At 38.2% G+C, this 72,089-nt stretch overlaps 4 protein-coding genes across 7 annotated transcripts in view; 2 read left to right on the top strand and 2 right to left on the bottom strand.

The window, feature by feature from the left end:
* The first annotated feature begins 19,034 nt into the window (after positions 1 to 19,034).
* urp2 (urotensin II-related peptide) lies at positions 19,035 to 24,818 on the top strand. Its single transcript, XM_067442282.1, has 5 exons — positions 19,035 to 19,407; positions 22,325 to 22,792; positions 24,166 to 24,206; positions 24,288 to 24,441; positions 24,526 to 24,818. Exons 1-5 carry the CDS (start codon positions 19,296 to 19,298, stop codon positions 24,555 to 24,557), a joined length of 807 nt encoding a protein of 268 aa, XP_067298383.1. The 5' UTR covers positions 19,035 to 19,295; the 3' UTR covers positions 24,558 to 24,818.
* On the bottom strand, positions 24,784 to 43,800 carry LOC137073608 (chloride intracellular channel protein 4). 3 transcript variants are annotated; one of them, XM_067442280.1, is made up of 6 exons: positions 43,670 to 43,800; positions 29,786 to 29,895; positions 29,110 to 29,235; positions 27,251 to 27,357; positions 27,002 to 27,183; positions 24,784 to 26,873 (listed from the first exon to the last, which is right to left on the bottom strand). In XM_067442280.1, the coding sequence occupies exons 2-6, from the start codon at positions 29,839 to 29,841 to the stop codon at positions 26,712 to 26,714; spliced, it is 633 nt and encodes a 210-aa protein (XP_067298381.1). In that variant the 5' UTR covers positions 29,842 to 29,895; positions 43,670 to 43,800; the 3' UTR covers positions 24,784 to 26,711. The 3 variants fall into 3 exon arrangements, with proteins under 3 accessions (XP_067298381.1, XP_067298379.1, XP_067298380.1); XM_067442278.1 differs by lacking the exon at positions 43,670 to 43,800 and adding an exon at positions 39,087 to 42,175; XM_067442279.1 differs by lacking the exon at positions 43,670 to 43,800 and adding an exon at positions 31,459 to 31,695.
* On the top strand, positions 43,757 to 67,972 carry rcan1b (regulator of calcineurin 1b). Of its 2 annotated transcripts, none has more exons than XM_067442283.1 (4): positions 43,757 to 44,105; positions 61,663 to 61,836; positions 63,540 to 63,699; positions 66,852 to 67,972. In XM_067442283.1, the coding sequence occupies exons 1-4, from the start codon at positions 43,986 to 43,988 to the stop codon at positions 67,019 to 67,021; spliced, it is 624 nt and encodes a 207-aa protein (XP_067298384.1). In that variant the 5' UTR covers positions 43,757 to 43,985; the 3' UTR covers positions 67,022 to 67,972. The 2 variants fall into 2 exon arrangements, with proteins under 2 accessions (XP_067298384.1, XP_067298385.1); XM_067442284.1 differs by lacking the exon at positions 43,757 to 44,105 and adding an exon at positions 59,069 to 59,308.
* A 2,186-nt stretch (positions 67,973 to 70,158) lies between these two features.
* Positions 70,159 to 72,089, bottom strand: part of LOC137074185 (small integral membrane protein 11-like) — a 2,385-nt gene continuing 454 nt past the window's right edge. Inside the window, exons 2-3 of the mRNA XM_067442868.1 lie at positions 70,383 to 70,597; positions 70,159 to 70,284 (exon numbers count right to left, since the gene is read on the bottom strand). Coding sequence (XP_067298969.1) covers positions 70,409 to 70,597 — 189 coding nt within the window. The 3' untranslated portion in view covers positions 70,159 to 70,284; positions 70,383 to 70,408. The remainder of the gene's footprint in view (positions 70,285 to 70,382; positions 70,598 to 72,089) is intronic.

The following is a 72,089-nucleotide window of genomic DNA, read 5'->3' as shown; positions in this document are numbered from 1 at the left end:
TCACGTTGGTATGCCAACAAGTTCAGCCTCGTTGCGCTCTCACGCCAGGGTTGCCATATTGGGCGGTTTTTCACGAAGTTTTGTGCTGGAAAAGCCTGCTGGCATCTGGCAACCCTGTCTCACGCCAGTTATAAGAATGAAAATTATTTATAACTTGAAAATGACTGAAATGTTTCTTGTCTTGACAGCAATGTACTGTTCTAAACATTTTAAATGCACTAAACAGTTGTAATCTTGTTTACCACAACTATCTGTTTGAGGTAGGCTAATAGAGCTTAAAAAAACAAAAACAAAAGCTTGAACTACTTAATTTAAACACCACACCTACGTTTGCATGTATATCTGGCGGTGGTGCCGTTTTTTCATATAATATTTAAAAAAAATATGACGGAAGGTCGCATTTGGAGAGTCCTGCTCACTTTTTTGAAATGAGACGGGCTTATGACGTATGCAGCCTTCAAATGCGACCTCCCGAGGACGCAGCCTTCTGAAATGAGACACAGCTTGTGTGTTAATAGGCCAGAGGAGAACTGGCACCCCGACTGAGTCTGGTTTCTCCCAAGGTTTATTTTTCTCCAACACGCCCTGATGGAGTTTTGGTTCCTGGCCACTGTCGCCTTTGGCTTGGCTTGCTCAGTTGGGGACACTAAAAATTCGATCTAAGTTTTCAAATAAATATCCAAATAAAATGAATTTATTAGGTGTTAATTAATTGTATAAACTATAATACTGATCTGCCAACTTTGACACTATATGATAAATTAAAATAAGCTGATAACATCACTGTTTTCTCCAGAACGACTGTACAGCCAAATTTAAATTTTGTTGCAATATTGTCCTGTTTAACACTGAAGCTGCTTTGAAACAATCATCATTGTAAAAGCGTGATATAAATAAAGTTGACTTGACTTGACACACACACAAAAACACTCACAAATGATTATTTTGGTTAAACGATTAATAGAGTATTCAGATATTTTTGTGGTGATCTAAGCCTTTAAAATGACTTAAAAGCATATATAATAACAATGAGGCGATAATATTTGGTTCAAATAAAGTACCAAAAGCAAGTAATCATAGATCAACACATAAAAATACATAATATAAACAATCGTTGTATGCACATTATGTATTATTCAAATGCCTGCAGAAGGCATCAAAGGCCTTGTTACACTTTACAGCAGATCCTTTTTTGATCAAACGGATTTTAAAATATATAATTTTTCGCCGCTAGAGATCGCTTATTCAAAACTAAGGCGTAGCTTGATGAGGCCGAGCTTTTATTCTGCCGCAGCCAAGCATTTCGGCTTCTTCCGCTGTGTGTGTGTGTGTGTGTGTGTGTGTGTGTGTGTGTGTGTGTGTGTGTGTGTGTGTGTGTGTGTGTGTGTGTGTGTGTGTGTGGTAACGCAGCGCTGTTTGATCAAATCACACACATTTGAGTGTGTTAAAGTGATGTTATAATGCAACTCTGTGTGTTGGTTCGGTGCTACTAAAGCCTAGTTCAGACTGCACGATTTTCAAACTCGTCGTCACTGCTCTATTCACACTGCATGACTATCTGGGGTATCATTCAGTCACTGTTGTGTTCACACTGCACGATGGTTTGACGACAGAGGAGTTCACACTGCATGACTGAACAAGAGGAAGAGTCGCCGACAACTCTCTCTCTCTCCGGTGCACAAACTACGTTTCCCAAACACACGTGCGATGTGACGAGTAAACAACGCGAGATCACACGTGCGTCAGACCGGAGTTCTCGTGCGGCACTTTGAATTGTTATTTAAAATGATAAACTGCACAACGTTTGCTTCAAACTGTATGTGCGCTGATTTGTAGAGAAAAAGAAAAAAGATTATGGCGGAAGAAATTGTTGGAGAGACAGAGGGAGCCAGGATTGTGTTCTGCAAAGACAGTTTGAGGTAAATAAACAATTTTGTAATGTGCTGCTGCTGCGGCTGGATGTGCAAATGTTTGGCCTTTGTTTCTGTTTGATAGAATTGTAAATATATCTATTAAAATACTGATATTCTGCTCTATAACTCCTACCTGAACGTCCTGCTGCCCTGTATCTCACTCTCTCATTGGCTGTCGGTCATCGCCGATGCAGGGCCGGATTGAGACTCATTTTCAGCCCTGGAGTTTCATGCCTTAGACCGGCCCACTTTAGTTCACGACAGACTATATTAAAATAATGTGATTCCAACCTCAGAATATAAGTCTGTATAAGGTACACTATTCTCTACAGCCTTATAATTATTTGTATTTTTGAAAAATATAATTTTCAATACAGTGCAAAAACAGTAGCTTAAGTTTTGTTTCACAGTGAAGATTTATTAGAACAGTAAAAAAACAGGACAGTAGAATCTCTTTTTTTAAGAGATTAGTATTTTTTAAGAGATTAGTATAATTAATATTCCTAAATATCCAAAAATTGAAATGAAGAAAAGATTATTTTTTTCTAATTCAGAAAACAAGTCAATTTCTTATGTCATTTCACTTGTCTAGTAAATGTATCTTGAATTAAGAATATTTAGATATTTAAACTGGAAACAAGTAAGATACTAAATCAGAAGAAAAAAAATTCAGTGATAATGTTTGCTTATTCACACACTATGGTACAATAGCAGTTTACCTGTGTTTCACAGTAAGAGCTAATCTCTTCACAACTGGGTCCTCGCTCGCTTTCTGACACTAAATTAAATTTGTTACATTTATTTCTCACCACAAATACCCCCTTTTTACAAAGCTTTTAAATCAAGTCACTCAGTTTCATTAATGAACCTGAATCATCAGGTATCATTATTATCTCAGGGCATTTGTTATTGAGCAGGGCTCTTCCTATTACTTCTGAATGACAATCATACCTGCCCATTCTGGTGTGTTGGGCTCATGACTGGAGCTTGGTAACGGTACTGGGCGTTGCTCTTCACTATTAGCAGCTAAACGAACTAGAGGCGGCTGCTGCTAAAGGAAAAGTTTGATACATGAACGTGGTTTGCAGACAGCATTGTTTTGCGCGGTCGCATCTTGCACTGCTCCTAACTACCTTAACGGGATAATTACTTACCGGCCTCGTCGTCATCATTTGTTTTTTTTTGAGTAACATTGTGCACAGCTTAGAACATTTGGCCGCGTCAGTTTCCAGAGCCTTCTTTTTTTTTATTCTGGCCTTTTCAGCGCCGCCTTTGCGCTTCGTATCACCCATTTTTATCTGACTATTTTATTTTGAGCAACTTTCAAGGCGCTGTATCGGGGGCGGGGCCAGGGAGTCAAAATATAATCACGTCATCATTAACCTGCAGGCTGCACTCTGTGAGAAAAAAAAGAGTGGAACTTCGGTAAAATAATAAATAAAAAGAGTTGGACCGCGGTAAAATAAAAAAGTGGGGCTGCTGTGAGTGCAGGTAGCCTGGGGACAGCATCCATAGTTCAACCAAGTGCCATGACAACAACGGCCCTCGCGGCCTCAAAAAGAGACCGGCCCACCGGGAATTTTCCTGGTGCTCCCGATTAGCCAATCCGGGCCTGCGCCGATGTAATTTTCAGTCAGAACGCTGTTCACACAGCAGGAGTTTGAATCGCCGACAGGTCCAGATATTTAGCATGCCAAATATCTCACCGGCGTCGGCGACTCGTCGGCGATTCTCTCTGATCGCGTCTTTGATCATTCACACTGCGTGATTGTCACTCGCGTGCACGAGCACCGATTTGCCTGTGATCTCGGGCATTTGTCGGCGATTTCGCAAAACCTGTCGGTGACTCAAAACCGGGGCAAAAATCGGGCAGTGTGAACTAGGCTTAAGACACTTGTTCACACTGCAACACCAAATTTAAACAACAAGACTAACTGTGTTGAGCTGTAGAACAATTAGTTTTCTGATGAATGTATCCAGACATTTGCTCTACTATCTAATAAAACACATCATTTATTAAAATGTCTTTGGTGTTTTTATGGTTTCTACAAAATAAAACCGGAAATCGAGGGTAAGGCGACATTGTCCTGGTTAAAATCGCTTATTTGTCTTTATTTAAACATTCTGGAAACATTTGGGATAATGTAAGCACACAAGTCAACTGAATATATAACACTGTTCAAGTGGTTTGTGGATAGTTTAATCAAAATATCTTACATATCGTGCCTTTAATTAAAATGCTTGCTTTATTTTGATCTTAACCTGTGAGGAGCGATAAAATCATCGGCTGATTGTGGTAGGTAAGTATTTCTGGTGTAAAAAGCTTGTGAATTGTTAAGTGTTCCAGTCAGTGTGTGTAACTAATACCGTGTGTTTATGAAAATACTAATTTAACTTATATATTTGAGGCGCAGTCGGTTGTGGTTCGTCGCGTGCAACAGCAATTTGACTAATCCAGTCATATCAATGTAAGCCGAACCGCTCAAACGTTTTTAAACAAAGCTATTCTAAATTATATAACTATGTAAGTTAATAATGTGATAAACAATAAAATAATACCTACGTTTTGTCAACTGTCCATCGTCGCTGTGGGAAACGGCGCTGGAGTGGCCTTGTTGTTGTCGCTATGACGTGAGCAATTTGCAAATATTTAATTTAGAAAAAAAATACTTAAACTTTAACTAAATTTAAAATGAAAACAGGGAAATAAAAACCAATTCAAAACATTATTAAAAGCTATATTGAAATTGTAAATACTGTTGAAATATGCCTAATATACATGATTTAAACTAGTATTATTATTACCATAGAGATTATTACACTATCTGTGCTAAAACCATGGCTAAACCAGAAAGAAAAAGAATCGTTAAAAGTCACGGAAATTATAATATAGGCCTATATTAAGAACGTGAAGATTGACGTAATGGCTGCTGAAAATTCCGCTTTGCATTCACTATAACAGGCTAAATTGCATTTTAAAATATCTTCACATAGAAAATACTAATTTTTAATTGTAATAATACTTTGATTATGACTTTTGTGGTTTTTGAAAAAAAGAAAAAAGAAACAAAAAGCAAATAATAAATCTTTACATCTTTTAAATATATTAATTATCACCTCTTAAATATTTATACCTTAAATATTTTATTAATATCTTAAATAAATACCTGCTCTGTAGTGCTGCGCAATATCATGTAGGCCTACAGAAGTGACTGACTGATTCAGCAAACAGTATAATCTTAGCACTGACGAACCCAACACTAAGTTCAGATTCTTCTCCAGTATGTGGAGCCACTGGCGTTTAAGCTTGTATGTAAGTGTGTGTGTGTGTGTGTGTGTGTGTGTGTGTGTGTGTGTGTGTGTGTGTGTGTGTGTGTGTGTGTGTGTGTGTGTGTGTGTGTGTGTGTGTGTGTGTGTGTGTATTACTGTATTGGTTTACGTGTTTTTGTACCGTGTGTGTCCTGAATAAAAGTTTTGATTGATTGATTTAATCGAGACAGTTCGGACCGTGCAATCTTTACAAAAAAAATTATAATCCAATGACTGGAACATTAATGTAAATGACAAAAATAACAGCAAATCACTAGTTTTGAAAGGAGAATAAATGATGAGATCAGAGATAACGCACATCATTATGACATCATGCACTTTGAGTCAAGGTTAATGTCTCTCTCTCTCTCTCTCTCTCTCTCTCTCTCTCTCTCTCTCTCTCTCTCTCTCTCTCTCTCTCTCTCATTCCATCAACCTTCCTTCATTCAGTGTCCACATGTCTCATTCCTGATCATTCCCTCTCTTCTATCACTTGTTTCTCTCTTGTCGTCCTTCTCTCGTTCCCTCTCTCCCTCTCTCTGTGCTATAAGTACCGTGAATGTATAATTCATACCTGCTAATGGGGAGCCGGTGCTGTCAGGTATCGGATCTCTGCTCTGGTCACCGGACACCGAGCTGTATGCAGTAACATATACTTTAATTATGGCTCCGGTGGAAGCAGCAGCACGGGCTCAGGTGTCCGGTGACTTTGGCCCGGGACGGAGAGGGCCGATGATGATGATGAGCGCTGAACCTGTGTGGATGATGGGATTCAATATTGTGGACTGAACTATTACATCCGTTTCAGAGGAAGTCAGGCAAACATCTGTGGGAGAAATGTGGGATGAAGTAAAAAAAAAAAAAAAGAAAAAGAAAAGCAATATCTTTTTTTCTTTTCTTTTTTCTTTTTCTTTTTTTGCAATGCATTGGATAAAGTTGCCTGCCAAAATGATACAGTTCAATGATTAGGCCAAAAGGTCATTCACAAAGAAATATTTGTATTAAGGTATAATATGTACCTTTAGGTACAATGTTATCTGTCCCAATCATAGTTAAATTAGCTAACACCATTATAAACACAGTTACTCTTTTTCATTTCTTAAAACTGAAATAAAAATAAAAATCATTAAAACTATACACACACACACACACACACACACACACACACACACACACACACACACACACAACGAATGCAAAAACAAAATGATTAAACCTAAAACTAAAAGTAAAAATTAAAACTAAACTAAATGAAAATTATTATCATAAACTATGATTAAAAATAGTTATTTAGTATAATACATTAGCCAACAAACTAACTTTTAATGGGTTTAATCAGGATTACATTTTTGTTTAAAATATGAAAAATTGCTAATATTTTATTTTAGCAAAGTGGCAAAAATAAATAAACCTCAATAAAAAAAAAAGATAACTTTAAACTTTAAAAAAATGAATTGCAAAAACACAAAAAATACCTAAACTTTAACTAAAATTAAACAAATTAAATGAAATCAAATTCAAAAATATAATTAAAAACTTTATCAAAAGGTTATTTAGTATCACTGAATCAACTTATTTATATAAACAAAACTTAATTTTTGGTTGAAATTAGGGGAAAATTTTAATGAAATGAAATGAAACAGCTTTTATTCAAATCAAAAACTATTATTTGGCATTCAATACATATACCAACAAAACTCCCCTTTCTTAGTTAAATCAGGTAAGCAAGTTACTAAAATAACAGCTAATATCTGTTATTAATATTATTAATATTGGTAACACTTAATTTAACAGTAATTGTTACACGTAGTTACTGTAATAACTATAAATTATGCATTATTACAGCATGCAAACAATCAACAACCGCTATTTATGTTCCTAATCCTATATTTAAGTGTAATTTAATTATATTTAAGTACTGAGTAATATTAACAGACTACATGTACACTGTAAAAACATATTTTTATGATTTATCACAAAAAAATTTTTTTGTCAAATCAACGTAGATAATTTCTGTAGTTTAGACAACATAATATTTTGAGTTTCTGTTGATTAAACTAATCTACTTCATTGTATTAACACTTTTTTTTCATTTCAAACTTAAAATATTAAGGCAACCAGGTAACTTACTTTTTTTTCACAGTGTACTTACTATAAGGTTAGGGTTTGATTGAGGGTTAGCTGCATGTAATTATGCATACTTTATAGCCTAACAAAAACACTGTAAAATAAAGTGTTACCAAAGAAATTGTATAACTTTAATATTAATAGACTAACAACTGTTGTGGCCCATAAGATATCATTTTTGTAGTTTTTTCTGCCAGTACTGTTTTTGTTGTCAGAAATACAAACATAGCAAAAGGAAAGGCCGTGATCATTTTCTCTCCGTAATCTTTTTTAAAGCTGATTAAATATTTAGCGAGCCGAGGGAGTTCGCTCGGCGTGCAATAATGATTGATGGCTGGACGGGAGTGCAGAAGTTAGCACTAAAAACATGCGATCGGGTTACGGCCCTTATCAATGTCACACCCATTAGTGTCTCCTAATAGTAACCAATCAGTCGCAGCGTCGGCCTCAATTTCCTTCAGGACACTTCCACACACTCTCAGCCCATGCAAACCCTCTTGGCCCTCACTCATCCTGCTCTTTCCTTTCATTCCTCATCCTATCTGTTACCGTTGCCCTCACATCTCTTCTCTGAGCTGTCACACTTCAGTCTGTTGTGGTCTCTGGGATGTAATATTGTTGATCAAGCTGTCATCCTGAGTTATACAGGAGGTCTCAATCTCAGCAACTGTAAGGTTTAGTCCACTTACACAAATACTCACTCTTAAATATAAAGGTTCTTTATTGGTTGGAACATCTACATTCATGAAACCTTATGAAAAAAGTTTCTTCAGATTATTGTAATGTTCTTCACACTTTGGTTCTAAGATCTGATCACTCAAAGGTTCCACCAAAAATGGCACCATTTTGGTAAAAAATAGTAAAAGGGTTTTATTTTGAAGCCTTGACAACAGAATGAAAGCATATTAACAAAGACTGCATCATTAAATAGGTTTCAACTATTTTGTTACCAGTGTAAAATAGATTTATTAAAGGAAATGGGGGATGAAATAGTAAAATTCCACAAAAAACAAAACAAAAAAATTAACCTGTTCCAAAATGTATGCAGCTGGCATTAACAAAGGCAAAATAAATAAAATAAAAATAAATGCAAAAAAAATGCAAGAATGTCCATAAGGACACACAAGAGTTAAATTTATCAAAAGTGACAGTAAAGACATTTCTTTTTTCTTGTGCAGCAAAACAATGAGAATGATTTCTGAAGGGTCATGTGACGCTGAGGACTGGAGTAATGATGCTGAAAATGCAGTTTTGCATCCGTAAGCGTTATGTTGAGTTTCATTGGATGTGTTTTCTTCATGTTTGGTTTTGTTTTGTTCCTTATTGTTAGTTGCCATGGTTTCTGATTTGAGTTACGCACCTGTTCCACATTATGTTGATTTCCAATTCGCCTACTTATACTACATCCTAAACGTATGTACTCTTTTTGTGTAGAAAAAAGACAATTTTGAGTGTGTAGCAGAAAAGTATACAAGCTTCGGGACTACTTCGTCATCTTTAACGGACTCTGTCGTTTAGTTACGAGCATCTCGTCACCGTTTAACGGACCTGTTAATCATCGTCAGATTCATCAGTTCAAATCCTCCTCATTCAGTTTAATCTCCTGCCGTATCGGAGAGAAATGTAGCCGCTCGTTGATCTGTCGTGTGTGTGTCTTTAATGCAGAGACTCTCCTCATGTGTTTGCAGTTTAAAAATAATGATGCGTTTAAAAGTGAATGGCCAAACGTGTCATTACAAAAGTTCTCAATGCTGCTGCAGGTGAAATATAATGTGGACAACACTAAATAAATATATTTTTGTCAGGTTAAATACTGATAGTTGGTCACTCAAACCCCTTTATCTAAACTTATCTACTTAACCGTCGGACTCGCACATCTGCTATGTTTGTATTTAACACTTTTTATCCGCGTTTGTAGTTCTAATCGAATCCTCGTCCAACTCGCACTGGGTTGTGGGTAATATCAGCCGTTAGCGTCCATCCGCACTTCGAATTATGACCGGAAATTGTAAACTATCTGTGTATCTTTTCAGCATACTAAGATTTGGGACAATTTTCAAATACTATTTAGCATGGATAGTATGTGAATTGGGACGCAGGGCATCAGTTTCACAATATCACTGTTTTATGTCTGATACATGCAGCCTTGAGGAGCATAAAAACTTCCCAGCAGGCAAAATATGCGTCTTTTATCAAACAAAGCTTGTCTCCTCCTTGTTATAAACAGCCTCATGCCGAGAAGCAAGAACAAGATCTGCTGTAAGGCCTCCATTGTTCTTCCTCGCGCGCACGAATGACGTCAACCGATGCTTTCCGGCATACACCACGCCTATCAAAAAGGGTAATGTTGGCAGTCGAAACGCTCGCCGAATTCATGGTTTACCGACCTGAACCGTACCGTATTGTACTGTACCGTACTGTATAGCTCAGTGGAAACGAGCCATAATAGCCATCCAAACACAGCCTTGACGTCTGGGCTAAAACAAGGCAAAATTTGGGCTGTCAGTAAAAATGAACATGAACATGTCAAAGAAATGAAACCAAACAACTTGTAATCACTGTTGACTTTGCTTACATGATGGGATGTCATATATCTTGCAAGATATTTTGTCGAAACCGACATTGGGTTACTCATAGCCGGACTATATTGGGTCTATAGTTAAAGGGTTAGTTTACGCAAAAATGAATATTCTGTCATTAATTCCTCCTGTGGTTGGCCAGCCGTCAGACCTCCGTTCATCTTCAGACACAGATGAAGATATTAGTGTTGAAATCCGATGGCTCAGAAAGGCCTTCATTGACACCAATGTCATTTCCTCTCTCAAGACCCATAAAGGCACTAAAGATGTTGTTACAAAGCCCATCTCACTACAGCGGCTCTGCACTTTAAAACATTTTTGTTGGTTTTTGTTGGTTTAACTTAAAAAAGTAAGTAACCTGGTTGCCTTAAAATTTTGAGTTCATTGAAATTAAAAATTTGAGTTGATACAAAGAAGGAAATTAGTTTAATAAATAGAAACTCAAAATATTATTGTATCTGAACCACATAAAAAATGTGATAAATCATGAAAATAGCACTATTTGGCATGTTTCACTGCGTCATCAGAAATAAAACACACACAATTACCCAATATGCTTACAAAATCTTTTAATAATATTTTAATAAAGGTTGTCGAATCTCAAAAAATGTTCATTGTATTAACTCAAAATTTTAATTTCAATGAACTCAAAATTTTAAGGCAACCAGGTAACTTTTTTTCTAAATATTTTTTTTACAGTGTACAACCATTTTAGTTTTAGTTTAAAAAATGATAAAGCAAAAAAAAAAAAAAACACAAATAAACAAGTTTTTTAAGGGCCGATTTCAAAAATGGGCCTCGAACCGTTATGAATCAGCGTATCGGATCATGATTCGGATCGCATGTCAAACGGCTGAAATCACGTGGCATTGGCGATTGGCGAAACATTAGGGTAAGTTATTAATGACAGCATTTTCATTTTTGAGTGATCCCTTTAACTGTGACGGTGAATGACAGCTACTGGATGCTGTGTTAAAGACATTAAAAAAATTACTGTTTCCAAAATTTTGAACAGAAACAAAAATATCTAAATTGTTTTAAACAATAAATAAATCGATTTGTTACACACAATATAGCAATACAGCCAAAAAACAGACAGAAACTACTGATGTGTAACTGTGGCATGTTTCCTCCAGCACCTCCAGCACCTCCAGCAGTCTGTGTGCTGTAAGTGTAACTCAATGATGTTTGCGGTGAGTGTCGTTGGGCCCGTCTGTGGCACAGCAGAGGGTGGCACAGCGCAGCAGATATTGGCTCTCGCCCACAGTCTGTCGGCTTGGGTGGCCGGCCTGCTCCTGTGGTTAGAGGTTTCAGACGTTTCCAAACCTTCCCTGAACCACACTGGCCTCTGGTGAGCCACAGCGTCCGTGAGGTGTAGAGTGACAGCAGACGGCGGCCCTCTGCCATTCAACACACACACACACACACACACACACACACACACACACACACACACACACACACACACACACACACACACACACACACACACACACACACACACAACCAGAAAATGTGCTTACGTCTGTACACTGAAAAAAAAGATTTATACGTCTTGCTTAAATTACTTAATTAAAACGAGCTAAATCAACACAATTGCAAAATACATTTTGTCCTAACTTAATATGATTGTGTTCAATCCCCTTCAATATAAGTCAAATTGAAGTCAAACTTAATCTGTTTGTGTTGAGATAACATGAATGATTTGTGTTGCATTAACTGAAACTGGGCGGGGCTTGTTAGTTCCAAGAATGATTTGCATATGGCTAAATCAAGAGAGAGTGAATGTTGTTATTTTATATGTAAAAGTGTTTTTTATGTATTTTTGAACAAAACGAGAAAGTGAGAGACTTGATTGTGTTTAATAATTATTAGATGATTATGGTGGAATTATTAGAACAAATTAAATTATTGTGTGTTACCATAGTGGAGAAGAGGGCAGCATTTGCTTAGGCTTTGGATTAAAAAAACTAATGTCATAATGACTTAGCTAACTTAGCGTTTAAGATGTCAATGTGTGCTCTTGCTATTTAAAAGATTGTCAACTAGCTAGTGTACAGGAAGTCTTATACAATTCGCTTTAAAATTACTTAATGGAGTCACTAAAACTGTATTCATTCCATGATGTTGAAGTTACATGAACAAATTATGTTTGTTTAACGCAATTCATTAATGTGGGACCGATGTACATTTGACTAATGATTAATGATACAAACTATGCGAAAATCACCATAACACAGACCTAGCAATACAAGGCAAATAAAATACACTTATGTTTAATACATTATTATATTTATCAATATAACTAATTTACATCACTTTAATGACACATTAAAATAGATTTCAGTTAATGTGCAGAATGTGGATCATCCAATCAGACTTTGCAGATAGAAACTAGTTGACAATATAATGGGAATATTGGCTGACGCTCTGACAAAGTAATGAATTCATTCTTCCAGTAATGTTTAAAGTTATCAGGTCTTAAAGTAAGACCATCAATCTGTCCTTTCTCGCTTTATTTTATACTCTATAAAAGAGTATTATACTATACTGTCTGTTGGTCTTCCTGAAGTTAAACAATCCAAAATCCCCAATAACAAAACTAGAGGGATTTCGTATTTTGTGGAAGGAAAGTGTTACTGCATACCAAACTGTACATTACTGATGTATATCACTGTAAAGCTACTTTGAAACAATCTGTATTGTATAAAGAGTTATAGAAATAAAGGTGACTTGACTAATGATGTTCACACAACGTTAGCACAAAAACATTATTTATACATCGTTCATGTAATGTTTTATCTGAAACATCTTTGTTGGATGTTTGTCTGACATTTGTAAAAATGTTACTAGGCTAATTGTTTTGGAAAGTTCAGAGAACATTTAAAAGTTACATTCTCTCAATTTTCTCAAAATGTAATGTTCTCTTAAAGGAAAACATTCAAAAAATATATGCTTTGAACGTTCAAAGAACATTTAGAAATAACATTTTCATAACTTAATTGGAAAGTTAGCGAAATGTTCTTACAACATATTTTGTTAGCTGTGATCTTTTGATATTATTGTAATTTTAACTGTATACTATAATCGATCAAACCTGTACATTTTGTGTGATTTTACAGGAAAATACCGTTAAATATACCTTTTTTGGCAGTCATAGAATTTACAGTGAAAATCTGTAAACCAACAAGAATTCCCTGCCTAAGCCTTACACTTAATTTGATAGATTATTATATGATAATTTAGTTTTTTGTTGTTGTCATACATGCACATCATGTGTTACATCTAATTTTGTTTAATTCATGTTTATTGCAATATTTTAGTGTTATGTGTGTTATATGTTGGCGTTTTGTATTTGTGTGCATGACACTGTATTTCCCTCAGCTGGTGGAAAAGCTTAGCCTGACGTGGTCATACTCAATTCTAGTCAGAATATGAGTCTGATGCTCCATTGGGCTGTGATTATGGGGCGTGTTTCAGCCCAACCAGGAAAGACCTTGATTGGATAGACCTACAACCAATCAGAGCAGCGAAGCCACGTCAACAGAGCTCAACTGCACTGTGTTGCCAAGTCCACATTTTTTTCCGCTGGTTGTTTTCTATGTCCGTGGGTTGAAAAGACTATTATGTGATATATAGACCCATGAGTGGCGAATATTAGCAGGCAACCTTGCCAAAATAACACACATTTTACCCCCAAACACCATTTTCCCCCAGAGAACCCCCCAAGAAGCTATTGTTTAGGGCTAGTAGTTGGCGGGTTTTGTTGTAAAAACTTGGCAACCCTGTCTGCACACGCGCTGGAATAAACGATATTTGCCAGTGTTGTAAAAAAATAAAAGAAATGAATGATACACAGAGTTCTTGATTTTTAGCACTTTGAGATCTTGTTTAATATAAAGTGCATTATAAATAAAATGTATTATTATTATTATTATTATTATTACTTCCCCAACATGATCATCATTTCTGAGAGAAATAGTGAAGGTGATGCAGATACAAACAAGCTCTCCGTTTAGGATTCAAACAAATATAATCCAAGCCCCTTTGATGACGTGATGATTACGTTACTGTTGATCATCTGTCCGTCATCGTCTAAAGCCCGCCCTGATGATTTCATTGGTCAGTTTCTGTTGATCATCTGTCCGTCATCGGCTAAAGCCCGCCCTGATGATTTCATTGGTCCGAACAGTTTCTGTTCGGGGATAATTACTCCTCTATGGAGCAATGCCAGACCGAACCGCCCGACCTAAAAATGTTGTGGGCGGGGCGAAGTTCGGCTGGCATCCAGGCTAGGAAAAGCTTGCAATGAACTTCGATTCATTAAGGGGCTTTTCTCTGTGAAACACAGTACAAAAACGAATTTAGTATGAGCTTGGCCTTGCTAATTTAGCATGTAATTTTACCCCCTAAATTACAGTTTTAAATTGCAAAATGTACTGGTAGTTCTGTAATATTATGACACTTTTAATGTATTTTTTACAGAATCATTCTGGCAGCTGCCAGTTTTATTTTGTAAAAATCACAGAATTATTTTTAATGATTAAAATTTTCAGGGTTCTCCAGGTACTTCCATAGCCTAAAAACCTTTCCAAACCTTATTATTTATGCATCAAGGACCTATAAAAATAGAAAGAGAACCAAATATTGAACAAATATTAAAAATAAAATGAATTTATATCGATATTTGGGCCTGGGCCTTGCTCTGTCCAAACAAACAAATAAAAGTAATCAACAAAAACACACACACACACACACACACACACACACACACACACACACACACACACACACACACACACACACACACACACACACACACACACACACACACACACACACACACACACACACACACACACACACACACACACAGCAGCTCACAGAAATTCTTAGGTCGTGCCCTTATTGTGTTGCATGGCTTTGGTTTCATCCTGACAAGTGGTAATTGATTCCGCTGTAGGCTGCGCCGGCGGTAAGTGGGGGTGGGCGCTCGAGTTTCACTGAAAACAAATCGCTCTTTTCTGCGGCCTGACCTTCCCTTCCCTCCTCTGTCCAGCCTCACACTCGTCTTTATCTCCCCTCTGCTCACTCTTTCATCCTCTTCATCCTGCCACTTAGGTGCTGAAATCTGCATTCTTGCAATTGTGGGCAGACTGTGTGTGCTTGTTACTAAAGTTTTAATGGAAATATTTCATATTCTAGATTTATTTCTCAGTGGTTCAAGAATTCATAGTGTTCAAAAGTTTGGGATTTGTTAACATTTTTGGAGGATATATTTTCTGCTCACCAAGGAGGATGCATTTATGTTATGCTGTAAATATATAGTGAAATATTCCTCCAGTGTAGATCATCTGTTCTCTGTGTGAATATATAGTAAAGTGTGATTTATTCCTGTGATCAAAGCTGAGTTTATCATCATTACTCCAGTCTTCAGTGTCACATGATCCTTCACTAATCATTCTGAGGATCTGATGTTTCATATTTTTGCAAAAAAAATGTGATAAATGTCATTTTTCAGGATTCTTTGATGAACATAATGTCCAAAAACAGCATTTATTTGAAATATAATATTTTGTAATATTATAAATGTCTCTTTTGAATCATAAAGATTAATTTGTTTAAAAACAAGCTAAAATATTTGAAAGTTAAAGGCCAAATATGCAATATTTTAAGACTTCGACTGAATTCGAGAACAAAAAGACAAATAAATAAATGACAGAAAGCCATAGAAAGTTAATTCTTAAATGGATTAAAATTAATAATAAAGAAATAAGGAAAAAAGGTAGAAGTACTTACACAGAATTCAAATAGTGCATATGTAAACAGATGTATTTTCAGTTTAAAATATGTTTAGTAATCTAAAATACTGCAGTTGAAAACAATTTATGATCAAGATTAAATAAATCATCTTGTTTCTGTCTCTGAAATTGGCATCAGATTCAGGACATGCTAAATGAAATCCAACACCGCCCTCTAGTGAAAGGTTCGGCAAGTGAGGAGGATAAAAAATACCCAAACCTAGTGATAATCATGAGCTGACAGGAAAATGAGCTGGAAAAAAATCTGGCTCTATAGGTCATAATCTGCTATAATATAATCAAACATTTTATTCCGAAATCAGAATTTTGTTGCTCTCGGCAGGGGATCATGAGGCCTCAATGTCGGTTCTTGGTTTTGGGGTCTTTCCAGGGTCTTGTCTGGACTCAAACACTGACAACAAACAGACAGACAGACAGACAGACAGACAGACAGACAGACAGACAGACAGACAGACAGACAGACAGACTGACTGACTGACTGACTGACAGACAGACACATAGACAGACAGACAGACAGACAGACAGACAGACAGACAGACAAACAGACGGACGGACAGACAGACAGACAGACAGACAGACAGACAGACAGACAGACAGACAGACGGACGGACGGACGGACGGACGGACAGACAGACAGACAGACAGACAGACAGACAGACAGACAGACAGACAAACAGACGGACGGACGGACAGACAGACAGACAGACAGACAGACAGACTGACTGACTGACTGACTGACTGACAGACAGACACATAGACAGACAGACAGACAGACAGACTGACTGACTGACAGACAGACAAATAGACAGACAGACAGACAGACAGACAGACAGACAGACAGACAGACAAACAGACGGACAGACAGACAGACAGACAGACAGACAGACAGACAGACAGACAGACACATAGACAGACAGACAGACAGACAGACAGACAGACAGACAGACAGACAGACAGACAGACAGACAGACTGACTGACTGACTGACTGACTGACTGACAGAGAGACACATAGACAGACAGACAGACAGACAGACAGACAGACAGACAGACAAACAGACGGACAGACAGACAGACAGACAGACACATAGACAGACAGACAGACAGACAGACACATAGACAGACAGACAGACAGATGGACAGACAGACACACAAACAGACATTCAAACATTCAAACAAACAAACAGCAAAAGGTGACTCTCTTGGCCAGCGCAGGGAAAGGTTTACTGAGAGGGAAGTGCAGACCGTGTTGAGTTGAGCTCACACACAGACAGGCTCTCATCACAGAAGAGGTGACTGTATTCAGACCCAAAAGGGCAATGAATTACTAGATGCTCTCAGGTTAGCTTCTCTCTTCCCAGCAACCTCCATTGAGTCCCGTCTGTCTGCTCTGACCGCATTCCGCATCCCGCTCTCCTGACATCACGGCTCAGAGCAAACAGAAACGGACACTTCCTGGGTCATTAACTTCCAGCAGGAACACACACATTTTCTCACCCAAAACTTTCCAGAGGCTCAGGAAGGAGCAAGCATTACACATTTAATTATAGAGTGATTTGCTTTATTAGAGATGGCACTGTTGCTCATATATGAATGATTTCTCAAATCATGAGGCAGACTATAAAATGGGCAAAAATGCAAAGAGTAGAGACCATACATTAATTTATTCGAGGGTTCATTCTTTTCACTTTTGCCAGTATAAACCCACCCACAACAGCCTAGCAACCACCCACAACTAGTACCCTAGTAACCACACACAAGAGTCTAGCAACTGCCTGGGAACACCCTAGTAACCACACAACAGCCTATCAACTTCCCTGGCAACACCCTAGTAACCACATACAGAAGCCTAGCATCTGCCTGGCAACACCCAAATAAACACACACAACAGTCTAGCAACTGCCTGGGGAAACCCTAGTAACCACACACAACAGTCTAGAAACTGCCTGGGAACACCCTAGTAACCACACACAACAGCCTAGCGACTGCCTGGGAACACCATAGTAACCACACACAACAGCCTAGCGACTGCCTGGGAACACCCTAGTAACCACACACAACAGCTTAGCAACTGCCTGGGAACACCCTAGTAACCACACACAACAGCTTAGCAACTGCCTAGAAACGCCGCAGAACATCCCAGCAAGTCAATATATATGTATGTATATATCACAACTTGACTCAAAAAGGTGTTCAGCACTGGTCAAAAGTGACATTTATTTGATCAAACATACATAAAACAGTAAAACAGAAATATTGTGAAATATTATTACAATTTACAATAGTGTATATATATATATTTACACTAGATGGAAAAATTAACTAAAACTGAAATAAAAATGTAATAAAGCTTTATATTCATATTAAAAAAATAAACATTTCCAAAGCACATAACAAAATCACAAAAACTTGAAGTAAAATTATAAAATGACCTATAATACACTATAATAATATTCTAATACAACACTGAGGTACACTGTAAAAAAAATATACGATCAATTAGTCATGCCAAAATTTGTTTTTACATTGCTTTAACTCAGTTTTCAACTTTTTTTGAATAAATTATACAACATTCAAAATTGTCAGTTTAATGTAATTTAAGTTGAAATAACTTAAGCATCAAGTTGATTGAACTTAAAAATGTAAGGCAGCAACTTTTGATTAACGGTTGTGCAATGACATCAAAACTCTTGGATTCTGCTGAATTCTGCTGTTTAATTAAAATCATTTTATAAATGTGACTGATCAAGGGAGAGAATATAATACAGATTTCAAGTTATTTATTAATATTTTTTAAATAGAACTTCATTGACGTCAAAATGCAAGCGCACACTTTAAAAATACACCATCATGACATCAATTTCTTTTCAACATGACTCGTTTATAATTAGTTTAAATGCAGCAATGCATCACAGTCGTCAGACGACACTTCAGCTCATGCTAATTTCTTCTCATATGCATGAAGGCTATTTGCATTGGCGCACACATCAAACGTGGTCCAGATTCGGGATGGCCCTTTTGACCCTGTTGAGGAGTGGACAAAGTCATTGGGTGCGCCGCTGTGTAAGCAGTGATAAGGCACTTCTTAATGTGTTTGCACAGGAGCCGGAGTAAAAAGGGCCTCTGACGCAGAAGGGCCCACTGCCTGCCGCCACCGTCACAATGCAGGACCCCGACACCAAACACAGCCCCAAATGTCACGCAACGCCTGGACGTGGCGGGGAGGGATGAGCAGCCTGATTGGATGCCATCTGTGTGGGTGTCTCAGTTTAAAAGGCCCGCTGGATGAGCCGTGATGCTAGAGGAAGCGCGGCGTGAAATACTGTAGGTACGGCACACTTGACAAGCCTTCTCATCTTAGAGGCGCATCGGTGGAATTCATTTGAATTCACCCAAAGACAGACAGATAGACAGACGGACAGACAGACAGATAGACAGACAGACGGACAGACAGATAGACGGACAGACGGACAGACGGATAGACAGTAGATCGATCTAAAGCAGTTGCATTCATTTAGCTGGACCGTCTCACCTTCAGCTCATTGAGATGTATAAGGTGGACATGTTGAAACTATTGACCACAGTCGCTCTGCTGACCGCCGCTTCGGTCTTGGAAGCTGCTCCGTTGATGCCAGGAGAACCGGAGGCTTTTGATGGAGGTAAGACAGGTCAAAACCAACTCACATGCTTTTCCCCCATTTGCATTCAATGCATACATCTGAATATCCAATTCATTTCAAGCGCTTTTCACAATACACATCCTTCTAAAGTGGCTTTTCAGAAAATCGTGAAGGTGTAATGTGGACCGTATCGTTGAAATATTCCTGACTTATAGTTGCGTTTAGCGTTTATTTTCCTGGGAAATGAACCCTTGGCCTTGGCATTGTGCTCTGTATCTGAGCTTCAGGAACGCTGATTTCTAACCTTGCGGTCCAAACTAGTAAACACTCACCAGTTCAAGAGTCTTAGGGAATTATGAATGTTTCAAGAAGCAACTTTATCTCAGATGTTTTTCCCTTTGGAGAAATAAAAACAGAGAATCTTTGGTACACTTAGTGACACTTTTGAGATGTCTTCTGAAATGCACATGAGAGATGATGGGGTCTTTCTCCTCATAACAGCATCTGAGACTAATGCTCTTCTTTGAAATCTATATTTTTTGTCTAGGAGAGACATTTGGGACATTAAGGCAAGACGCTTCTGGTAAAACTTTTTTGTTATTTTTATGCATTGGTCAATTTTAAGAATTTTTTTCCACAGATTAGTCTTTTTTCAGACATTTAAGTGTGCATTTTATCACATTTTATCTGTATTTTTCAATCATATTACAAGTCTGTGAGGTTTTTCCCCTCCCAGAAATCTCTACTTCAGCAGCTTTACATATTAAAGATTTGTTCATATATCATTTACAATCTTTATTTCTAAAAACTTGGTGAAAATGTTCTTTTTTTCTTGCTGTTTTGTGTGATGAAAGAGGTAATTGAAAAAGCATTTAACTGCATCATGTCAACAAAATCAACCACAAAATTCGAACCTGGTTTTATCCAATGTTCAGATTTCTGTTCTGTTCAGATTTTAGTGCAGATCATTCTTTGTTTCGCACATTTAAACATAACATTTCAGAAAGCTTGTAATGCATAACCGTTGTCTGTGATTGAATCCACTAGATAACATTTCCCGTTGTCTCATTTGTGATCTCTCCGTCCGGCGGGATGTTAGTTTCACTGTCGTCAGGCCTACAGACTCAGAGATGGCGCTGGACCAAGATAATTAGTCCAGTGGCGCCGGCTCTTGTTGGTCTTGTGCTGTCCGCACTTCCAGTGTGTGCAAACCTTAAATCTGTCGCTTCTGGACTCGTCCTCCTGCTAAAATTGGCTCCGAACTTTCAAGAAGGTTTATGCAACGCTTGAATTAGGTCATTAGGTCTCAGAGGATCACATTTAGGTTCAACACAGAATTTCTTGACCTGGATCTTCATGCAACCATGCAACAATAAATCTCAAAATGATTAAATGCGGGAAAAGTAGGCTATTCATAAATCAGTAAGTGCATGCACTAATAGGTCATGCTAATGTATAACCATATGCATGAATGCAATCTAGAGCCCTTTTTCATTGCAACAATGAAAAAGTGTTTTTAATGGAGTGATGGCAAGTTCAGAGTTCGCCCAAAATACCCGTCTACCACGTCACCGAAACGGTCGTCCAAGCAACTCTCTCACTTCCCCAAGACTTCTGTCAATATGGAAGCAGGCAATGAGCGGCTCCACATGTGTTTGTACATGAGTGTGAACAAGCGATTTGTCAGCGTCCACCTCAAAGATCAGAATGATGATGAGGAACGGGTTAGAAAGTTCCTCGGACAAAAGGCATTTATCATCTGTTATGTCGTGTATGTTTGTCCAAGCCAAGAAAAGGCCCTTTAAAGGGATGTTTGATGTTGGGAATGTCTCTCTTTTCAAGGTTCTCAGGGAGTTTCAGCGCATTGGCATTTCCCACTGACTTGTTTCTATGGGTATGGGAACAATCCCGTGTCAACAGGACTTAGATTCGGTACGCCACTAAATGAGACAAACCCTTTCAGAGAACAGAAGGATGCATCATTCTGGTACTAACCATAAACTGGGATTTTAGAGACATGCAAACACTTTTCTGTTGCTGAAACTAATTGAGTTGCATTCCACTGAGCTCTAAAGAAGTCTACAAAATTTTAATTTGGAATATTGCAGTATTTATAACTAATGTTTTATCTGTGCACAACATTATTATTTTTTAACTCATCTGCTCATAATCTTTAATCAAAATAACTCTTTTATCTTCTCTGATGACGAGGATGTGGCAACCTGTCACTCACATGAGATCCACCAATAGAAAGCCATAACCATCCAATCAATTCCCCAAGGATGAAATCAAGCCCCGCCCTACATTTGTTCTTGTCTCATATATACACCGATCAGGCATAACATTATGAGCACTGACGGGTGAAGTAAATAACACTGATGATCTCTTCATCACGGCTCCTGTTAGTGGGTGGGATATATTAGGCAGCAAGTGAACATTTTGTCCCCAAAGTTGATGCGTCAGAAGCAGGAAAAATGGGCAAGCGTAAGGATTTGAGCGAGTTTGACAAGGGCCAGATTGTGACGGCTAGACGACCGGGTCAGAGCATCTCCAAAACTGCAGCTCTTGTGGGCTGTTCCCGGTCTGCAGTGGTCAGTATCTATCAAAAGTGCTCCAAGGAAGGACCAGTGGAGAACCGGCCACAGGGTCATGGGCGGCCAAGGCTCATTGATGACCGTGGGGAGCGAAGGCTGGCCCGTGTGGTCCGATCAAACAGACGAGCTACTGGAGCTCAAACTGCTCCAGAAGTTAATGCTGGTTCTGATAGAAAGCTGTCAGAATACACAGAGCATAGAACCTTTCTATTATAATGTAAAAAGGTTTTTTAGGTTATAAAAATGTTCTTCATACTCACTGAAAGGTTCTTTGGGAACCAAAAAGAAACCTTTAAAAGTGTAGTAAAGAAAAGACTATCGTCTCATGCCGACTTTAAAGTGTTTTTGTCTTTCCCTTTTAGATCTAAAGAGAACTGGCGCGGATGAAATAAATACAGTACGAGCGAAGCTCCTGAGGACCAGACCAATGACGACATTTCCTGATGGAGATGGAAAGACTGTAGCGATGAGAGCGATAGACGAAATAATCACAGCGACTATTAGCCCAAGTGTCAGAGACAAAACCTTAGCCACAGGTGTCAATAATCGATTAAAGACACTAACAGTCCTTTATAACGGACGCAGGGAGATTGATGGATCTCTGAGGAGAGACCGCACAACCAGATCTCCAGATTCCCCGCGGCACACGGAGAAGAACAGACGGATCCGGCTGTCAGAGGCCATCGCTTCAGACGAGCCATCCAAGTCTGATCCCGTCTCGGGGAATCCGCAGGCTCGACAGGAGCTGCTGAAGATGATGAGTGCACTGGAAGAGTTTCACAAGTTAGTGAACAGCACACTGAGCCATCGAATCACCTTCATAACCAAAGGTGAGTTCTATTTTATTAACGACTTATAATCAGAAAATATACTATACATAAATGTTTATATTTCAAATAAATGCTGTTCTTTTAAACTTTCAATTCATCAAAGAATCCTGAAAACGTGTTACAGTTTCCACAAAAACATGTTTTCAACACTGATAATAATCATAAATGTGTGTTGATCATCAGCTCCTCATGTGAGAATGATTAGTGAAGGATCATGTGACACTGAAGACTGGAGTAATGATGATAAATTCAGCTTTGATCACAGGAATAAATCACACTTTACTATATATTCACATACAAAACTGGCATTGTAAATTGTAAAAATATTTCATTTTTTTACTTTATTTTTTATACAATAAATGAGGTCTTGGTATATATTTATATATATTAAATATGGATGCACCGATATGAACATTTTGGCAGATTCCGATATTTTTGTAATATTTGAAAGCCAATAACAGATATATTGGCCGATAAATGTAAATCAAAAATTTTATATAATTTGAGAGCATGATTTTATATATATATATATATATATATATATATATATATATATATATATATATATATATATATATATATATATATATATATATATATATATATATATATATATATATATATATATATATATATATATATATATAATTAGTCACATTTGAAAGCCAATAACAGATGTAATGGCAAAATAATTAACTCCGTCGCTTCACTGAATAGGAGACAAACATTAGCCAGTTATAATTATAAAGGTTTATTTAATAAAAAAGTTTCTTGCAAGAAAGAGGCACGGTTGATGCAACCACCAGGCCACACCAAGCGTACACTGAAGTCATAACAGAAGTCACAATCTCTTATACTGTTGGCAGCATCCTCCCCTCTCAGTACATTTCCACACAGGCCGTTGTTTAAGTCAGGATGCCACGTAGCCCATGTATAGCTCATAGTACACGTATGTCATGTCCTGCATATCTCACACCATGGGAAGGTAAACATATGGCTATACCAAGATTTGCATTTTGCCACAACACAGATATATTGCTGATAAATCTAAATCCAAATTTATATATGGTTTTTGAGAGCCTGATTACAAATATATTTCTTTATATATATTATATACGGATGCACAGATAAGACAATTTGGCCAATACCGATCATTTCTTTGAAAGCCGATAACCTGGAAGATAAATCTAAATCCACATTTTTATATGAGAGCCTGCAGGAGGAAATAAACCATAATTTTTCGGCTTTAATATATCGGCCAAATTTTCATTTCCTGGTTTCATATCAATATGGTGGCCAATATGTCGTGCACCCCTAATATTATATGTTTATTAAATGCATATTCTATTGCCTTTTGTTGTCTTTTTGTAAAGGAAACAGCAATGTGCGAGGTGCCGGGAAAAAGAACAAAATGGTACGTTCCGTTTCTAAAACAATCGCAAGCATAAAGTTAAATTTGTGCTTTATATTATAACTAATATTTTATAACGCGCAGGTAGTGACAGACGGAAACCTGAAATCCACCACAGCGACCACTTTAGACAGCGGTGGGATTTCACCGAAGGCTAGCACTGACCAGATGGACCCCAAACTGAACGGAAAAGCCTTTAAAAAGTCTCTTCCATCAGCCAAGAAAACCAACAAAAGAGGTATGATGCAAACCAACTGCTTCGGATAACGAAATGATAGAGACACACATGCATTAACCACCGTTTATCTTTGTCCAAAAACAGTGTGTTTCTGGAAGTACTGCTCTCAGAACTGAGCGTCGCCTTCGCCCTCGCTTCACGACCTCTGAAATGCCAAATCCTGTTCTCCAACATAGATGCTTAACCTCTTCTCAGCGGAGCATGAGTAACACCACTGACCCCTGACCCCTAACCCCTGTGACGTGTGTACCCCTGATTTTGTGCACGAAATCCTGTTAACCTTCGATCTACAACATCTTCGTTGTTGCAAGCTCCAATAAAAATGACAAAGCATCCAAAAAATACTGTGATAATAAAGAGAACTTTATTTTTCTACAGATATTTCTCTCTCGGTGATCATTGCAAAAATGACAGGAAGTCTCCTCGCTGGAGCTTCAGAAGGCGTTCATGCAAAGTTAACTCAGTTACAGAGCAGTGAGAGAACACTAAAACAATCACATATCAATGAAGCGGTTTCGTCCTAAGCATGCAAATGCAAATTAATTTTCAAAAACATCCATCAACCTGTGGAATAAAGCCTCGTGTGATGATACAAAAGGAGCGTTTCAGTAACCATGGTGATATTGTAAATAATGAACATGATTTTCCATATTATAATTTTAAATATAAAATGTAAATATAAAATGTATGTGTAAATATACTGGCCTGACCAGAAGAATCATAAGTAAAAATGCAGAACAAAATATATATGCAAAAAAATATATATATGTTGAGATCCATAGCTTGAAAGTGATTATGAGATCAATTTTGGTCAAGGCCATGGTGAACATTATGAATATCATATCTAGTCTATCTATATCATTCTTGAAGATAGATAAGATACATATATGAGGAGATGTTTTGAGTACTAACAGACAATATTTCGTCTCTCTCCGTCTCTCTTCTACTGTTTTCCTGGTCCTGCCATTGATTGAAGGAAAACGATGCCAATCTACCGATTTAGGATCAATACATCATAGCAATAATGCAGCTCCACCAGTGAGCGCACGCACACATACACACACACACACACACGCATGCAGATACACACACGCACACACACATTTACACATGCATGCAGATACAAACACACACACACATTTACACATGCATGCAGATACAAACACACACACACACACACACACGCGCACGCATGCAGATACACACACACACACACACATGCATGCAGATACAAACACACACACACACATTTACACATGCATGCAGATACAAACACACACACACACATTTACACATGCATGCAGATACAAACACACACACACACACACACACGCGCACGCATGCAGATACACACACATATCACACACGCACGCATGCAGTTAAACACAGACACATACACACACACATACACACACTACACATTTACACATGCATGCAGATACACACACACACACACACACACAGTTCGACAAACACACACCACACATTTACACGCACAGATACACACACACATGCACATTTAAACATGCTTGCAGATACGCACACCCACACACATGCACACACACACACATGCACACACACACACACACACACACACACACACACACACACACACACACACACACACACACACACACACACACACACACACACACACACACACGCAGATACACACACTACACATTTACACATGCATGCAGATACACACACACACACTCACACACACACACACACACACACACACACACAGTTCGACAAACACACACCACACATTTACACATGCATGCAGATACACACACCCACACACATGCACACACACACACACACGCACATTTACACATGCATGCAGATACACACACCCACACACACACACACAAGCACATTTACACATGCATGCAGATACGCACACCCACACACATGCGCGAGCACACACACATTCACACACGCACATTTACACATGCATGCAGTTACACACACCCACACCCACACACACGCACATTTACACATGCATGCAGATACACACACCCACACACATGCGCACACACACACCCCACACATTTACACATGCATGCAGATACACCCACCCACACCCATGCACACACACACACCCCACACATTTACACATGCATGCAGTTACACACACCCACACACATGCATGCATTGAGTTAAACACACACACAACACACATTTACACATGCATGTAGTTAAACACACACACAACACACATTTACACGTGATGTTGCCCACAGGAGTACTCTGAGTTTCCTGAACTATTTGATCTTCTTGGCGACGTCCAGGTAAGCGAACTCGATCTCGCGGTCCGCAGGGCAGGTGTTCATGAATTCTTCTCTCTGATACGCGTTGTTCAAATATCGTAACACTGCGGTCATGTCAGCAGGAATCTCAAAACCTCTGTATTTCCTGGCGACAATCTACAACAAGAGAATGCAGAGGATTAAACTGGCTGAAATCCAGCATATGCATTTTAAATTACCAGTGAAAAATGAGTGCATGAAACTAATTCAGTCGATGAAAAAAGGGAGGAAAGTAGAGGAAGGACCTTCATGATGTGTAGTTTGGGAAGCAGGTTACAGTCGGCCAGCGTGAGGTCTGGTCCATCCAGAAATCCTCGTGTAGACACACCGGGATCATCCACACTGTGGGCATCGATCTCATCAGGCAGCGGCGACTGCAGATACTCATCCAGCCTCTTCAGCGACTTCAGAAGAGCTTTCTCCAGACCTACGCACACAAACTCCCAATCAAAACACATTACAGAAGAAAAGAGCCTAAAACCAGTGAAACTCACCCTCATTCGCTTCTTTACGAGGATTCTTGATGTAGGCAGAAAACTTGGCGAATATGTCTATTCCTGCGGTGTTGGATTCGGGATGCTTTGCTGCCAACTTTGGGTATCTAAGAAAAATAAATGAGCTTTAAAGGGTTAGTTCACCCAAAAATGAAGTGTCTGTCATTATCTCCTCCCCCTAATGTCGCTCCACACCCGTAAGACCTCCGTTCATCTTCACACACAGTTTAAGATATTTTATATTTAGTCCGAGAGCGTATGCAAGTGTATGCACACTATACTGTCCATGTCCAGAAAGGGAATAAAAACATCATCACAGTAGTCCATATGAGACATCAGTGGGTTAATTAGAGTCTCTTGAAGCATCCAAAATACATTTGGGTCCAAAAATAACAAAAACTACGACTTTATTCAGCATTGGCTTCTCTTCCGCGTTTGTGTTCAATCCTCAAATAAAGATTCAAACGGTTATGAATCAGTGAATTGATTCATGATTCGGATCGCCAATGTCACGTGATTTCAACAGTTTGACACGCGATCCAAATCATAAATCAACCAATTAACCAACTAATTAACCCACTGATGTCTCATATGGACTACTGTGATGATGTTTTTATTCCCTTTCTGGACATGGACAGTATAGTGTGCATACACTTGCAGACGCTCTCAGACTAAATATAAAATATCTTAAACTGTGTGTGAAGATGAACGGAGGTCTTACGGGTGTGGAGCGACATTAGGGAGAGGAGTTAATGACAGACATTTCATTTTTGGGTGAACTAACCCTTTAACGCAGCACTAGGTAACTTTTTAACCTCCATAATATATTTTCAAGACTCTTGTGATGATAAATCGACTTACAATAGGTTAAATGACACGTCTGCCATAGCCTGATGGGGTCTGTATTGTTTTTAATCGTACTTTTAAACTTCGGGTTTCGGGTAGTAACCTGAGAACAAAAAGAACTACAGAATTCGACTGCTTTACGGCATATACGTCACTTCCACCAACACACACACTTCCTTACATTCGGACGTGCGAGCCCAACTTTGTTCGTCGGATAATATAGTCATGTCCGAAGCAGCACAGACAAATAAGAAAGAAAAGGTTTTGTTGGAGGAAAGCAATAAGAGGAAACGAAAAAGTGCTGTGATTAAAGGCAGGACGAGGATCAACATGTGACCAGCGTTTGCTCGTCGGCGTGAGCTGAAGGAGGCGTGCCCGACCGATGCTGTCCTGCTTGTTACGGTGATTACCGACCACTCAAACACTGAACTGAAGTATCATAGATTCTGTAAAACGCTAACCAACAGACTACTATAATGACGCTGGCTTGTAAACGTGAGCATCGTGATTATTTGGCGTTTGAAAAAAATAAAACCCATGAAATGATATTCCTATGACATGCTGAAGCATCTGCCACTGACTGTACCTGGGATGAAGACATTTCACACGCGCCGCCAGAAGAACACCTGCATGTGAACTCCTCCTGCAGTGTTCAGGGGAACTGTTAGTGCTGCACCGACCCGCGGGACGCTTTTATGAAGTTATTTGGCCCGCACCGCACCACTGTATATATTTTTACAACCCGCCGCGCACCCGCGACCATTGAATAGACATACGGGGTCCGCGGGTTATGAGACGACCCGCGCATCACTAGTTCAGGGCTATCAGGGTTGTCATGTCCACAAATGCACACGCGATGGCATCCCCTGATGTAGGATGACAGCTCTTACGACAGTAGCTGAGGACATTATTTTTTCCAAACTGTAGGGGGACCCCGAGAGCAAAAGTTACCCAGTGCTGCTTTAAGTAATGGAAGAAAGCAAGAAAGAAATGTCAAGTGAAGCGATACATACCGCGGTGGGACCAGTCGCTCCTCCAGAAACTCCTCGATCTTATTGACGTCCACCAGAACTTCTCCATTGAAGGTCATGAACGGCGGGTTTGTTCCCGGAGCCAGATCCTGTAAATCTGCCGGCTTCCTGCGAGACACGATCAACACACACGCTGTTATTGTTGAGTACAAACAAAACTATTAAAACAAGTTTTTGTTCATTCAAATATCAAATAAATACAAAAATACATTAAACTAATTAAAAAGTAGGTTAGGTTAACAACTTATAAGTATAATAAATTGAAACCCAAAACAAACAAAAATGTGAAAAGCACAGAACATTATGCATTAAAAACTGTTTACATTCATAAGAACATTAGCTTTTAAACAGTCATAACTTTATATTTTGCATTAGCGAACATGTTTATAAACAAAATGCTAAATGTCAAAGTGGGAAGGAAAAATGTGTGTGTGTGTGTGTGTGTGTGTGTGTGTGTGTGTGTGTGTGTGTGTGTGTGTGTGTGTGTGTGATGGGTAGGTTTAGGGTCAGGGGCAGTGTAAGGGGATAGAAAATACGGTTTGTACAGTATAAAAACCATTACGCCTATGAAATGTCCCCATATGTCACAAAAACAAACGTGTGTCTGTGTGTGTGTGTGTGTGTGTGTGTGTGTGTGTGTGTGTGTGTTGAGCTTCACCTCTTGAGGTCCACAGTGGTGACGTTGAAGATGACTCCTTTCAGCCAGAGGATCATGAAAAGTCTCTGAGAGAAGGGACAGTTCCCGATACTCTCTCCATCACTGCCAGCCTGTGACACACACACACACACACACACACACACACACACACACACACACACACACACACACACACACACACACACACACACACACACACACACACACACACACACACACACACACACACACACACCATCAGTCCTATGACTAAACTCTTCAAGCGTCTGGAGGACAATGGGTTTGAACTGCCGCTTTTGATTTCATTTTCTGATTTCAGTTTCCTGACACGTGAAGACGATGCACACAACGGCTATATGTTTATCTAAGATAACTAATAATGCTGCAGATTTCTGAAGATGAAGAGAATTACAGAAAGAATGTATTTTGAGGCAAATTGTTTGTCAGTGGACAATTTGTGAAATATGTCTGTTACTACAAGATGTACAAACCCCAGAATAATAGAATAATACAGAACTCATCAAACGGACATGTCGGCACATTGAAGATTAAGTGACTAATTAAAAAAATAAATCAACTATAATCACTACTCTACAGCGCAGCCTCACTGACTTTATACTCACAGCAGTTTAAAGAGAAAGAAGATTCTCTTTCACAGAAATGAAATGGGTGATTTTGAATTGGACAGTTTAAGCTTGAATTTGAATAAAATAAAATACAAATAAAAATGAAATGTATAAATTAAAGAGAAAAAAAAATGTTTAAATAAAATAATAAATAAAATAAAAATAAAAATAAAATCTAATTAAATTAATTTAAATTAAATTAAATTAAATTAAATTAAATTAAATTAAATTAAATTAAATTAAATTAAATTAAATTAAATTAAATTAAATTAAATTAAATTAAATTAAATTAAATAGGTTAAGGCCTAACCCTAAAGTATAATTACTGAAAATAAATCAATTGAAGTATCAAAATCACAAAAAACAAAAATAAACTGAGGCGAAATAGATTTTTAAAACATAATAATATATTTAATACAATTTTTAATTTTAATTAATTTATATTTAATTACATAATACATATTTAAAACAAAAACTAATAAAAATGTCAAAAGCACATAACGCAATTACTAAAAACGTAACTCTTGTAATGCATAAAAAATAAACTGTATACAAAAATGAAATGGGGAAAAAGACGAGTGGCGTCAGCTGTCTGCTTACAAACATTCTTCAAAATATCTTCTTTTGTGATCAACAGAAGAACGAAACTCATACATTTTTGGGTGAACTGTCCCTTTTCATCCCTGAATGCCACAATAAATTATGAAAACCTAATAAGGAGTCAAATAAACTGATCAGCTGCAGAACAAACAAGTTTTCTCTGAGAAGTCAGTACTAACTAGAATAAAACATCAGTGTCTCCATTCATACATTCAAAATCTGAAAAACGTTTCAGCAACTCTGACATTTTACTGTAACACATCATTCTACTAACACTAACAATACTCTAATGAGAATTAGTCGGCATAGTTGCAAACTTACTTATAGTTAGTAGAATGTCCAATTCTATTGAAATAGCTTCTCTTGACAGCAGGTGGGTTGTTTAGACAAATAGTTAATTCTGTGCTTGTCCATTATCAATGCTTTATTTCTGTGAGTAGGTCTTACCTTCACGAACAGCTCAATGCTAGGAAATCCCAGTTTTTTAGCTGCTACATCAAACCAAGCCATGGTGAAATGCTGCGGATGCACTGCGCTCACATGTCTGATGATACTCAATGCAGAACGCTTTCTCAAAGAAAGAAAATTCTCTGCATGCATGGGAATGCCTTTGAGTCCAGAATGACGGATTTGATTGGGTAAGAGTCTGTTTTGGTGTTCTGTGGGTGTTTGGCCTGGAGAACACGGTCACACACACAGGACACCGAGACACTGAGACACTGAGACGTTTGTTCATTGTTATCACTAATAGAGACGCCGTTTATGAGACGTGCGTTATGAAAGAGTTTTACAGATCCATCCTTTAAAAAATAAATACAGTACTGTACATAAGTTTTAGGCACATTAACATTTTAACTCCCAAAAAAATGTTTTAAGCCAGTTATTTCTATTTTGCAATAGTGTGTCAGTAGGTAATATCAGTTTCAAATGATTTTATTTTGCCATTAATTGTTATAGTGAGATTTGTGTGTGCAGAAGGAGTCTGACAACAGCTGTTTGATCCACACGGAGATCTGATCTCACCATCATTGAGTTCATCTGGGATTACATGAAGAAACTGAGACAAAATCCACAAGAACTGCCACAACATCTCCGAGACGCTTGAAGAATCCCTCCTGCAAAGCTCCCTGAAAAACTATGAGCAGGACAAAAGCTGTTTAAAACACAACGGATGGACACACCAAACACTGATCTGATTTAGTTATTAGGAGTTCATTGATGAACACAATCTATTTGACATTATTTTTGAAAGCATTCTCACTTTACAGCATTTTTACACACGTGTGTAAAACTGTTCACAGTACTGGAGCTTTGCAGGAGGGTTTCTTCAAGCGTCTCGGAGATGTTGTGGCAGTTCCTGTGGATTTTATCTCAGTTTCTTCATGTAATCCCAGATGAACTCAATGATGGTGAGATCAGATCTCCGTGTGGATCAAACAGCGGTTGTCAGACTCCTTCTGCACACACAAATCTCTCTGGATGGATTATTACAATAAATGTTTTAAAGTGTAAACTGATATTACCTTCTGACACACTATTGCAAAATATAGAAATAACCGGCTGAAAAACTAACATGCCCAAGCACAGCCTTTTGCACAGTACTGTATGTATCATATATATATACTGACCTAAAGGATTATTAGGAACACCTGTTCAATTTCTCATTAAAGGGGCGGTGAAATGCTGTTTCATGCATACTGAGCTTTTTACACTGTTAAAGACTTGGATTCCCATCCTAAACATAGACAAAGTTTCAAAAAGTAATGTTGGACGTTTGATGGAGTATTTCTGTGTTAAAAATACTCCTTCCGGTTTCTCACAAGTTTCGGAGAGTTTTTTTCGAGTATGGCTCGGCTTGACGTCGATAGAGCGGAAGGTCCTTGTATGGGCTGTACGGGCTCTTCTCCCGGTAGGGCGCGTGAGCGTGACTAGAGCGAGAGAGGAAACGCACGCCCATAAACACTCGCTCAGCTGCAGATCCAGTCGATCCAGGCGCCGCGCTCCGCTTTATTACTATGGGTGACGTCGAGCGACTTCAACGCTTCAGCACAGCATTCTGGGAAGGCAGCGCTGCATTTGAACCGATTTGAACGCAGAAATGACGGGAAGCTTCACAACATCGCTTCAGTCGCGTCGCAAAGTGGATCTCCACGGTCACTGCTGTCAGGACTTCAACAAATCATACAAAAGAAGTGTGTTTTTGACGGAGCGGTCCCAGCGATAAAGGTTCGGTCCTGCTTTGGAAGCAGCCGGTGAGTTAAACTGCTTCAGATGTCTGTGCTGTCGGCTATCGTCGCGTGAGTAAACATCAGTAAACGACACGATCGCGTGCTTCGTCATTCAAATGCGCTAACGGACTCCATTGCTGTTCTCTGTATAACGTTACACTAGTCTGACGTGCAAAACCGTTTTGCTTGCTACTGGTAAGGTTTAGTCGCATACAATAGTCCATAAACCGAATCATGTCCTCATAAACTGCGAGTAAAGACACACAAATGTTGACAGGCCACTAAATACAGTCCATACCACAGAGACGGACGTCCTGCTGCTGCCGTTTCTCCTGTTCAATTTATTTCAGCCTCCGAATGATTCTGGATCATATATCTATTAGCTGAGATCGATAGCGATGGGTTTCTCCACGCTTGAGGACGTCACCGCTCGTCATTCTTTAGCTCCGCCCACACGATACGCCTCCAGGCGCTCGGTTTTTTCCGGAAAGACTCGGTCCAGCCCATATTTCTTTTATACATATAATAAAACTAAAGATTGTTGGTGCCAGACGGGCCGGTCTGAGTATTTCACAATCTGCTCAGTTACTGGAATTTTCACACACAACCATTTCTAGGGTTTACAAAGAATGGTGTGAAAAGGGAAAAACATCCAGTATGCAGCAGTCCTGTGGGCAAAAATGCCTTGTTGATGCTCGAGGTCAGAGGAGAATTGGCTGACTGATTCAAGCTGATAGAAGAGCAACTTTGACTGAAAAAAAACAACCGTTACAACCGAGGTATGCAGCAAAGCATTTGTGAAGCCACAACACACACAACCTTGAGGTGGATGGGCTACAACAGCAGAAGACCCCACCGAGTACCACTCATCTCCACTACAAATAGGAAAAAGAGGCGACAATTTGCACAAGCTCACCAAAATTGGACAGTTGAAGACTGGAAAAACGTTGCCTGGTCTGATGAGTCTCGATTTCTGTTGGGACATTCAGATGGTAGAGTCAGAATTTGGCGTGAACAGAATGAGAACATGGATCCATCATGCCTTGTTACCACTGTGCAGACTAGTGGTGGTGGTGAAATGGTGTGGGGGATGTTTTCTTGGCACACTTTAGGCCCCTTAGTGCCAATTGGGCATCGTTTAAATGCCACGGCCTACCTGAGCATTGTTTCTGACCATGTCCATCCCTTTATGACCACCGTGTACCCATCATCTGATGGCTACTTCCAGCAGGACAATGCACCATGTCACAAAGCTCGAATCATTTCAAATTGGTTTCTTGAACATGACAATGAGTTGACTGTACTAAAATGGCCACCACAGTCACCAGATCTCAACCCAATAGAGCATCTTTGGGATGTGGTGGAACGGGAGCTTCGTGCCCTGGATGTGCATCCCACAAATCTCCATCAACTGCAAGATGCTCTCCTATCAATATGGGCCAACATTTCTAAAGAATGGCGAAAGGGGGTCAAACACAGTATTAGTATGGTGTTCCTAATAATCCTTTAGGTAAGTGTGTATATATATATATATATATATATATATATATATATATATATATATATATATATATATATATATATATATATATATATATATATATATATATATATATATATATATATATGATTTCCTGTATACAATATATAACATTGCACAATAATCTAGAAATAAACATTTTTCATTTCCATCTAACTGTGTGAAGAAGAGAGTAAATAATAATATGATTGGTTCAGAGGTGTATTTATGTGTGTATGCTGCTTCTACAAGGCTTTCAGGATCGAGTAGATTTGGATCGTGCCACTGTATTTATGTGTCTGGTTGTGGAATGATTATGTGAGGTCTGGTCACCTGGAGATAAGCTGTGTGGTGAGGGAGCAATGAGAATCTGAGGGTAAAACAGACCAACACCAAACAGTAGAGGGCAGTGCATAATCTTTAGAGAGACTCTAAAGCCTGATTTGATAGAAACACACCAGTAACTGCACTGCAGTTAAATTATAATAAATGTGTTACATTTTATGTCAAATTTTGTGGGCCAATAAACAGCTGTCTATAGCCACCATCCAGAATACCAAAGGAACCGCATAGCAACATGTTACATAAACACCCTAACAACCGCATAGCAAATTATCTAGATCACAATGGAAAACAATCCAGAATACAACGTCCTAAACACCATTCAGAACTCCCAATCAATCGCATAGGAAAAAAACAGAGAACCCTAACAATCATCCCAAACACCCTAGCAACAACCCAGAATACCCTATAGCAACTCCATAGCAACATGCTAAACACCCCTTATAACACCCTAGCAACATTCTAAAAAACATTCAGGACCCTCTAGCCATCGCATAGCAACAAATGTTAAAAAACAATCATAGAACCCTAACAATTTTCCAGAACACCCTAGCAACCCCATATCAATGTGCTAATACTAAACACCACTAAGAACAGTATAGCAAGATTCTAAAAACCTTTAAGAATACCATGGCAACCTCACAGCAAAATGCTAAAAAAACACACAAAAAAACAATCAGAGAACCTTAGCAATTTTCCCGAACACCCTAGCAACAATCCAGAATATCCTAGCAACCCCATATCAACATGGTAAACACCATTCTGAACACCTAGCAACATTCTAAAAACCAATCTGAGAACCCTAAAAATCATCCAAAACACATTAACAACAATCCAGAACACCCTAGCAACCACATAGCAATGTGCTTATACTAAACACCACTCGAACACAATAGCAACATTCCAAAAACCTTTAAGAACACAATGACAATCTCATAGCAAAATGCTAAAAAAATAAAATAAAATAAAAACATTCAGAGAACCCTAGGAAGAACACCCTAGCAACAATCCAGAACAGTAACCCCATGGCAACGTGCTAAACACCACTCAGAGCATGCTAGCTACATTCTAAAAAACATACAAAACTCCCCAGCAACCACATAGGAACCCTAGGAATCATCCAGAACACCCTAGCAACAATCCAGAATACCCTAGCAACCCATAGCAACATACTAAAAACCATTAAGAATGAACTAACAACCACATAGCAAAATTATTTTAAAAAATCAGAGAACCCTAGCAACAATCCAGAATAGCCTAGCAACCCCATAGAAATATGCTAATGATAAAAAACACTCAGAACACCCTAACACATAGCCAAATGCTAAAAACCAATATCCAGAACACACTACCAACAATCCAGTATACCCTAGCAACCCCATAGCAACGTGCTAAAAACCATTCAGAACACCCTAACACATAGCCAAATGCTAAAAACCAATCAGAGGTCCCAAGCAATTATCCAGAACACACTACCAACAATCCAGTATACCCTAGCAACCCCATAGCAACGTGCTAAAAACCACTCAGAACACCCTAGCAATCACACACACAACCCTCTATCATCATGACGGTGAGTTTAGCACATGCAGGAATCATACTATGACTGGACAGAGTCACTGCACTTGGTCAGAATCTCAGATCCGACTCAGACCAACAGACATCTTAATCAGATTAGTGTGTAGAGGAATGCTGGGAGATTAACCCACTACACTACCGCTTCTCATTAAGGCAACAAGTGTGCAGTTAGTGGCTCATATTCAAATACAAACACATCATTCAATGTAAGACGAGCAGGGCGGCAAAACAAATCACATAAGAAACAGCTGTTTATCACTGAATAACAGGCACAAGTGCATCTTTAATAATACCTGTCAGCACATGTCATCAGTGAGATCCGGCTTACCAAAGCAAAACTACAACAACATACCACAACCTATGATGAGACACAACAACATGAGGTTTGAAATGTACAGAGAGGCTGTGGGAGTTGCACTTTTCACTGTGTTCCACTGCAACTTGTACAAAGGGCGTCTTTGTTGCGGGAATCGCTCTGCAGAAACATACGGGTGGGATTTAAGGACATTTTTACCAGGCTTAACGTCCCGCTGCTCAGCCTCCTTCATATAACAGGAATTTGGCTGTGCGCTTTGTTTCGAATGTTTCAGAAAATTCCATGCATGTAACATTAAATAAAACAAACACATAAATGAATAAATTAAAAAATAATAATAATAATAACAAATAAATAAACACACGAATAAATAAATAAATGTATTAAAATAATAATAATAAATAAATAAACAGATAAATAAATAAATTAAAATAACACAATAAATAAACACATAAATAAATAAACATAAATGAATACAAAATAAACAAACCAACATAAAAACAAACACATAAATTATTTAGTTATTTAATAAAAATAAAAATAATAATAAAATAAAATAAAATAAAATAAAATAAAATAAAATAAAATAAAATAAAATAAAATAAAATAAAATAAAATAAAATAAAATAAAATAAAATAAAATAAAAATATTGCTTGATTTCAAAACTGGCTGTACAATTTGTTCCAAATGTTTCGAGAAAAAAAAACACTACTTTTGCTGTAGTTTTGCTTTTACAAAACACTCACAGTTTAAATAAATAAATAATTTAGCTGTAGTTTAAAAAAAAAAAGAAAGTTTAACACCTGAAAGTACATAAAAGAATCAATACACATCGCTGCAGTATAATGTGATTTCATTGTATAATCTTTGGTAAACTGTAAATATATTGCAAAAGTGATACCTGAAGCCAGTTCTTTCCTAATGTCCTTTTGATATGACTCTTAATATGGTATATTCTATCGGAACGTTCTAGAATCAAGTTGTGTCTGTTGTGTCAGATTCATTTTTAGCTCACGATCAATCCATCAGCTCAACACCCTGCTGAGAATAATCTCAATTAACTAAGTGCATTATATCACCAGCAACAACCATCTATACAGTACATCACAAACAGGGTTAGAAGTATTAGAGGGGTCTGGCTCCCCTAAATAAGACTCAGATCTTGAATATTTGCTTCAGATTTATTGTACAAGAACTGATTATTTGTATATGTCATACAGTTTACTGTTTTTAAAAACACCTTTGCGACTTAGTCTAAGCTATTGAGGTTTCTCAACAGATCCGTGGCTGTTTACTAATAACAGCCTAGACGAAAGCGGGTTCAGCTCCTTTTCTAGAAGCGGGATGACAGCTGACCAACTGACCAGTAGAGCAAAGACAATAATGCAATTAGTGTTGGTGATAGTAACACCATCTGCTGCGCAGAAGGACATGCTGTCATTGAATGAATCTGAATGCTAACATGGCTAAAAAGACAGCCTTATCATTGGCATTTTAAAAATAAGACTTTACAGGGCACAATTCATTATTTCTCAGAGCTTTTCTACAAAAATATGAAATTTTGATGTTTTTCGACAAGGTATATGCATATCAAATTCCCATAGTTCCCACCACACTGCCAAAAATGCTTTTCTTACTCAGTATTTGTGTCTTGTTTCGAGTCCAAACATCTAAAAACTCTTAAAACAAGAAGAATTTAATAGACAAGCAAAAGTAATTGTCTTGTTTTGGGGAAAAATAACTCAAAATTAAGAGAGCTTCTGCTTAAAATAAGCAAAATAATCTGCCAATGGGGTGAGCAAAATAATCTTAATTCAAACAGAAAACAAGATTATTTAGTTTACTCCATTGGCAGATTATTTTGCTTATTTTAACCTTTATTTTTCCCAAAACAAGACAATAATTTTTAATATTTGTCTAGTAAATGTTTCTTAATGTAAGGATTTTTAGATATTTTGACGTAAGAAAAGCATTTTTTGCAGCATTTTTTTGGTTTCTTGGAGCACAAACTGTGGGTAACCCACTGTAAAGCCCCAATGTGCAATGGAAATCTTGAGCATATTCTGGCCGTAAATGACAATAAGAAGGTACCTTCACATAGAGGGAGATCTGCTGGTCTTGAGGATGGCCCTCTTGTTGAGCTGGAGTTGCCATCCTCGTCGGCTTTGCCGGAGGTTTCACCTCATCCTGTTGAATTACAGCAGGTGGCATCCCAGGGAACCCATTCGCCATGGTGACCTCTTGACCTTTGGACTTGATATTCGCCTCCCCTTCACAGCCCCCACTCATGGTTCTGATGTGACTGCTGAGGTGTTTTGTTGGCTCTTGGAAAGGGGCAACTGAGCTCTCGTTGGTCTTTATCCAGGCAGGTATGGTCACTTTACGCCCCCCCTGGGCTTTCCTTCTTGGCTCATCTTCAATGACAGCCTTGAGCTCTTCTAGCCACTTACCCGCACCCACTTCTACTGTAATAGGCACTTCTTTCTTGACTTGTCTTGGCTGTTCCTTTGCAGCGTTGCCTCCCTTTGCGACCTCCCGTTTGATATTGTCATGCTGTTCCTGCTTCTTAGACACATTCTCTTCTATAACAATTGGTACTTCTTTGTTCACATGTCCCTCTTCTATAACTCTTGGTACTTTTTCGTCGACTTGTCCCTCTTCTATAACAATTGGTACTTCTTTGTTGACTTGTCTTGGCTGTTCCTTTGCACCATCACCTCCCTCTGCGACCTCCTGTTTCTCATTGTCGAGCTGTTCCTGTTTCTTGCACACGTTCTCTTCTATAACTCTTGGTACTTTTTCATTGACTTGTCCCTCTTCTATAACAATTGGTATTTCTTTGTTGACTTGTCTTGGCTGTTCCTCTGCAAAATCGCCTCCCTCTTCGACCTCCCGTTTGCCAATGTCAAGCTGTTCCTGTTTCTTGCACGCCCCCTCTTCTATAACTCTTGGTACTTCTTCTTTGACTTGTCCCTCTTTTAAAACAATTGGTACTTCTTTGTTGACTTGTCTTGGCTGTTCCTTTGCACCATCGCCTCCCTCTGCAACCTCCTGTTTCTCATTGTCGAGCTGTTCCTGTTTCTTGCACACCTTCTCTTCTATAACAATTGGTACTTCTTTCTTGACTTGTATTGGCTGATCCTTGGCAGCATTACCTCCCTCTTCGACCTCCCGTTTGTCATTGTCGAGCTGTTCCAGCTTTTTGCACGCCCCCTCTTCTATAACTCTTGGCACTTCTTCCTCGACTTGTATTGGCTGATCCTTGGCAGCATCACCTCCCTTTGAGACCTCCTGTTTGTCATTGTTGAGCTGTTCCTGCTTCTTCCCCACCCCCTCTTCTATAACAGTTGGTACTTCTTCGTTTACTTGTATTGGCTGTTCCTTTGGAAAATCACCTCCGTCTGCGACCTCCCATTTGCCAATGTCAAGCTGTTCCTGCTTCTTGCACACCCCCTCTTCTATAACAATTGGTACTTCTTCATTGACTTGTCTTGGCTGTTCCTTTGCACCATTACCTCCCTTTGCGGCCTCCTGTTTGTCATTGTCGAGCCGTTCCTGCTTCTTGCACGCCCCCTCTTCTATAACAATTTGTGTTCCTTCATTGACTTGTCTTGGCTGTTCCTTTGCACCATTACCTCCCTTTGCGACCTCCTGTTTGCCATTGTCGAGCTGTTCCTGATTCCTACACACCCCCTCTTCTACAATCTCAGGTGCATCAGGTGGCTGTTCTGCCTCTGTACAGCTTCCCTCCTCTGCACAAAGCTCCTCCTTGGTAATCTCCACACCTCTTTGAATCCTTTCAATGCCCTCTATCTCTTTATCAGCTTCTTTATCTCCTCTTGTCTCCTCGGGTCTATTGACAATGGCTGATTGGGTATCCGCCAATATTCCCTCACAGTTCTCTAGATCTGTGTCACATACCACCTGTTGCAACAACTCTAATCTTTCACATTCTTGCACGATGCTTTCCGCCAGCTGATCTGAATTCTGCACCATCTCCTCTGGTTGTTCTTTTGCAATCCAGTCAATCGTCCTTTCTTCTGCTGCTTTGTCATACCTATTTGTGGCAAAGGCATAATCGTGCATTGGCTCTCCAATTGCTTTGCAGTCCTCAAATAAAGGCACCTCGGTCATAGACTGTTCTTCGCTATTGTTATCAAATATTGTTGGTTCTTCCTCTTCCCCAAGACTCTGAAAATTTTCTTCTGAACCTGCTTCACTAGTAGAAACCATGCGTGGCTCTTTGTCCACATAATTTTTCACATCTTCATGCTCCTCTTCTTGCAAAACAATTTCATTTTTTACTTGCTGCATTTGATCATCTCTGTACACGATTTCTATTTTCTCAAGGAGGCAACAAGTGAGCTCTCTTACCTCAGAGAAGAGCAGCTCCTGTGTCTCCAGCTTCATTACGCTCAAAGTGTGCACTTGTTGTTCATCGCTTTCCTTTTCATCTTCGTACAGCGTTTCCAACTTGTGATCTGCTCGATCCTCTTCCACTTCATTGAACGCTCTTGCCCACACTTCAGCTTCGCTTTGAACTTGTGTTTGCGCTGTGATTGAGAGTTGAACTGGTAGCTCGGGACTTGTTAGTTTGCCAGTTATGTCCACTTCGTCCCCCATCTTTCCATCTTCATTTTTCAGAATCACACTCTCGTGGTGCTCCAGGTCTTCCATAATATCCTCTTGCTCTGTTTTATGGACGATCACGTCTGTTGAGGGCATTACATTGTCTTCTCCACTATCTTCCATATCCTCATCCACCTCTTCAGCTAGTTCAACATCACCTTCCTCCTCCTCTTCCTCCCCAGTCCGCCGATCTTCCATCTCCATGCATGATCCCACAGGACAGTGGATAACAGCTCCATTAGAAATCTCCATGTTTATACTCATATCACTTTTGGCCTGGGCCATTATTAAAACACTAGAAGAGAATTTAGACAGAAAGTGTGGAACTAACACACCAAAGGTCTTGTGTCTACCGCTCCAGTCTACGTTCTGTAGAGGTAACTAGGACTTACTCTCTCTCCCCCCCCCATCCTCTGGAGGATTATGGTAAATTTCGGATTCTGATCCCCACATGACTTGCCTGCCCTCTCAAATCCGCTCCAATGGGAGCATGGTCAGCTCAAGATGATCGGTTTAAGGGTAGGGCACTTAAAATTAATTTGAATTCCCCATCATGTTTGCCATCTGAATGAAGTACAATTAAAATGAACTGATATATATATATATATATATATATATATATATATATATATATATCAGAAAATTGTGTTTCTATTGGTATTACTGTATTGTTTTGTGTGTGTGTGTTTTTGGACCGTGTGTGTCCTGAAAAAAAGTTTTTGTACTTTTTTGTTTTTGTATATATATATATATATATATATATATATATATATATATACAAAAACAAAAAAGTAATATATAATATTACACAGATAATATTATAATATATATAATAATTAATAATATATATAATAATTAGTAATATATAATATTAAACATCTGTGTAATATTAAAATATGTAATATAAATATTACATAGAATATATATTACACGGACCTCTCCTTTCCTCATATTCTTAATTTATATATTTCCTCATTTTATATATTTATATATTTCCTCGTATTCATATATATATATATATATATATATATATATATATATATATATATATATATATATATATATATATATATATATAAATAAGATTTGAGATTTGAATACAGTTTTAAGATTTAATATATGCATGTATGTATGTATGTATGTATGTATGTATATGTATACTTTAGTAAATATATTACATCTTAAAACTTTATCAAATCTTAAAAGCATAGCCTATTTTTAAACGCTGTTTAAGTGTATACTTTAAAGTAAATTTAAATCATTATGCTTTAATAATCTTTTATCATGCTTTAAACGAAGCAAACTGTACATTTTCATTTAATAACATGCAATTAAGTGTGTAAAAACATACATGCATACGGTACATTATATATATATATATATATATATATATATATATATATATATATATATATATATATATATATATATATATATATAGTTTGCACTTATAAAAGTAAAACACAAAATTATATTATTTCAATAATAAGCTATTTTTTACATACTAAAGTGCATGGATGGAATCTCTCCATAATTATTATATAATTATTGTTTAAAAGTGCGAAAACACAGGGGAAATATATAACTGAGTTAAAAATAGCACAGTGGTTTAGGTAAGGTGGCACGGTTGAAATATGAAGTTCACACAGGTCCACAGGTGTAGTTCAGCACATTCATTAACTATGAACATCTAAAACTGACTCTTCATTTCCTGCTTTCGATCTCTTATTTCATAATGAAATACATATGCTATTGTTTTGCACGTAAATTGTGCTTTTGCAGTCAGATTTTTGTGTAAATCTGAGGATTAAAATACTGTATTTTAAGCAGTGTGCAATGACAGCTTTGCCATGTGCCTGCATTGCAACAAATCTGACCAAAAGAGGGCACTCAAAGACCGTTTTACAGTAATAATCTCTGGCATAATCACATTTAAAACGCACGCACAGCACACATAAACACAAACCTAACCGCGTCTTCAGTGACTCCCTGTTCCTGGTTACATTTTGAACAGTCTATATAATTTTAACAAATAATACACCAACCAATGCTGCATGCACAGCGCTCGTGCGTAAGCGGAAATCATGACGTCATATCAGCTGTTTTGGCCCCAGTGCAGTCTGTCGCAAGCGTAGACGTCATTTTCGTTTCAGGAATACATCACGGTTTTGGTAGTTGCACTATGCGTGCACTTGTGCTGCATGTACAGTAGTGTGCGTCAATCTGACGGTCTGCGCGGCTTCGGAGACGAGACAGTAGAGCGCGGAGCATGGCGCCATGATCTGAGCGCGCACACGTTTGAGATCAAAGGCACCGCGTTTGAGATCAAAGGCACCGAACGCCGCGGTTACATCTGTTGCCATGCAGCAGTCAGAGAGCGGCGGAGGGGCGGCGACTTCTGAAGTCCAGGTCAACGAACAACCTAACGCGCTCATCGCGTGTAAAGTGCCCGAAGAGGCTTTTAATGAGCAGCAGTTAAAGGTAGGCGTGCACGCGCTTTGCGTTTACCCCGATTATAACCCGGGTTTACCGCAACAGTGGAACCTGCTGTAGCGGAAGTAAGAGTGTTTTCCCCCAAAGCCATATAGAACTAAATTGTTTCCCCTAAAACGAGTCACAATTAATCTACTAAAGTGTTTCTCGTGGGACATGAGTGTTGCATTAGGCCTACTACCTTGCTATGTGGATATGTACCATAAAATACTATGTTTTTAGACATGTACCAAGGTAATAACTCGTTTTCTTGGACATGGTGCTGCCATGTTTCTTTGGCCATTGTATGTATAAGCATCATGGTGCAATATTTTGGACATTTACCTTGGGAATGGCATGTATTTTGTAACTTAATTTGCAAACATGCACCAAAAAGCTGTTCTTTTAGACATTGACTGCACTATGGTACCGCCATTTGAACGAGTACATGTCTTGCAGAAACCTTTAAAAGCCAAAGAGCTTTAGGTCTGATGGCAGGCCTTGAGAGTTATTATATTAACTTTAACAAACATGCATTGGGATTTCACTGGCCTTGGTCATATTTGTAAAATCTTAGTTTGCTCCATCGTCTTACATCTACTCATACTAAATAAACCTTGTGAGTCCTCTCCATCTTTATATGAGCCACTTTTTGATTTAATAAGTGGTTTTTCATACATAATAGAGCAGTGATATAAACTAGATCCTTGCATTTTCTTTAGAAAAGCTGCCATAATCTCCCTGCCTTCATGCTTGTCTGTGTTTTGAGTGGTTGCCAATGCAATGCCAATCTGGTGTTTTTTCTATGCTTATTGTCCCTATTCAAAAGAGCCCATCCCTGATGGGAGAAGCAAAGCTTTTCTAAAACTTTGAATCAGTTGCTTTGCAAAATAATTCACTGTTTTGAATCACAAGTGATGAAATGATGTCTGCAGGGCAGAATGCGTTGGTTGCAAATGCATTGAGATTGAAACAAATGGTTTGCAAGCACTGATCTCTAGTAGGGATGCATGATATATTGGTATTGGTCGATATATGTTCATTTTTGATGTTATCAGCACAAAAAGAACATTTGACCCATGTATTAAGGCCGATAGATAATGTATTTTTCCTTCAGCTGAGACACTTCAGATGCACACTGTTCACCATGATGGGTTTGAATGGCTTGAAATATGATTTGAATCACTTCAAAAAGAAAAAAACAATAGTAAAAAGGCACACTATGTAGTTTTTCGGTGATAGTGGTCAATTATTCAAAGCAAAAGAGTAGCTTGACGCTGAGATTGAGCTCAGAATCTTGGGAGATGTTTTCTTCACCTCACAGCCGGTGGAAAAGAATGGGGACGTGGGTAAAAATCATATTCATGGATGATTATTAACATTACTGTAATATGATGAAGCACGAAAAGTGGCGAGTGTTGTGAGAGCTGAACAAGGTGCTGGAGCGATTACTAATGAGAGATGAGTGCGACACATGGCTCGACAGCAGTGGGACTTTTATTATGCCACAGACGTCGTTTCTGCTACTTCCTGTTGAAGCGTATGTTGGGTGACAGCGCTGTTGAAAATGATGTTACTTGCTCCGCAGTTACAATGAGACACTTGTACACTACTGTGAGCTAGATTGATATTAGAATATCATATTAATAATTTTTGGATGGCTTGTTGCTAAATGGTTTGCAATTATTTTTTTTAACGCATTGTATGATGGAGAAAATGCTGTCTTACTGTACAATAATTAAACTTTTGTCTATAAATGTCTCCAAACAGTTGTCCCCTTGTCTAATAAAACACGTCACATTTGGACCCTTTTTAATGGTCATCAGTATCGTAAATCCTGCAACGTTTTTTGCATTTTCATTTTTTTTAAATTGCATGTACATTTATAACAGTAATAGTTTGTATTATATTACTTTTGCATCAAATTACAAAAACATCTTGCTGCTGCTGTGAGGGATTTTCTAATACAGCCTCTGTGGGAGTGATGGAAAAAATAAAACATTTCTCTCTTTTCACCGCCGTTATCAATCTCCCTCTATTTTCCCCTCTTTTTGAAAGTCACTATTGTTACGTTTTTCTTTTGAGACCATGTGGACACACACACAAAAAATAATTATTCTTCCATTCACTGCCATAAAAGTTAACTCGATTATGACGACTTCTGCTCTGAGAAACCGGGAAATGTAAAAAGGGTCTATTAAAGCGTCTTTGGTGTTTCCATGGTTTCTACAAAATAAAAATGGAAATCGAGGGTGACGCGGGTGTGATGTTATTATTCGTCCTGGTTAAAATAGCATATTTCTCTGGATTTAACATTCTTGGAAACATTTGGGATAATGCAAGTACACAAGTCAACAAAATATATAACATTGTTTGAGTGGTTTTTTGATATTTTTTGATATTTTAATCCAAATGGTGAGACTTTTGTTTTTGTAATCCGGCTCTCAAGATGTATATAATTCTGGATATAGAATTTTGGAAATAAATTGGATTCAGATTTATCTACAAAGATATATCGGTTATATAGACTGACGTAGTCATACTCAGCTCTAGTCAGAATATGAGTCTGATGCTCCATTGGGCTGTGATTATGGGGCGTGTTTCAACCCAACCAGGAAAGACCTCAATTGGACAGACCAACAACCAATCAGAGCAATGAAGCGATGTCAACAGAGCTCAACTGCACTGTGTTGCCAAATCCGCGTTTTTTTCCGCAGTTGTTTTCTATGTCCGCGGGTTGAAGCGACTATTATGTGATATATAGACCCATGAGTGTGAATTTTAGCAGCAACCTTGCCAAAATAACACATTTTTACCCCCAAACGCCATTGTTTTTCCAGAGAACCCCCCGAGAAGCTATTGTTTTTGTCTAGTAGTTGGTGGATTTTGTTGTAAAAACTTGGCAACCCTGTCTGCACGCACGCTGGAATAAACGATCTTTGCTGGTGTTGTAAAAAAAAATTAAGAATTTAATGATACACAGAGTACTTACCCAACATGATCATCATTTCTGAGAGAAATTAGGAAGGTGATGCAGATACGAACAAGCTCTCCGTTTAGGATTCGAGTAAATATAATCCAAGCCCCTTTGATGACGTGATGATTACGGTACTGTTGATCATCTGTCCGTCATCGTCTAAAGCCCGCCCTGATGATCTCATTGGTCAGTTTCTGTTGATCATCTGTCCGTCATCGGCTAAAGCCCGCCCTGATGATTTCATTGGTCAGTTTCTGTTGATCATCTGTCCGTCATCGTCTAAAGCCCGCCCTGATGATCTCATTGGTCAGTTTCTGTTGATCATCTGTCCGTCATCGTCTAAAGCCCGCCCTGATGATCTCATTGGTCAGTTTCTGTTGATCATCTGTCCGTCATCGTCTAAAGCCCGCCCTGATGATCTCATTGGTCAGTTTCTGTTGATCATCTGTCCGTCATCGGCTAAAGCCCGCCCTGATGATCTCATTGGTCAGTTTCTGTTGATCATCTGTCCATCATCTTCTAAAGCCCGCCCTGATGATCTCATTGGTCAGTTTCTGTTGATCATCTGTCCGTCATCGTCTAAAGCCCGCCCTGATGATCTCATTGGTCAGTTTCTGTTGATCATCTTTCCGTCATCGTCTAAAGCCCGCCCTGATGATCTCATTGGTCAGTTTCTGTTGATCATCTGTCCGTCATCGGCTAAAGCCCGCCCTGATGATTTCATTGGTCAGTTTCTGTTGATCATCTGTCCGTCATCGGCTAAAGTCCGCCCTGATGATCTCATTGGTCAGTTTCTGTTGATCATCTGTCCGTCATCGGCTAAAGCCCGCCCTGATGATCTCATTGGTCAGTTTCTGTTGATCATCTGTCTGTCATTGTCTAAAGCCCGCCCTGATGATCTCATTGGTCAGTTTCTATTGATCATCTGTCCGTCATCGTCTAAAGCCCGCCCTGATGATCTCATTGGTCAGTTTCTGTTGATCATCTGTCCGTCATCGTCTAAAGCCCGCCCTGATGATCTCATTGGTCAGTTTCTGTTGATCATCTGTCCGTCATCGTCTAAAGCCCGCCCTGATGATCTCATTGGTCAGTTTCTGTTGATCATCTGTCCGTCATCGTCTAAAGCCCGCCCTGATGATCTCATCGGTCAGTTTCTGTTGATCATCTGTCCGTCATTGTCTAAAGCCCGCCCTGATGATCTCATCGGTCAGTTTCTGTTGATTATCTGTCCGTCATCGTCTAAAGCCCGCCCTGATGATCTCATTGGTCAGTTTCTGTTGATCATCTGTCCGTCATCGTCTAAAGCCCGCCCTGATGATCTCATTGGTCAGTTTCTGTTGATCATCTGTCCGTCATCGTCTAAAGCCCGCCCTGATGATCTCATTGGTCAGTTTCTGTTGATCATCTGTCCGTCATCGTCTAAAGCCCGCCCTGATGATCTCATTGGTCAGTTTCTGTTGATCATCTGTCCGTCATCGTCTAAAGCCCGCCCTGATGATTTCATTGGTCCGAACAGTTTCTGTTCGGGGATAATTACTCCTCTACGGAGCGAGGCCAGACCGAACTGCCCAACCTAAAAATGTTGTGGGCGGGGCTAAGTTTGACTGGCATCCAGGCTATCAGTTATCGTCTTTAAATATAATTATCGGTTATCGATCAAATTGGTGCATCACTATAAAAAAGGATCTCAAAATTATATTAAATAATTTTGATTTATTGGACAATATATCGGTTATGAAGAATTATCGGGGATCGGCCAAAATGTTCATAGTCTAGATTGGATCCTTTCTTCAGTGTGGGATTTCATCTGTTTTATTGTAAAACTTACAGCACACATCTTTTCATCAGGAGGCGATCTAAAGTGTCATTCAGGTGCGTAGCACAAACGGTTATGTGCAATGGTAATCACGAGGCCTGGCTCCGCAAACATCACTGATCAAAAGCTCAGTTGGTTCTTCTCTTAACGCTGTGATTCGCTAACCAACATGGTCCATTTTCCAACTTCCTCATTTTCCGTTCTAATAATATGAGTGTATGACCCGTTGGGGTCTGTCTTTGGTGAGGGTGTTTGAAGCTTCCACAAAGCCTTGGCTTATTTTAGCACCACACCTGCTTTACTGCTACAAAAGGACATTCACTGAGGAACCAAACTCCTAGAAAGATCATTGACCGCAGCTGCTCACATGGAAAAGAAAATAAACCTTTGTTGCTTTGTATTTTTCCACCGACACTGGGATCAAAGGTCGAATGCTGTCTTAGTCCATATCCTTGAAGCCACTTATAAAGCATTTGTTTTACTCTGTCTTGCATGACTTTCATCCCAGTATTGTTTAAATTTAGGCGTATTATGTAATATAATTTGCAAAGAGATCTATTTTTAGCAGGAACTTGGATTAAGTGTGGAATTTGAAACTATTCCATAAGAACAATGGAAAATGTGTTAGATAAGAAGGCCAGACTTACTTACAATCTGCACTTCTCCAAGAGTAATGTAAATCTAATGTGAAAGTGAAGCGTGCTTTTTATTATGTTAAAAGACATTGCTCTCAGTTTATTATGCAGAGATGACTATAAATTGTTTTCACTTTAGCATCAAATTCTTCTTGGATTGTGCATTTCAGTGTCCATTTTGTTATATATTTTTTTTTATCTAAATACAGCACACAGATTTATTAGCACTTATACTACGGGACTGTTGAATGCTTGAATCTGATTGTTTGACGGACGTTCATAGTGCATCCTGGGGTCATTTGTTCCCCAGGTAAGCCACACACACACACACACGGCCATCCGCGTGATGTAAAAGAACACGTGATTCCTCAGACCAGGCCACCTTCTTCCATTGCTCCGTGGTCCAGTGCTGATGCTCACGTGCCACTGTTGGTGCTTTCGGCGGGGTCAGGGGTCAGCATTGTCAGAACCAGCATTAACTCCTGGAGCAGTTTGAGCTCCAGTAGCTCGTCTGTTTGATCGGACCCCACGGGCCAGCCTTCGCTCCCCACGTGCATCAATGAGCCTTGGCCGCCCATGACCCTGTGGCCGGTTCTCCACTGGTCCTCTTGGAGCACTTTTGATAGATACTGACCACTGCAGACCGGGAACAGTCCACAAGAGCTGCAGTTTTGGAGATGCTCTGACCCAGTCGTCTAGCCGTCACAATCTGGCCCTTGTCAAACTCGCTCAAATCCTTACGCTTGCCCATTTTGAATAAAGGTGACTTGACATGATATTTTTTTTATGGTGAACAGAAAATTCAAGCCATTATTAATTCTCAAATTTGATCATTTGAGAGCAGTGTTGCCATATTTGATGTAGTTCTTTTGTTCATGAGTGATGAATGATGATTTTATAAAATGCAATACAATTTGTAAAAATTGTAAATATTATTACAATTCAAAATAGCTGTGAACATGTAGTACAGTGTAATTAAATACTGTAATTTGTCAGCATCATTACTCCAGTCTTCAATGTCACATGATCATTTTAATATGATGATTTGATGATCAAGAAACATTTATGATTATTATCAGTGTTGAAAAGTTTCAGATTTTTGTGGAAACTGATACATTTGTATTTTCAAGTTAATCATGTATATATATATTTTAATTTGAAATATAATTTTTGCTCCAACTTCAATGTTGCTTTTGATCAATTTAATTTTTAATTTTAATTTTTAATCTTTAATGAATATATATATATATATATATATATATATATATATATATATATATATATATATATATATATATATATATATATATATATATATATATATATGTATATATATAATGTTATATATATATATATATATATATATATATATATATATATATATATATATATATATATAATATAATAACATTTGTTTTTTGTTTTATTAATTTTTTTCCAAATAAGAAAAATCTTACAGACTGGTAGTGAACAATTAATGACAGAATTTTTAGTTTTGAGTGAACGAACCCTTTAAAGAGATCAAACTACTTAAGACGTGGAACTCAGATGCTCAGATCTATTCTTTTTTTTTTTGCTTCCCACTTTCATTAAATGAACATTGTTAAAGCTACATTATGTAACTTTTCCGTCCGCTAGAGGTCGCCTATTGAAAACAAGCATAGTTTGATGACGGCAAGTCTGAGCGCAGAATCTTGGGACATTGGTCTTCACCTCACAGCCAGTGGGAAAGAATCGGGATTGGACTCGGGCAGAAATCATGATTATTAACGTTACTGTGAAGCAGAGCAGGAGCGAGAGTTGTGGAGCTGAGCACGGCTGCTGGAGCGATTGAACACAACACACCGCGGGACTTTTATTATGCCACAGTCGCAGAGGTAACGCAGCTCTGTTTATCATATTAGACACATTTAAATGTGTTTAAAAGGATGTTATGTCGTTAGTCTGTGCGTTTGCTCAGTGGCTGCTGTGACTCTTGTTCACACTGCTTAAAGTAAAGTGTTTTTGCAGAATAAAACCGGAAAACCGAGGGTAACGCAGATATGACGCAATTAACGGCGATGCCCTCAGACATCCTGGCTCCTTGGTTAAAATAGCAATTTTCTCACAATTTATAAATAGTTGGAAACATTTGGGATATTGTAAGAAGAACTCAACTGAAGAAAATATATATCACTGGTCTGGTGTTTTTTGATATTTTACTGCAAAAATACTACATAGTGCACCTTTAAATATTAGACATTTCAGGACACTTCTTCTGTCACTGCAGTGGAAACATCTGCCTGGCTAATGTTTGACCAGCAGAACTAAACCCTACCATACTCATTTAAATCATCTTAATCATTATTAAAGAGCCAAAAAAAACACGGTGCAAGTGAATACCAGGACCATTCCTCTGGCGGGGGAAATGTTTAAGCTGTTCTGTGCTATGGCTGAGCGCACATGTGACCCAGCTTTTGTCCCTGGATTGACTCGTATGGTCCCGTATGCGTCTTTTCCTCCAGTGCAGCTCCATAAACGATGACTGTTTGATGTAGGGCTGTGCGAGATTGAAGATAATGCGATATTCGATACTCAATACGATATTGCTATTAGTGTGTAAAATCTATTTAAATTATATTGAAAAATTATTTAAAAACTGAGAATGATACCATTTGTGTTTCACATTCTCTCTCGGAAAAGAAAGCATCGCTACAACACAGCAGTGTTTTAGCAAACATTTATGTCACAAATTGTTCACGTTTTGGTGTGTGCTAGATAGCACGAGACTGCAAGTTATTGTTTTTTGCGAATGATTGCGTTTAGTAGCTATTTTTAACGTCAATCAAGTCACATTAGTAACAGTCGTGCCCAGTCTATTCTCTGCTGTATGCGTCGGCCTAAAATGTACACTTTTTATTTACAACACACACACACAAATCTAACTTTTTTCCGGACAAGCACATTTTTACTCGGACAGGTGAATGACCGATTTACTTATCTGAAGGAGAAGCACATGAGCATGCTTAATGTCAAGCCCTAAATTATATTTTAGATTTGAATGCACAATTGTTATTAGGGATGTTAACCGATGACCGTTTGACCGATGGTTGACCGTATCAACGTTAACCGATCAAAGTTGTCGGTTAAAAAAAAAAGTGATCTCTAAATTGGGCTATTATAGACAGTGGACTAAACGCTACTACAATTAGCCGTCTCATTCCAAAATCTTTTTGTGTGAAGTGAACAAATCCCTCTTTTTTCATAACTCGCCTGTTTGTACTTAATAAACCAATAAAAACATTTGGCGCGAGGTCGCAGCGTTTGGGTTTGCAAAAAGTCACAGGTTTGCAAAAGTAAACACTCGAGGTTAGAGCCGGGGCAGACGACAGTATGATGTGTCATTCCACATAAGATGGGCTTACATTTGGAAATATATTACATCTACATTTCAGTGGTAACACATAAGGTGTTGATCGTCATCTTCATTATTGTAAGCACTACCTCGAACTAAAGCGGCGTCTCCTCTGAGCTGTCATTTTCTTAAATGAGCCACGGCAAAGTTACAAATGAGCTTCTTACGCTGGACAAATGCCTTTATTTTCAATGCGATCACCTTACCCAAACCATTTCGAAACTAAGGAGCCATTGTCCTCAGATTACCAACAAGCTCCTCGGCGCCGCGTTTGCGGGACTCGTGTTTCGCACTGTAGGGGATTTTAAAAAAGTAACGTGAGTGGAAGCGAGGCGGTGGCGCCGGGTGTGTGTGTGTGTGTGTGTGTGTGTGTGTGTGTGTGTGTGTGTGTGTGTGTGTGAGAGAGCAGCAGAGAGATACGACAGAGTTGTGAAATTGCAGGCGCGGCTCACGGCTGTTATTTCAAAAAGCGCAGCATATTTTAAACTAATCGGTTAACCGGTTTCAAACAGCTAATGAGGCTCGGTGGTCGGTCAAGAAAATGTTTAGTTTCCGCCATCCCTATTTTAATCCCAAATTTATAAGAATTATTATTATTATTATTTTTAACATGTTTGCAATGTTTGGTAACTGTCCGATTACTATTGTATGTTTGACCAATACACTGTTTTGTTTCCACTGTTACACTTTATTTATTTAAAGAAGTTTAATTACATTCTATTTTAGAGTTGAATGCACAATTGTTTTTTAAATAAATAAGAATTCAACACTTTGCATACATCGGTTATTTTGTCTTATTATGTTTAGTGAGTAAAGTCTGGTGCCTTTAGTCTCTTCAAGGAGAAGGTATAAGGTGGAAGGTATGCAGTTTATTATTAATTTAATAGTATCGGATCGGTATCGACAGATACACAAACCCAGGCATCGCCATCGGGACTGAAAAAGTCGGATCGGTGCACCCCTACACTTTTCACAATGTTGAAGTAGCCAACTAAAATCATTCCACCGTCGCGACATGCATATTGCAATATTTACATTTGCGATATTTCGATAATTTCGATGTATTGCACAGCCCTAGTTTGATGTGAGCTTTGAAGCTAATGCACAGATGGTGGATTCACCCTATGGTCACACGTCAGGAAATACTTCTTCAGTTGATGCATTAATAGCTGGACCATATACCTACAGTACACAGAATGTATTTACACATTTAATACCATAAATACAGGATTATAGAATGTATGCAATATAAATGATGTACATACATATTAAGACCGGATGAAGTTAGTCAAGACAATCTTTGCTGGCTTGAGAGCGCATGGATAGAAAGAGAATTTAATAACTTGATGTTTGAAGGACAAACAGACAGACTTGACTGTATTCTGGGTGGTTGCTATAGAATTAGTAGGGTGTTGCTATGCAGTAGCTGGGTGATCTGGATGTTGCTATGCAATTGCCGGGTGTTCTGGGTTGTTGCTATGCAGTTGGTGGGTGTTCTAGGTGGTTGCTAGGTGGTTATTCACTGTTGCTTGAGTGTTCTGGGTGGTTGCTAGGAGGTTTCTATGCAGTTGCTGGGTGTTCTGGATGTTGCTATGGTGTTGCTATGTAGTTGCTGAGTGTTTTGGGTGATTGCTAGGCTGTTGCTGGATGTTCTGGTGGTTGTTAGGTGGCTTACTCTGCTGTTCTGGATGGTTGCTAAATTATTACTATGCAATTGCTTTGGTATTATGGGTAATTGCTTGTGTGTTGCTTGGTGTTATGGTGGTTGCTAGGTGGTTACTATGAAGTTGCTAGGGTGTTTTGGGTGGTTGCTATGAGGTTAATTTGCAGTCGCTTGGGTGTTCTGGGTGATTGCAAGGGTGTTTCTAGATGGTTGTTATGTGGTTACTCTACAGTTGCTAGGGGGTTCTGGGTGGTTGCTAAGAGGTTGCTATGCAGTTGCTGGGTGTTATGGATGTTGCTAGGAGGCTGCTATGCCATTGCTGGGTGTCCAGGAATGTTTCTAAGTGGTTACTATGCAATTGCTTGGGTGTTCTGGTGGTTGCTAGGTGGTTTCTCTGCAGTTGCTAGGGTGCTGCTATGCAGTTGCTGGATGTTCTGGATGTTATTAGGAGGCTGCTAGGGTGTTGCTGGGTGTTCTGGTGGTTGCTGTGTGATTACGATGCAGTTTCTGAAGCGGTCTGGGTTGTTGTTAGGGTGTTGCTATGTGGTTGCTAAGGTAATCTGGGTGAGTTTAAATAGAATATCCATGTTTTGGTTTCTTTTGCTGTTATTTAAAGCACTGACATTTAAAGTAGCCTCAGTGTCCATATACATTTATGGGGCTACTGTAGATAATATGTAAATCACTCATATGTTACATCATCATGCGCTTTTGTGCAGCTGGATATAAATATCCTCTTGGGGCTTATGTGTACCACTGGTTACATATCAGCACAACTATCCGCTGTCTCACCTCCACTTGTCTTTGCATAACACCCATCTATTGTCTGCTTCCCTTTGCATTTTTTCCATCGCCTTATATTGGTTTCATATTTCCATTTTTCCATTGAGTCAGAGATGCACTGTCCTTCCACAATGCGTGCACACAAACGTGTGATCAGTGTAATCTTTAAACAAGTAAAGACTTGTGGGTTACTGTCTAACCATGCAGTCTTTACCATCAACACATTTATACACACAAACAAAGATGTGTTCACCACAGTCAGCTTGTTTTTTTTGTTGTCGTCGCTGTTTGGTGTAAATGGTTCCCACGGTCATTAAAAACCTGTAAATGTTGGGGAATTTTAAAACTTTGTTGGAATAATCAATGTCAAAAGTCATGGAAATTTTCTGTGGAAAGTTCTTCTTGATTTGTGAGGGAATCTTTGGGTCAGTTTAGGTTAATGAATCACTCGTACCAGCAAATTGTTATGAATCATAATGTATGTGGTTGCTAGGTTGGTACTATGCAGTTGCTAGGGTTATCTTGATAGGTGGTCAGAATTAATCAGTCATAAGGAAATAGGTATGAATCAAATTGATATGTTCTCAATTGACTGGTTAAAAGTGTAAGAAGCTACTTCTTTTTACCTTAAAGTGTACTGATAACCTCCATAATAACACGGGTGGCACAATAGAAAGCCACACGATGAATCAGAGTTCAAGTGTCCATTAAACATGGTCAAAATTTGCATAGATTGTGCGCAGGGTCATAAACACAAAGACAAAACACACATGACATGTTTACTAACAACTTTTTATGCGTGTTTGCCGTTCATTTACATGACAACAGTGTTTTGGGAGCCTGAAAATGCAAACATTTGAAAACAGGTTTTAAAGAGCAAGTTTTTGTAAATAATACCGTTGTCGTCTCTGTGTAAACTAAAAGCACACTCATTTAACGATGATGATCGTGTGTATGTGTATTATGTGTTTAGTGTATCACTGTGTAGTTTTTCTTTACAAAGTTACATCGCTATCTATTGGCCTGGAAGCAAAATACACTAGTACACTGTAAAAAATATTGTTGGTTTAACTTAAAAAAAATAAGTAACCTGGTTGCCTCAATATTTTGAGTACATTGAAATGAAACATTTGAGTTGATACAATGAAGGAAATTAGTTTAAATGGGGGGTGAAATGCTGTTTCATGCATACTGATCTTTTTACACTGTTAAAGACATGGAATCCCATACTAAACATAGACAAAGTTTCAAAAGTTAAGGTGGACGTTTGATGGGAGTATTTCTTTGTCAAAAATACTACTTCCGGTTAGTCATAACCCATCATGGTGAACAGTGTGCATCTGAAGTGTCTCAGCTGGAGAAAATAATAAATTATTTATCGGCTCTTTATCGGTGATTTATCATGCATCATTTCAGTGTAAATGTACCCTAACTAAACAACAGAACATGTAACTCAAAACACACTAATGTTAATCTACTGATGAGAAAAACAAGAAGAAACAAAACTATTTAAATGAAATATTATCATTGTGATGGATTTCTGGGAATTACTTTTTACTATTTTTGTCCACTATAAATTAAGTGGTAATATAGGTGTTACTTGCAAAAACGATAAAGTCGATAGTGTTTTACAGAAAAAATGACATATGTGACGTTAAACCATTCACAGTTTTTAGGGATGCATTATATATATAAATATATAGATGATATGCATGGTATATGTATGTTTGAATGCCACCATATTGGTAAGCAGCTGATATATGTCCATTATTAATATTATCGTTATCTTTCCGATAAGAACATTTGTTCCGATTATTTTATCCATGTCATATGCATTTTAATTCTTTATACACAAATGTTGTCCAATGACTTGTTTGCATTATTAAAGGAACACTCCAATTTTTTGAAAATAGGCTCATTTTCCAAGTCCTTTAGAGTTATACAGTTGAGTTTTACCGTTTTTTAATCCACTCAGCCGATCTCTGTATCTGGCGGTAGCACTTTTAGCATAGCTTAGCATACATCATTGAATCTGATTGAACCATTAGCATCGCACTCAAAAATGACCAAAGACTCACTATATTTTCTTATTTAAAACTTGACTCTTCTGTAGTTACATCGTGTACTAAGACCCACGGAAAATAAAAAGGTTTTTTCTTCTTCTGCGTGATATCACTGGGCTGCTGCACCCATGGTATGGCAGCAAAGTTCCCTTATTACACAGGAATGAGAGAATAGTTCCTATCTATAATCGGTCTAAAAATCTAAACTTTTCTTTTTCCGTTGGTCTTAGTACACAATGTAACTACAGAAAAAATCTTTGGTCATTTTGAGCGTGATGCTAATGGTCTAATCCGATTCAATGATGTATGCTAAGCTATGCTAAAAGTGCTACCGCCAGATACAGAGATCGGCTGAATGGATTCAAAAACGGTAAAACTCAAATGTTTAACTCTAAGGAACTTGGAAAATGAGCCTATTTTCAAAAAAAGTGGAGTGTTCCTTTAAGGTATTACTTTATTGATTTGTAATGCAAAAGATTTTTACTTATTTATAGCATTATTATAGGAATATATAAGGAAATTGGACATGTATTTTAAAATGTACATTGGTTCATACTATTCTACTGTACTGTATATGTTTGATTCATATTTCTTGTTGATTTAATTGTTTGGGCATGACTTTTAATGCTGAGACTTTTGTTTTTGTAATCAGGCTCTCAAAAATGATATACAAATTTGGATTTAGATTTATCGGCTAGGTTATCGGTATTTGCCACAATGTTTTACCAAAGTTTTGTGATTTACTGTATATATTAATATGGCTTTAAAATATTATTTTTAATAATAATTGCTAAATAAAAAATACTAAATAAAAACAAAATATAAAATATTATTATTGTGATATTTTACTGTATAATAAAAATTATGATAAAATATAATAATATATTAAAATAAAATAACTACAAAATTGCAAGACTCATTTTTATTTCTTCATTGTCAAATGTTGATTGCGGGGAACAAAGCTTCTTTGTTTATAAGTACTTCTCATTATGAGCATGGGAAGATTGTTGGTTGGCGCATGTTCTTGGTTTCATTAATAGTCTGATTGTTGTGAAATAGTTTTGGTACCGGTATATCAGGTGCAGTCTGAGAACAAGAAGAGAAGACAAAAGCTGGTCAGACTTTGTGCATTGTCACATTGTACAGTAATGATGTTAGAAAGTGCTTAAATGACAGAGACATGGGGATGGAAAGGTGAGAGACAATAGGATTGCCTACATGGAAACATGCTGAAGGGTGAGAACGAGGATGGTGGACTGAGTGATGTCATGAGTTTCCAGTTCCTCATTAGGATTAGTCAGCAACAAGGAATGAGAGAGAGAGAGAGAGAGAGAGAGAGAGAGAGAGAGAGAGAGAGAGAGAGAGAGAGAGAGAGAGAGAGAGAGAGAGAGAGAGAGAGAGAGAGAGAGAGAGAGAGAGAGAGAGAGAGAGAGAGAGAGAGAGAGAGAGAGAGAGAGAGAGAGAGAGAGAGAGAGAGAGAGAGAGAGAGAGAGAGAGAGAGAGAGAGAGAGAGAGAGAGAGAGAGAGAGAGAGAGAGAGAGAGAGAGAGAGAGAGAGAGAGAGAGAGAGAGAGAGAGAGAGAGAGGCGGTCCTCAACAGTATCAGCTGGACTATAAGCAGCAGCAGATAAACCTGCGAGTAAAGCCGTGACCTCGCAGCACTGCTAGAAACTTCTGCTGGCACGTGCGGCCGAGTAGCTTTTCTCTGAAGCATTTGATCTGGAACAGATCTAACGTTGGAAATCCCAAAAGAGGTGTTTTGCATGTAATTTGCACGTTCTTCTGAAACTGAATTATGCATCTTAAGACTACAAAGTGCAACAACTTGTGTCTGGTGGCCACACCGGTGGACCATGACATATTCAATCGGACACAGATTCGGGTAAGCCTGACGCTGATCTTTATTGTCATTTAGGTTGCACTTCTCTTTCAGGTTCTGCTGCTAAGTTGACAAACTAAACAGTTTGTAGTCTCCTGCAAGCTTACAGGTTTAGTTTCTTTCCTTACTTAAACTAACCTGATCATGTTAATCTGCCGCTCCGCTGTTCTTATTTTCCCAGCTGTCCTGTTTTTGATGGCCTGTTTGGTTTAGATACTCGATTCAACAACAGGATTAGAGGCGTGAAGCTTAAAACAGAACGTCTTGTTTACATGATTAGGCCTTTTGAGTTGTGTGTTTGAACGATTTTTTAAAGAATCTCATCTTTTATTCAGCTTTTATTCAACTGATCAAATAAATGCAGCCTTGGCGAGCAGAGGCCTTTAAGCCAATGCGTAAATAGGTAACATTTTTTATTTAGCAAGCATGTTGCCACTTAGATTATAGATGGATTTATAGCCAATACAGGCAATTTACTAATTGATTTTTTTAATAGCTTTTTAACAGTTATAGCTAAACCTATGGTCCAATCTCCTTAAAAGTTTGCCTGCTTGTTTAGAATCATATGTCTCAGTTTCGTTTAGGATTTATAGGCTTTTGAGTATATTTTGCCACACACTTTTCTAAATGGCCTTGTTATAGCTATCCAAAAGCACAATCATGGCACCTTGCCAATTTTCAAGTAAATCGGACTAACAGTTGGGTGGTTAGCCATTTTCATGTTTTTTCTCCTGTTATAGCGCCAACAAGTGGCCAATCGCCGCAATTTTTTCATGTGACCAAAGACTGAGCCTAAACATGTGAACCAAGCTTGGTGAAAATGTCATTCTGTTCAAGAGTTATAGCTATTTTACTAAAAATGGCCTGCACACTTCGAACGTTTTGGCACCCTTAGCGACAGTGTATCGAAATTTCAACTTTTCCCCCCATAATTATTGATATTCAGATTCCAGTGAATCTTTCCACATTGGTTTGGTTCCGATCAGGCGAGAAACCTAGGACTAGTTTACAAAAGTAGGGTTTTTTTTTTCCCAGACAAAATTTAAATTGGTGGATTCCAATGGTAAACTTGAGAAGACAAATGGTCTAGGACAGGGGTTTTCAAACTGGGGTCCGGGGACCCCCAGAGGTCCCCCAGAAGGTTCAAAGGGGTCCCCAGAAAATTTAAAAAAATTGAAAGAAAGCAAAAATGTCTCCCGAATTTAAGCCAATTTATCTTTGGAAACAATATGTTAGTATTTATCTAACACATATATGGATGTATTTTAGGAAGGGGTCCCCCATAAAGGTTCCTCATATTTGGGGGTCCTTGGCATCTGAAAGTTTGAAAACCCCTGTGTGGTGTGGCAAGCAGTGGGGTGAGGGACCGCGAGAGCGGGCCGGTGACGAGTGTTAATGAGTACCAGCTGCGTGACACACCGGTCTCTTCTCGCGGCTAAGGGACGGGAGCATAAAAGGAGGAGCGAAGGCAGCGGAAGACGAGAGAGGACCAGTCCTGGATTTATGTTATGTTTTGTTTACATTTTATGATGTGTGTGTGGGCAGTCGTCCGTGAGGGGCTGCCCGCGGTTTACTTTCGTTTTTTTTATTTAATAAAAGTTGTTAAACGTTCGCCGGTTCCCGCCTCCTTCTTCCCGGGCTTCGGCACCAATGTAATAGAGTTCGTAGGTGGGAAGGAAGGAGGCGGGAACCGGCGAACGTTTAACAACTTTTATTAAATTAAAAAAACGAAAGTAAACCGCGGGTTAGCCCCTCACGGACGACTGCCCACACACACATCATAAAACATAAACAAAACATAACATAAATCCAGGACTGGTCCTCTCTCGTCTTCCACTGCCTTCGCTCCTCCTTTTATGCTCCCGTCCCTTGGCCGCGAGACGAGACCGGTGTGTCACGCAATTGGTACTCATTACCACTCGTCACCGGCCCGCTCTCGCGGCCCCTCGCCCCACTGCTTGCCACACCACACCCTGGTCTAGGAGTTAGGAGCAGTTTCATGTTTTTGATTGCTGTAGGGCCTCTTATTGGCCAATAAGGTCATAAATTTGTCAGTCTCTGCCCAAATTGAGACCTACCATCTGGCCTACCATTTCAAGTCTCTAGGCCTTACGGTTTGGTGCTTGAACCCCTAAAAATATAGCTCTGCAAACTGCTGTATCTAGCAGAAAATCCCAATATTTGGTGTGATGACCATAGATGATTCATTCTTATTTTTATGATTTAGGCTCATAGGTTCTTAGTCTTCCTTCCATTTATGATATTTGCAACCCTCTTAAGGAATTGCATTGTTTATGATTGTCTTGTTTCATCTCCATCGTTTTATTTGACACTTTTCCCCTATTTTGCATCATCAGGAGCAGTTTGAGGCTTTGTTCCGTGCGTTTGATCCAGGCACCTCGTTCCAGTTCTTCAGGAGCTTCAGACGGGTTCGGATCAACTTCACCGACGCTTTAGCAGCAGCCGAGGCCCGAGTCAAACTCCATAAGAGTGATTTTAATGGAAAGGAGATGCGTCTGTATTTCGCTCAGGTAATAACCCTCACAAAGTTTTACTATGGTGGTGCCATAGTACAGTGTTGGCATCAGATTATCATCATGGTACCATATTTTTGAACCATAGTGTTATGATTAATTGTTAATGGATAGTTAAAATATAGTTGGGATATAAACACAGATAAGCGATCAATAGTAAAGTAAGAAACTTGACTCTTCAAATAAAGTTTGTATCGATTGCATTGAAGGACTATTAAAAAAATGTTTGTCACTGAATCATTCATTCAAGAGATTCGTTTAAAAATGCTGATTCATCCAGTAATGAAACAAGTGAAGTCTTAATGAGTGAGTCATTGAATCATTCATTCAAGAGATTCGTTCAAAAATGCTGATTCATCCAGTAATGAAACAAGTGAAGTCTTAATGAGTGAGTCATTGAATCATTCATTCAAGAGATTTGTTCAAAAATGCTGATTCATCCAGTAATAAAATAAGTGAAGTCTTAATGAGTGGGTCATTGAATCATTCATTTAAGAGATTCGTTCAAAAATGCTGATTCATCCAGTAATGAAACAAGTGAAGTCTTAATGAGTGAGTCACTGAATCATTCATTCAAGAGATTCGTTCAAAAATGCTGATTCATCTAGTAATGAAACAAGTGAAGTCTTAATGAGTGAGTCACTGAATCATTTATTCAAGAGATTCGTTCAAAAATGCTGATTCATCCAGTAATGAAACAAGTGAAGTCTTAATGAGTGAGTCACTGAATCATTCATTCAAGAGATTCGTTCAAAAATGCTGATTCATCCAGTAATGAAACAAGTGAAGTCTTAATGAGTGAGTCACTGAATCATTCATTCAAGAGATTCGTTCAAAAATGCTGATTCATCCAGTAATAAAATAAGTGAAGTCTTAATGAGTGGGTCATTGAATCATTCATTCAAGAGATTCGTTCAAAAATGCTGATTCATCCAGTAATGAAACAAGTGAAGTCTTTATAAGTCATTGAATCATTCACAGTTTTTTTAAAATAATTCATTATAGTTAGTTAAACTTTTTAATTAGATGGCTGCAATGAACATTTTGTCAGAACATCTAGTAAATTAAATGTTATTTTGTTTAGTTGTCTGTTAAGAATAATGATCTCTATTTGAAAAAAAAAAACATTGATTCTCAATTTATCCAAAATCGTACGGCTCTATAGAAATAATACCGTGGTATTTTTTTAGTGCCGAGGAGAGCAGATTTGATTAATTATGAAGTCTTATTAAAACAAAGATTATTATCACCTCATGAGTGAAAGTACAACACGATATGTGTGAACAATTACATTTGCAGAAAGCTCATATTAACCTAAATTACAAAATAAAATCCAATTTAGCGATATTAAAGATCCATTTCCAAAAGCACAAACATACAATAACAATTGAAAAGCTACAATAACTGGAAACTGCCCTCGTTCATTAACAAGTGAGACTGTCATTGTATTTTTGACCACAGGTTTCCATTTCAGAAATCTGATCACCTTATGCAAATAGGATAGAAACGCCCTGGTAACCTGGTTTAGCTTTATGGATCCCTGAACACATGACACTAGCAACGCCCAATGTCATGGGTTTGATTCTCAGGAAATGTATGATCTGATAAAATGTAATGCAATGCAAATAGCTATGGATAAATGCATCTGCCACATGCATAAATGTAATAAAGCTTTCTCCTTTCTTTCTCTTCCTATACAGTCGGTGCATATCGGCAGTCCTCGCCTCGAGCCTCCTAAACCAGAGAAGCAGTTCCTCATCTCCCCGCCGGCGTCGCCCCCTGTGGGCTGGGCGCAGTCGCAGGACGCTATGCCCGGCCTCAACTACGACCTGCTGTGTGCTGTGTCTAAACTAGGACCAGGTATAACCTATTTACCTCTTTACCATGGTATACTTTAAGACTGAAGAGTGCGGCACTGTATATATCATCAACAGATGCGGCTACCGTTCAAGAAATTAATACTTTCATTCAGCAAGGATGAAAAATAACACATCACAAAATTATGAAGCAGCAGTTTTCAACATTGATAATAATCAGAAATGCTACAAATCCTCATCTGAGAATGATTAGTGAAGGATCATGTGAAACTGAAGACTGGAGTAATGATGATAAATTCAGTTGATCACAGGAATAAATCACACTTTACTATATATTCACATAGAGAACTGATGATTTACACTGGAGGAATATCTTACTATTTTATGGTATTCAAATCATCTATATTAAGTAGCCACAATTATGTAATCCACAATAATATTTAAAAGGGTCCTATTGTACGAAATTCACTTTTATAAGGTGTTTGAACACAGATGTGTGTCCACAGTGTGTGTAAACAACCAGCCTATTATGATACACACACACACACACACACACACACACACACACACACACACACACACACACACACACACACACTTATGTAAATTCCACCCATGATTGATCTTTTTTTTTATTCACACTTAAATAGGGGCAAATTTGACAAGCTATAATAAATGATCTGTGGACACACATTCTGATGATTTCACAGACACATTGTGGGGACAACTGAAACTTGTATTACATCTTGTGAAAAGGGACTTTAATATGAGAAATTATGTTTGCTGTGTTTTCCTAAAGATTATTATCCATTATGCCCTTTTACAAAGTCTTGTTGTTTTTGGGTGTTTTCACATTGTTGATTCATTTCCTCATCTTCTCCATTGTTGCGGCTCATGTCTTCCCAGTCTGTCAGTAACACTCTGTTAGTTTGTGTTAGGGATGCACCGAAATGAAATTCTTGCCTGAAGCCGAAACCGAATAATAATGAAATGCTTGGCCGAAGGCCGAATACCGAACGCGGTATTTGTTAAATAATTAAATAGTAAAAATTTGCTTTTTACTATTTTGTGTTGCTTTTCAGAGAAATAAATCAAATAACAAAAATACAATTTCAAAATATTTATTTAACACTGAATTTTTTTTTTTACATTCTAGCAGATATTATACAAACTAAGCACAACATAACTTAAAAATAAATAATTAGTAAAATAAAAAATATTTTTATTTGGCCATCTTTGAAGCCCCCCTTCTTGAATAGCCTATGTTAGGCCTATAACTGACTGCTGAAGGAATGTAACTCTGTATGTCTACAACAACAAATGTGCATTGAATAGTGCAAAAAATGTGGATGAACCCACAACAAATAAATAACTGTCCTAGACATAAGCCTACTTAGCCTATTTCTTCAGGAAAAGTGGCAGGTTCTTCTTTATGAAAAGTAGCTTCTCTGCCTTCTCACATGAAAGTCGGTTCCTCTTCTCATCGATGACATGAGATGCAGCACTAAACAGTTCAACTTCCACACTGCTGACATGTTTGCTGCATAAAGCGCTCGCCTCTCACTCTACGTGGGTTACTATTTGATCGCGTCATTAAAAACGTCATTGTTCGGCAAAGCCTTTTTACTTATTAATTTCAGTTGACGAACATTCGGTGCATCCCTAGTTTGTGTCTCTATGAAGCCCTTCCTTCTGAAAAGCACAATGTTCTCTGATTGCTTGTGTTGTGATTGGTCAGTGCTTCGAGCATGTTTGGGAAATGTCCTGCCCCTAACCATAACTGCCTGTTTCAACCATAGATATCCATAATAAAGGCTAGATGTTTAGTGCGCGCTGTTGGCCAATGGAGGTCGCCGCCCGCAACTGGCGGCCATCTTGTCGCAGGCTCACTCGTAACAGTGTGTTTTAATGGTGCATACTTTTAAATAACCATATCTTGCTCAATTTTCAACTGATTTTCAAACTGTTTCGTTTGTTATAAACATCAGAGATGTAGTTATGACACTACATACTTATGAATAATTATAACCATGGACTTCATTATGAAGGTAACATTGAATAGAACAGATAGGTGCAATGAATATACACACACAAGGTATTTATGTTAAATCAATATATAGGCTACTAAAATTGTGTACCGAATGGCAACATGAGAAATTATATATATATATATATATATATATATATATATATATATATATATATATATATATATATATATATATATATGTATATATATGTATATATATGTATATATATATATATATGTATATATATATATATGTGTATATATATATATATATGTATATATATATATATGTATATATGTATATATATATGTATATATATATATATATATGTATGTATATATATATATATATATATATGTATGTATATATATATATATATATGTATGTATATATATATATATATATGTATGTATATATATATATATATGTATATATATATATATATATATATATATATATATATATATATATATACACACACACACTTGTATAATAAGAATATCACTATTATAATTAAATAATTTTTTTTTTTTTTTTTAATTAAACAACAACAAAACATGCAAACTAAGTTTATTTTAACTAGACAAAAGATTGGTTGTCATAAAATCGTTATTGGTGTCAATAAACCTATATAATTGAAGAGCTCGATTGTGGTTTCAGCCTTGATAACGTGCACGTAAGTTAGCTGTGATACACAAGCTGCACAATTAAGTCGTTTATCGACACGAAAAGCTGCAATTTCAATGTGTTAAAGCATCCAGATTTGTAGCCATGTTAATAACGCTTGTAAAAAATAAAACCATTTGTAAATCCGTCAAGATTTCAGCGAGATAAGTGTATTTATGTTCGTACAGATCACTCACCTTACATCAGGTTCCACAGAGCCCGACAGAAAGCTTGCCTGTGACAAGATGGCCGCCGGTGATGACGATGGTGACTGCCGTAAGGCATCTAGCCTTTATTATGTATATCTATGGTTTCAACACTACTAACTAACTCAACCAGGCCACGCCCAAGCCACGCAAATTAATTTAAATATTGTAACATGTTGGTTCCTGGAAGAAAACTCAAGACTACAGTGGAGGCTTTTCATGCTCAAACAGCAACATTACACACTAAAAGAAGATGAAGGACACCTTTAACATGACATTATGTGTATTTGCAGGTGAGCAGTACGAGCTGCACACTGGAACCAAAAACACACCCAGCGTTATCGTGCACGTGTGTGAAGATGACAGCTCCGGGGAGGACGAAGAAACAGCCGAGGAAAAACGCGAGCGACCCAAGATCATCCAGACCCGTCGCCCAGACTATGTCCCATCTGTTAACCAGTGAGCGGGTCGTTTAATCTTCACGACCAACACAGGAATAACTAGGAAACATGCAGTCATGCAGTTTGTCATCCTCACCACCGGGGACGGTGGCGAGTGTCAAATCCTCTTCCTAGTTAGCGAGGAAGTCGACCATCCTCATAATCTCGCGTTTCATTTCTTAACATCCATCTCTGATGGAGTCAGGGACTCGGGAGAGTTTCTCTCGTCTTATGAATGTCATTATTTGCTTGACGTCACAACTGTGTATTTTAAAAAACCGAGAGAAAGAGAGATGGGAGCGCGAGATGGCATGCGTAGCACAAACAAACGTGTCTGAAGTGTGTGTCATTCGGGGCCACTAACATGTACTCGTCGTCATTATCATGTATCGTCTCTGCGTTTTAGTCAGTTAAGCACTCGTACAGTCTTTGAAAAGTCATTATTATTGTTGCTGAAGTTCTTCGCGAGCTCCTCCAAGTATTATGCACTTTAAAATAGAGCCTTATAATGTGGTAAACTGACAACAACATCAGTACTTGTCTTTGTATATTGAGCGCAACTGTGAACGCATTCTTTTTTCCGCAGCTGGGTAACGCGCGAGTATTTTTCCCATTCGTTTTCTCCATCAGTCACTATATCTGATCTGAAGCTTAAAAGTATTTGAACATTTGGCAAAAAATAAAGTGTGCTTAATCTGTGCACTTAAAATCTGTCACGAGGGAATGAACTGCTCAACCCGTGAATTATTTTGAATGTACGGAGAAGGTAAAAAATATGCTTTTGCTTTCTCTCACGAGAGTTTTGCGTTCCACCGAGAAACTTTGCGTTCGCTTGCAAAGAACACAAGTTTTCGAAAGTTAGAAAAAAGAAAAATATTTTTTCTTCCAATCTCGTATTTTCTTCATCACTATGATCCTTTAGGGACGCCGCATGAATGACAGAATTGCATTAAAAATGAATAAAATAAAAAAAAGACTAAGACTCAGTATGAATGTATGATTATACATGCTGCCAATTTATAGTCATCATAATATTGTTACTTTATTCATCCATGCAGCCAATTATTTATAAAAAAATACTTATTAAAGTAAAATAAAATATTAAATATAAATCAATAGTTGCAAGTAAAAATAAAATTAAATATTGGATATAAAAATAAAGTAATTTGCTGCATGTATAAAATAAATACATTTATTAGATGCAAATTGTTTTGAGTCTAGTCAGTCATTCTCAGTGCATCATGGGAGTTTTGTTTTGATTCCCTCTTTTTTTATTTTTATTTACACATTTCAATTAATAGTAAAACTCCATCAAATCGATTCAAATGCATCTTACTTGAATTAATATTTCAATTGAATAATTGAACAATCCATAATATATTATTTAATTAATATATGTAAAGATTATTTCATTACAGTTGGTGGTGTTTTACTATCAATTGAAGTGCGTAAATCTTTAAAAGCGCCTTTATCCACTTTGTGTGTGTGTGTGTGTAACAGAGACTTTTCTTCTGTGAACCTCTGTTCATCTAGTGCAGAATTGAGCTATTAAATTGAAAGATAAAAACCCCACTGACTTCTATAGAAACATTGATCATAACCTTTAAAAAGCCCTCTGGAGAAAATTGCTGTGCTTCTCCCGTTGCGCTCTCTGAACCGCTCTGTTGTGCTCTACTGTCTTTGGAGATGTTGTCCTCTTTTCCATTACTGTAGGAGACGTTCTAATGTCATCCAGTGATTTTAAGCAACTATAACATACTGTGTATATTTGATGTGTTTGAATGTAGCCAATATCTTAAAAAAAAGCTTCACGATTTCTATCAACAACAACAAAATCTTATTCATTAGGTAGAAGAATACGGCGGGAGGAGGCATTAACCTTTAATAAAACTCTTGACCAAAGAATGGATGTGATGTTTATTTCTGTAGCAGCTGATAGATGTGTACTAAAATAGTGTGTAAAGTCTTGCATTTGTCATATATTCATGAATCTTCTCCACATAAACCACAGCTAATATGATCTAAAGACTCGAAAGGAAGCAAAGACCAATCTATTATAGCTTGCAAATATAAGCAACTGTTGATTGTTTCCTTTCTGAAAGAATCATCTGAATGGGAAATTTGATCATTTTCCATTTCTAAGTGTAATGTTGAGATGAACCAAACGAATCGACTTCCTGCAGAAGACCGAGACAGATTCAGTCATGATAATGCAGGATCAGCAGCTTATGATTGATTATGCTTCATGATTAAAATTGCTTTTGAGTGACGCCAGGACAGTGAAACGCATCGGGCAGAGATGCTGTGAACTTTTTCAAGTTACTTCTCAATTTGCTTGAAAATGTACGTATAATTCAAGAGCCAATATGTGCATGCCATATTTCTCCCCGAATCAAAGAAAGATATTTTATCATGTGTACAAATATATACGTTTCAGGATTTTTGCACTGTACAACAAATATGTTAATGAATATAGTTAATATAGTCATATTCATAGATGGATGGATGGATGGCTAGATTGATGGATGGATGGATGGCTGGCTGGATAGATTGATGGATTGACAGATGGGTGGATGGATTGACGGATGGATGAATAGATTGATGGATAGATTGACGGATGGATGAATAGACTGACAGATAGATAGATAGATAGATAGATAGATAGATAGATAGATAGATAGATAGATAGATAGATAATTAACCATTTATATTTTTTTATGATTTGGGGTGAAATATGTACTGTAACAGATTTTAAAGTATTAATATCCAGATTTATTCAATTTTGCGCCTAAATGCTGTGTACACACACACACACACACACACACACACAGATGTGTTTTTCTGATGGGCTTCAGGCCTCAGGCGTTTCACGGACTCTTCTCTGAGAGTCGTTTACAGCAGGTGTTTGTCCAGAAAGCACTGAGTGTATTGTTTAACAGGTCGATGTAACCTTGTCCTGCTCATGTTTCAGTGTTCAGCTGACAGACGGGATCTGAACAGCGCCACCTGCTGCTGAGACATACACATGTTTATGTAATTTAAGTGCATGCAGAAAAAAAATATCATGAAGTATTTTACCATTTATTGCATTTAAGGGGAAAAAAATTCTCACTCATGAATTCTGAGCTATTTAAACTAAATTACGAACACACAGCAAGGATGAAATACATACAAAAACTTTATTTACAAACGTCAGAGATAATAAATAAAAACTCTGTATAAAAAACAATCCGTGTTGAGTTGGACAGCAGACAGACGGATGAGCGGCTGAATCCACACGTCGCTCCTGCAACACACACACACACACACACACACATACACAGACGCTGGTAAACACACACATCTGACACTGATTACTGCGCTCACGTTTGTTCGTTTCATCACCTGCTTCTCCTCATGAATCCCACACATCAGTCGTCCTTCTTGCTGTCGATGAGCTCCTGCGTTTGCTGTGCGAGTTTCTTCTTCATCTCCATCTGCTGTTTCAGAGCAGCATCTGCTTTCCTGCTCTGGTAGATCTTTGCTCCAGCAAACGCCAGACACAGCAGCAGCGTCTTCGCCGCCAGGATGTACAGCAGCAACGGCACATTGTCCAAAGCCTGAGAACACAAAAGTTACACACACTATTAGGATGAGAAGCATTCAGGAAACCAATTTAACATTAATGTCATGGATGGACAGATGGATGCATGTACACCCTGACTGCCACACTATACTCAATGTGATGCTCTGTGTATTCTGGCAGCTTTCTATCAGAACCAGCATTAACTTCTGGAGCAGTTTGAGCTCCAGTAGCTCGTCTGTTTGATCGGACCACACGGGCCAGCCTTCGCTCCCCACGTGCATCAATGAGCCTTGGCCGCCCATGACCCTGTGGCCGGTTCTCCACTGGTCCTTCCTTGGAGCACTTTTGATAGATACTGACCACTGCAGACCGGGAACAGCCCACAAGAGCTGCAGTTTTGGAGATGCTCTGACCCAGTCGTCTAGCCGTCACAATCTGGCCAAACTCGCTCAAATCCTTACGCTTGCCCATTTCTCCTGCTTCTAACACATCAACTTTGAGGACAAAATGTTCACTTGTTGCCTAATATATCCCACCCACTAACAGGTGCGGTGATGAAGAGATCATCAGTGTTATTTACTTCACCTGTCTAAATCGTATTAGTGTTTTTTATATATAGACAAAATTGCTATGAAGTGAACATAGAGGTCAATTTAAAATATATATTTTTATTCTGTTGTTTGTCATTTTTGCAAAAAAAAAAAAAAAATTCCTTTGGGAACTTTTTTCCCCAATGATCCTTAATATAACTTTCCATCATGTTCAACCTTTTTAAACACCCTCTCCAAAACAACAAGCCTCCAGGAAGTGACATCATTCATCCGAGGGACATTGACAGCGAGTATCAGTGGATTTTGTGATGTCTTGAGGTTTGACGTCCTTGTGTAAGAATTTTAGAAATATGTGAGAAACTCTTCGTAACATCAAATACTTTTTCTTGTCATTATTAATAAGAACTTGCACTATAAACGTGAAATTTGGTTTAAAGTTCTGCAATAATACTATGATTACCATGATAAAAGTTGGACTACAGGAACTATCTGAACAGGCCATATATAAAGTATCGTGTCACAGATGAGATTAACTAAGACCTTCCCTCACATCCAGCCCAGTTTGGTGGGTTATAGAAGGTTCTAGAAGTCTCTGGTGTCTGACTGTGTTTCTGCATGACAAGAGCAGCTGCTCTTACACACACACACACACACACACACACACACACACACTTGGAGGATCATTTAGTGCCCGACGCAAGAACACTGGGGTTTAAGACATGCACCATCATGTTCGGACACAATGTAGGCTTTCTCAGCGCTTTCTGTTTTCTTTCATGTGTTTAGACATGGTGTTCTATAAATACTCTACTCGATAGATATGTAATATCTATATATAGTTATATATATATATATACATACACACATATACAAATGTGCGTGTATATTATATTATACACACACACATATATATACATATATACACACACACATACAAATGTGTGTGTATATTATATTATATACACACACACACAC

The sequence above is a fragment of the Pseudorasbora parva genome, chromosome 4 (assembly GCF_024679245.1).
Source record: "Pseudorasbora parva isolate DD20220531a chromosome 4, ASM2467924v1, whole genome shotgun sequence".
NCBI lineage: Eukaryota > Metazoa > Chordata > Actinopteri > Cypriniformes > Gobionidae > Pseudorasbora > Pseudorasbora parva.
This window is presented reverse-complemented; position numbering and strand designations above follow the sequence as displayed.

Bases quoted from the DNA above. Each gene is read 5' to 3' on its own strand.
- rcan1b (XM_067442283.1), top strand. From the start codon at position 43,986: ATGCAGCAGTCAGAGAGCGGCGGAGGGGCGGCGACTTCTGAAGTCCAG. The intron at 44,106-61,662 runs GTAGGCGTGCAC...TTGCATCATCAG, and splicing joins TTAATGAGCAGCAGTTAAAG to GAGCAGTTTGAGGCTTTGTT. The intron at 61,837-63,539 runs GTAATAACCCTC...CTTCCTATACAG, and splicing joins TGCGTCTGTATTTCGCTCAG to TCGGTGCATATCGGCAGTCC.
- LOC137073608 (XM_067442278.1), bottom strand. From the start codon at position 41,909: ATGGCCCAGGCCAAAAGTGATATGAGTATAAACATGGAGATTTCTAAT. The intron at 29,896-39,086 runs GTACCTTCTTAT...TGTGTGTCACAG, and splicing joins AGATCTCCCTCTATGTGAAG to GCTGGCAGTGATGGAGAGAG. The intron at 27,358-29,109 runs GTATGTATCGCT...TATTTTTCTTAG, and splicing joins GAGCGACTGGTCCCACCGCG to ATACCCAAAGTTGGCAGCAA.
- urp2 (XM_067442282.1), top strand. From the start codon at position 19,296: ATGTATAAGGTGGACATGTTGAAACTATTGACCACAGTCGCTCTGCTG. The intron at 19,408-22,324 runs GTAAGACAGGTC...TTTCCCTTTTAG, and splicing joins ACCGGAGGCTTTTGATGGAG to ATCTAAAGAGAACTGGCGCG. The intron at 24,207-24,287 runs GTACGTTCCGTT...TATAACGCGCAG, and splicing joins CCGGGAAAAAGAACAAAATG to GTAGTGACAGACGGAAACCT.